This window comes from Oncorhynchus mykiss, chromosome 25 (genome assembly GCF_057628025.1).
Source record: "Oncorhynchus mykiss isolate SJ-2025 chromosome 25, ASM5762802v1, whole genome shotgun sequence".
Lineage (NCBI taxonomy): Eukaryota > Metazoa > Chordata > Actinopteri > Salmoniformes > Salmonidae > Oncorhynchus > Oncorhynchus mykiss.
The window spans coordinates 13,739,388-13,811,476 of NC_143046.1; the positions used below are offsets into that span (position 1 = coordinate 13,739,388).

Below are 72,089 nucleotides of genomic sequence, written 5' to 3' on the forward strand. Positions count from 1 at the left end.
GGACAATAACGTACCAAATACACAGATGTGAGTATTTCCTCTTATGAACCCGGCAAAGAAAGTTATACTTTCTAAAGTGCCACCAATTTTTTAGAGATGAAGTGTTGGAGCGAGAGTTATCTCCATTTGTTAGAGATGAAGTGTTGCAGCGAGAGTTATCTCGTCATGGTCAACTTGTATCTACAATAAAAAAGGTTATTTTTGGATGCAAATCTCCTTTCCTGAAACATGTCGTATATCATAAGTGCACATGATTTAAAAAAAGGATACTGACGAACTGAATTTAGCATTCAGTTTAAGATTGACAGATTTAATTGTGCTCTATGCTTTTACTGAATCAATTACAAACTTTGGCTGTGGGAAGAGTGGGACATTTGGTATGTTATTGTCCCGAGAACGAGCGTGCAGACCCCGGAAGCAGCTCTAGTGTTGGTGCAGCTAATGCACCACCGCAAAGGGATGAACATGCTAAGGGTTCAGGGGAAGGGAAAAGTTGGGCAGTTCAGGGGAAGGGAAAAGTTTGGCAGTTCAGGGGAAGGGAGAAGGTGGGCAGTTCAGGGGAAGGGAAAAGGTGGGCAGATGTGGTTGTAAAAGTAGGAAAGGAGAGTGGTGTGGCTACAGGGGCTTTTACGGTGGATCAGTGCAAAGAGGGAGGGGAAACAGCTGGAAAGAATTGGAAGTCAACTGGAGATTGAAATTAAGGTTCTCATTCTAAGAGGAAGGTAGAGATTGATAAATCAGTTGAGGATGAACAGGAAGTAGAGATTGATTAATCAGTTGAGGATAAACAGGAAGTAGAGATTGATAAATCAGTTGAGGATAAACAGGTTGAAGTGATGGTGCTATTTCCCTCGGGAGGATAGTGAGAGTGAGTCATCTGACGCATCACAACAAAACAGCGAGATCAATGGGGTGGAAGGGAGGTGTGGGATTGAGAAGGTACGTCAATTTCTGAAATTGACAAAAGAGAAGAAATATATGCAGGATTATGTAACAGATGTTTTTCCTGAAAGTGATTTGTTTATTGAATATGCAAAGGTTCTGATGTCAAAAATAACGCAGGGAGGTTTGACAAGCCCTGAAATCGCTAGACTGAAGAAAGTTGACGCGAGAGTAACAGGTGATTTAAATTCGAAAGGAAATTAAAGAGTTCAGTCGTAGCCTTAAATCTGTAAAGTGATGTGTTTTCTGTCTCTTACTCTGTATTTGTATTTTGTTTGTAATATTGAACATGAAGTTGTGGCAACAGGAGTGGGGGGGGGGGGGGTAGTTCTCAAAAGGGTTTTTGACTTTGACATATAAGGTTGAAGAGGTAGTTGAGCATTAGAGCGAGGTATGAAAACATCACTATGTGTTAATTAGATGTATTTTCCCCAGGATGGTAGTTGAGAGTGTATGTTTTTTAGAGACATTATCAAATACCATTGAGAAATGTAACACTAAGGCTTATTTATTTCTTGCTGGGGATTTTAACTGCACAGTCAGTGATTTAGATAGAAACCACAAAGAACCTCATATAGCCTCAAGGACTTTTTAAAAATGCCTTATTGTAACACATGAACTGTTTCTGGGAGAGGTGGAGAGGTTTCTGGGAGAGGTGGAGAGGTTTCTGGGAGAGGTGGAGAGGTTTCTGGGAGAGGTAGAGAGGTTTCTGGGAGAGGTGGAGAGGTTTCTGGGAGAGATGGAGAGGTTTCTGGGAGAGGTGGAGAGGTTTCTGGGAGAGGTGGAGGGGTTTCTGGGAGAGGTAGAGAGGTTTCTGGGAGAGGTGGAGAGGTTTCTGGGAGAGGTGGAGAGGTTTCTGGGAGAGGTGGAGAGGTTTCTGGGAGAGGTGGAGAGGTTTCTGGGAGAGGTGGAGAGGTTTCTGGGAGAGGTGGAGAGGTTTCTGGGAGAGGTGGAGGGGTTTCTGGGAGAGGTGGAGAGGTTTCTGGGAGAGGTGGAGGGGTTTCTGGGAGAGGTGGAGAGGTTTCTGTGAGAGGTGGAGAGGTTTCTGGGAGAGGTGGAGAGGTTTCTGGGAGAGGTGGAGAGGTTTCTGGGAGAGGTGGAGAGGAGAGGTGGAGGGGTTTCTGGGAGAGGTAGAGAGGTTTCTGGGAGAGGTGGAGAGGAGAGGTGGAGAGGTTTCTGGGAGAGGTGGAGAGGAGAGGTGGAGGGGTTTCTGAGAGAGGTAGAGAGGTTTCTGGGAGAGGTGGAGAGGAGAGGTGGAGGGGTTTCTGGGAGAGGTGGAGAGGTGGAGGGGTTTCTGGGAGAGGTGGAGGGGTTTCTGGGAAAGGTGGAGAGGTTTCTGGGAGAGGTAGAGAAGTTTTTGGGAGAGGTGGAGAGGTTTCTGGGAGAGGTGAAGGGGTGTCTGGGAGAGGTGAAGGGGTTTCTGGGAGAGGTGGAGAGGAGAGGTGGAGAGGTTTCTGGGAGAAGTGGAGAGGTTTCTGGGAGAGGTGGAGAGGTTTCTGGGAGAGGTGGAGAGGTTTCTGGGAGAGGTGAAGGGGTTTCTGGGAGAGGTGGAGAGGTTTATGGGAGAGGTGGAGAGGTTTCTGGGAGAGGTGGAGAGGTTTATGGGAGAGTGGGAGAGGTGGAGAGGTTTATGGGAGAGGTGGAGAGGTTTCAGAGAGAGTTGGAGGGGTTTCTGGGAGAGGTGGAGAGGAGAGGTTTCTGGGAGAGGTGGAGAGGTTTCTGGGAGAGGTGGAGAGGAGAGGTTTCTGGGAGAGGTGGAGAGGTGGAGAGGGAGAGGTGGAGAGGGTTCTGGGAGAGGTGGAGAGGTTTCTGGGAGAGGTGGAGGGGTTTCTGGGAGAGGTGGAGAGGTTTCTGGGAGAGGTGGAGAGGAGAGGTGGAGGGGTTTCTGGGAGAGGTAGAGAGGTTTCTGGGAGAGGTAGAGGAGAGGTGGAGAGGTTTCTGGGAGAGGTGGAGAGGAGAGGTGGAGGGGTTTCTGAGAGAGGTGGAGAGGAGAGGTTTCTGGGAGAGGTGGAGAGGTTTCTGGGAGAGGTGGAGAGGAGAGGTTTCTGGGAGAGGTGGAGAGGTTTCTGGGAGAGGTGGAGGGGTTTCTGGGAGAGGTGGAGAGGTGGAGGGGAGAGGTGGAGGGGTTTCTGGGAGAGGTGGAGAGGTTTCTGGGAGAGGTGGAGAGGTTTCTGGGAGAGGTGGAGAGGGTTCTGGGAGAGGTGGAGAGATTTCTGGGAGAGGTGGAGAGGAGAGGTGGAGGGGTTTCTGGGAGAGGTAGAGAGGTTTCTGGGAGAGGTGGAGAGGAGAGGTGGAGAGGTTTCTGGGAGAGGTGGAGAGGAGAGGTGGAGGGGTTTCTGAGAGAGGTGGAGAGGTTTCTGGGAGAGGTGGAGAGGAGAGGTGGAGGGGTTTCTGGGAGAGGTGGAGAGGTGGAGGGGAGAGGTGGAGGGGTTTCTGGGAGAGGTGGAGGGGTTTCTGGGAGAGGTGGAGAGGTTTCTGAGAGAGGTAGAGAGGTTTTTGGGAGAGGTGGAGAGGTGAAGGGAGAGGTGAAGGGGTGTCTGGGAGAGGTGAAGGGGTTTCTGGGAGAGGTGGAGAGGAGAGGTGGAGAGGTTTCTGGGAGAAGTGGAGAGGTTTCTGGGAGAGGTGGAGAGGTTTCTGGGAGAGGTGGAGAGGTTTCTGGGAGAGGTGAAGGGGTTTCTGGGAGAGGTGGAGAGGTTTATGGGAGAGGTGGAGAGGTTTCTGGGAGAGGTGGAGAGGTTTCTGGGAGAGGTGGAGAGGTTTATGGGAGAGGTGGAGAGGTTTATGGGAGAGGTGGAGAGGTTTTTGGGAGAGGTGGAGAGGTTTCAGAGAGAGTTGGAGGGGTTTCTGGGAGAGGTGGAGAGGAGAGGTTTCTGGGAGAGGTGGAGAGGTTTCTGGGAGAGGTGGAGAGGAGAGGTTTCTGGGAGAGGTGGAGAGGTTTCTGGGAGAGGTGGAGAGGGTTCTGGGAGAGGTGGAGAGGTTTCTGGGAGAGGTGGAGAGGGTTCTGGGAGAGGTGGAGAGGTTTCTGGGAGAGGTTGAGGTCTTAAAAGGCCAGTCTTTTATCTCTTCAACGGTGGTGGGATTTAGGGAAATTCCAGATTCAACAATTCTGTACATGATGAATGTCACCAGAGACATCACCAGATCATTAAATGCCCTAGAGTCTGAAATAGGGGAACTCCTGACGTTGGTTGAGACCATAGGAGTCCGAGGCCATATTCAGGCCCTCAAGAGACCTGCTGGCTATCAGAGCACAGGGGGCATTGGTGAGAAGTACGTTTTAGGGAATCTCTGAAATGGATGCCTCATCCAAATTTTTCTTTGGTTTAGAGAAAAAGAATGGACCAAGAATTATTCATTACCTCATATCAGCTGTTGAACAAGATCTTACTAGCCGTAGTGAAATTAGAAAGAGGGCAGTACAGTTCTACGCTGAGCTCTACAAGTGTGAGTACAAAGAGAATAAAACAGTGACACAATAGTTCCTTGATGGGCTCCCACAGGTGGCTGCAGAAGCTCAGGTTGAGCTAGAACAACCATTGTCTTTGCAGAAGCTCAGGTTGAGCTAGAACAACCATTGTCTTTGCAGGAGCTATATACTGCATCAAAAGGCATGGAAATGGAAGGGCACCAGGCATTGATGGGCTTCCCGTTTACTTTTTAAAGTCTTTTTGGGACATGTTGGGAGAGGATTGGCTAGCAGTAGTTAACAATAGTTTGACCGGAGGGTTACTACCGATAAGCTGCAGAAGGGCAGTCCACCTCAACCTACTGCCAAAAAAGGGTGATCCTAGGGAGGTGAAGAACTGGAGGCCGGTGGCCTTCCTGTGCACTGATTATAAGATCCTGTCCAAGGCTTTATCCAACAGGCTGAGGGAGGTGATGGGGCAAATCATACACACGGACCAGTCCTACTGGTTTTCCAGTAGGCAGATAGGGAATAACATTTCCCTGATTGTGGATTTTTTGGGTTGGATGCTGGTTTAATTTCAATTGATCAAGAAAAGGCATTTGTTCAAGTTGAACATCAATACTCATGGCACACTTTTGAAAAATTTGGTTTGGTTTTAGTTTTCTTTGCAGGAATGTTATATGCCATCGCTATAGAGCCACTACTAAATGGCATTAGAATTCGCATTGAAGGGGTTACATTTCTGAGGATATTCCTCCTATTCATCTCTCAGCCTACGCTGATGATTTGGTAATGTTTGTGAAAAATCAAGCAGAGGTGGATAGTTTGAGTCTCATGGTTGAGCGGTTTAGGGGAATATCCTCTGCAAAGGAAAATTGGGAAAAAACTTGTGCTTTACAGATTGGAAATTGGTCTGGAAGGATCATGGCTTTGCCAGGGGGGCTGTAATGGCGTAAGGGAGGAAGGGGTGAAGGGCAAAATCATCATCCTAAAACAGTTAATGGCCAGGGCTGGGTCCACCTCAATGGATGGAGGACGGGTGGCTGAACATTTGGGGTTGAGGTCGGAAAGGATTGTCGGACAACTGCTGGGAAGCTGCTGAAAGGCTCTGTCAGTAGAAGAGTGGTTTATGCTTAATAATCACAAGAAGAAGGTACAAAATGAAAATGCCCAATTTTCAAGACTACGGATTACACCAAATATCCCAAAGTCAGAAAGAAAGGCATTATTAGTGGATTTGAGAGGGTTGGAAGTGGTGGGTTTGGATGAGGTGAGGGGGAAAGACTTACATATGGAGTGTGTCAAGGTTTTGAATAAAGATAAATTGAAGAATAGAAAATACACTCCTTGGAGGGTAAAACTGGGCCTTGGTGACAAGGTAAAGCCAGCATGGAGAGCATTGTACAAGCCACCGTTACTAAAGGGCACTGGTGACATGTAATGGAGGGTGTTGGTGACAAGGTAAAGCCAGCATGGAGAGCATTGTACAAGCCACCGTTACTAAAGGGCACTGGTGACATGTAATGGAGGGTGTTGGTGACAAGGTAAAGCCAGCATGGAGAGCATTGTACAAGCCACCGTTACTAAAGGGCACTGGTGACATGTAACGGAGGGTGTTGATGACAAGGTAAAGCCAGCATGGAGAGCATTGTACAAGCCACCGTTACTAAAGGGCACTGGTGACATGTAACGGAGGGTGTTGATGACAAGGTAAAGCCAGCATGGAGAGCATTGTACAAGCCACCGTTACTAAAGGGTACTGGTGATATGTAATGGAGGGTGTTGGTGACAAGGTAAAGCCAGCATGGAGAGCATTGTACAAGCCACCGTTACCAAAGGGCACTGGTGACATGTAACGGAGGGTGTTGATGACAAGGTAAAGCTAGCATGGAGAGCATTGTACAAGCCACCGTTACTGAAGGGCACTGGTGACATGTAATGGAGGGTGTTGATGACAAGGTAAAGCCAGCATGGAGAGCATTGTACAAGCCACCGTTACTGAAGGGCACTGGTGACATGTAATGGAGGGTGTTGATGACAAGGTAAAGCCAGCATGGAGAGCATTGTACAAGCCACCGTTACTAAAGGGCACTGGTGACATGTAATGGAGGGTGTTGATGACAAGGTAAAGCTAGCATGGAGAGCATTGTACAAGCCACCGTTACTAAAGGGCACTGGTGACATGTAATGGAGGGTGTTGATGACAAGGTAAAGCCAGCATGGAGAGCATTGTACAAGCTACCGTTACTAAAGGGCACTGGTGATATGTAATGGAGGGTGTTACATGGCATCATTGTACTAAAGGGGACTGGTGATATGTAATGGAGGGTGATACATGGCATCATTGCAGTTAATGCTTTTGTATCTGTCATTAAATCAGATGTTGGATATGGATGTCTTTTTTGCAACATAAAGAGAAACCATTTTTCACTGTTTTATGGCATGTGAGAGGATAAAGCCTCTTTGAAATAATTGAGTCTTTATTTACAGCTGTAGAGGAGATTTTCAATAACACTGTTTAATTTTGGGGTTTCAATATAGTAAGCAAAATAAAATAAAATGTCAACTGTTACATTTTCTTTTGGGACAAGCCAAGATGTCGTCACACCCTGATCTGTTTCACCTGTCCCCGTGATTGTCTCCACCCCCTCCAGGTGTCCCTTATATTCCCCAGTGTATTTATCCCTGTGTTTCCTGTCTCTCTGTGCCAGTGTATTTATCCCTGTGTTTCCTGTCTCTCTGTACCAGTGTATTTATCCCTGTGTTTCCTGTCTCTCTGTGCCAGTGTATTTATCCCTGTGTTTCCTGTCTCTCTGTACCAGTGTATTTATCCCTGTGTTTCCTGTCTCTCTGTACCAGTGTATTTATCCCTGTGTTCCCTGTCTCTCTGTGCCAGTGTATTTATCCCTGTGTTTCCTGTCTCTCTGTACCAGTATATTTATCCCTGTGTTTCCTGTCTCTCTGTGCCAGTGTATTTATCCCTGTGTTTCCTGTCTCTCTGTACCAGTGTATTTATCCCTGTGTTTCCTGTCTCTTTGTGCCAGTTAGTCTTGTATGTTTCCAAGTCAACCAGCGGTTTCCCCGTTCTCCTGCTTTTTGCGTTCTCCTTTTTCTAGTCCTCCTGGTTTTGACCCTTGCCTGTTTCTGGACTTTCAGACCATTCTGCCTGCCTTGACCACGAGTCTGTCTGCCACTCTGTACCTCCTGGACTCTGATCTGGTTTTGACCTTTTTGCCTGTCCACGACCCTTCTCTTGCCTTTTCTGTGCAGGAAACATAAAATAGATACTGGATATGGACAGGATGTAAGATGTGTTTTTAAAGGATTAGTCAAATCTAGAATAAAAGTGAATTTTGAGTCCTTCTCGGCTGTAAAAGATTGTTGTTGAGGAGAAGTGGGTTTATGAAGGAGCGGTTTGTTTTGTGAAAGAGAGAACTATTTTTTGTTGATATATATAACTCATAAATATATATATACTTTTTTTATTTAATTTAATAAATTTTTATTTAGGAATGACACATTTGTTGTTAAATTTCTGAAAAGGCACAGTGTGCCATCATTTGTGTTAATAATTAAGTATGAAATAAAGGTTTTATAAAAACTCAACTCTCTCTCTATACACTAGATGACCAAAAGTATGTGGTCACCTGCTTGTCGAACAACTCATTCCAAAATCACAGGTATTAATATGGAGCTGAAGTTGGCCCCCCCTTTGCTGCTATAAACGCCTCCACTCATCTGGGAAGGCTTTCCACTAGATGTTGGAACATTGCTGCTATAACAGCCTCCACTCATCTGGGAAGGCTTTCCACTAGATGTTGGAACATTGCTGCGGGGACTTGCTTCCATTCAGCCACAAGAGTATTAGTGAAGTCAAGCACTGATGTTGGGGAATGAGGCCTGGCTCACAGTCGTCATTCCAACTCATCGATGGGGTTGAGGTTAGGGCTCTGTGTAGGCCAATCAAGTTCTTCTACACCGATCTCAACAAACCATTTCTGTATGGATCACATTTTGTGCACAGGGGCATTGTTATGCTGAAACAGGAAAGGGCCTTTCCCAAACTGTTGCCACAAAGTAATTGTATGCTGTAGCGTTAAGATTTCCCTTCACTGGAACTAAGGAACATAGCCCGAAACATGAAAAAAAGTCCCAGACCATTATTCCTCCTCCACTAAACATTACAGTCGGCACTATGCATTCGGGCAGGTAGTGTTCTCCTGGCATCTGCCAAACCCAGATTTGTCCATCGGGCTGCCAGATGGTGAAGCGTGATTCATCACTCCACTGCTTCAGAGTCCATTGACGGTGAGCTTTACACCACTCCAGCCGACGCTTGGCAGTCCGCATGCTGATCTTACGCGTTTGAGCACATAGCAGTCCTGTTCTGTGAGCTTGTGTGACGGCTGAGCTGTTGTTGCACCTAGATGTTTCTACTTCACTATAACAGCACTAGCAGGGCAGAAATCTGATGCACTGACTCGTTGGAAAGGTGACATCCTATGACGGTGCCAAGTTGAAAGTCACTGAGCTCTTCAGTAAAGCCATTCTATTGCCAATGTTTGTCTATGGAGATTGCATGTCTGTGTGCTTGAAATAGCCGAATCCACTAATTTAACTTTTGTATACATAGTATATCTCGTTCTCTCTCGCTCCTCTCCTCCTCCCATCCTCTGACTCTCCCTAACCCCAATCTCTCTCTCTCTATCTCAGAACTGGGTCATGCTGTGGTCCCAATGTACCTGGGGAGAGTTGCATTTTGGGTAGAGGGGGAGGGGGAGGGGGAAGCAGACTGACGAGCCGTTTCTGAATAAACCGATCATCTGACTGTACCCAGGGGAGACAAACACACACTGAGAATATATGTTTGCATAATCCCTCTCTCTCTTTCTCTCTCTCTCTCTCTCTCTCTCCCTTTCTTTCTCTCTCTCTTTTTTCCCTCTTTCTTTCGTCTCCCTCTTTCTCTCAACACGTTATCCGTCTTACCTGCACATAATCTCGTGAGTCAGTAGAACCCGACACATCTCAGGGTTCTTATCCTGTCCCTCATAGATGATCGCCTGGAGAGGGAGAGAGGGAGAGAGAGAGAGAGATGTTTGTTAGTAAAACAGTTTGCCTCATGGTGATTCTTCTTTACATCCTCACACAACATGGTTTTCATCTGGTAGCATGAGATATATAACATGTGTGAGCAGTTGGTCTGCCAGACTGTAGTATAGTGCACCATCTGGCCCTTCCAGCACCTCTTCCAACATCCACAGTCCAATTTCACCTCTCGCCAACCACACTTACAAACACACACACACACGCTATCACAATTCATGAAAGAGATGGTACCTGTTTGGTCATGGAATCGATGAGGCGCACGTAAAAGTCCTGTTCTGTCCTGATACCTATAGGCAGAGTGAGATATACCATAAAGAGAGAGCGATATACAGTAAAGAGAGATATATACAGTAAAGAGAGAATGATAGATACAGTAAAGGGAGAGATATACAGTAAAGAGAGAATGATATACAGTAAAGAGAGAGAGAGAGAGATACAGTAAAGAGAGAGAGATACAGTAAAGAAAGATATACAGTAAAGATAAATATATACAGTAAAGAGAGAGATATACAGTAAAGAGAGAATGATTTCAGTAAAGAGAGCGATATACAGTAAAGAGAGAGTGAGAAACAGTAAAGATAAAGATATACAGTAAAGAGAGAATGATGTACAGTAAAGAGAGAGATATACAGTAAAGAGAGAGATATACAGTAAATAGAGAATGATATACAGTAAAGAGAGAGAGAGATACAGTAAAGATAAAGATATACAGTAAAGACAAATATATACAGTAGAGAGAGCGATATACAGTAAAGAGAGAGATATGCAGTTAAGATAAAGACATACAGTAAAGAGAGAGATATACAGTAAAGAGAGAATGATATACAGTAAAGAGAGAATGATATACAGTAAAGAGAGAGAGAGATACAGTAAAGACAGAGATACAATAAAGAGAGAGATATACAGTAGAGAGATATACCGTAAAGAGAGAGATATGCAGTTAAGATAAAGATATACAGTAAAGAGAGAGAGATACAGTAAAGAGAGAATGATATACAGTAAAGAGAGAGAGAGAGATACAGTAAAGATAAAGATATACAGTAAAGAGAGAGAGACAGATACGGTAAAGAGAGAATGATATACAGTAAAGAGAAAGATATACAGTAAATAGAATGATATACAGTAGAGAGAGAGATATACCGTAAAGAGAGAGGTATACAGTAAAGAGAGAGATATACAGTAAAGAGAGAGATATACAGTAAAGAGATATGTACAGTAAAGAGAGAGATGTACAGTAAAGAGAGTGATGTTAGAGATACAAATGGAGAGACAAAGATAGTTGGCCTATACACTGAGTATACCAAACATTAGGAAAATCCTTCTTTAACCTGTCTCCTCCCGTTCATCTACACTGATTGAAGTGGATTTAATAATTGGCATCAATGAGGGATAATAGCTTTCCTCTGGATTGGCCATGTCAGTCTATGTCATGGAAAGATCAGGTGTGCTGAATATGTTGTACTCACTGTATGTACTTTACTTGAATTGAATGCTGTTAGTGTTTGCGATGTGCTCAGAAACATAGACCTAATGGTCATTTCAGTTTCAGATTCAATTCAAATACAATATTCTGGATTGGTTCGTGTTAAAACAGACAGAGGGCCATTGTTCACCGAGCCACATACATAAGGTCCAACTATACATGACACAGGCTATTGAATAAACTATTTGTAAAAAGTAGATATTTAAAAATTATAGTATTAATAGGCTAATACTAATGCTTACATTAAATTAATGATTTGTATAATAATAACAATTGGTGTTATTTTCATATATCAATAAAACATTTACTGTCATTTTTTTTATCCCATATATTTTATTTTATAGTTTGTGTGTGTGTGTGTGTGTGTGTGTGTGTGTGTGTGCGTGTGTGTGTGTGTGTGTGTTGACCGTACCATTGCTGTATAGGAGCTGTAACCGGTACTGTATCCCATTGTTGGTTTTTTCCCCTGGCGTTTCCTGCCAACACACACTCAGTCAAGTCAAGAAGAGCAAATCCACAACACACACTCAGTCAAGTCAAGAAGAGCAAATCCACAACACACACTCAGTCAAGTCACGAAGAGCAAATCCACAACACACACTCAGTCAAGTCAAGAAGAGCAAATCCACAACACACACTCAGTCAAGTCAAGAAGAGCAAATCCACAACACACACTCAGTCAAGTCAAGAAGAGCAAATCCACAACACACACTCAGTCAAGTCACGAAGAGCAAATCCACAACACACACAGATTTACAAAAGGCCAAAACATTATCTTTAAATGTACTAAAATATATATTTCAATATCAATATCAGAAACGATATAATAACTTTAAAAAACGATATGTCAATGATTTCCAAAAAACGTCCCAAGATAAACAGAACTGATGGGAATGACTTCACTGCCTTAGTGCCATATAAAAGTGAAATGACCATTGGTAGGCTACAGAATTCTGGCTTATAATACTATACTAATACATTATATTTGTTTTGAACCAAATACAGTCGATTTTAATACTGCAACAATAGCCTACTAGAAGAAAATTGCATGTCTAAAGAGTTGACTGGAGACACTTGCAAACTTGCATAAATAATTCAAAACGGTTAGTGCTGTAATATTGTCAATAGCTATAAATTATGCTACAATTTCGCATTAAAACAATGGAATATGAGCACATGATCGACGCGCCCAGGGATTTGAATAATTAATACAACACAAAGTATCGAACAGCTTGGACTGCGGATTCCTTCCATGTGGTCTAAACTAATATAAGAAACACTCTAATCCATATCTATATAAATTATTGTAAGACAACATTTGTATTGTTAATTGTAGTAGTAAATTAAGCAATATATTAATAAGGCTCATGTATGTAAATAAACTGCTGCAGATGTCAAATCAATGTATAATGTTTTAGGAAATCTCACTTTTTCCTTTTCAACAAATCCAACGAAGCTGGTTCTCTCTATCTCCACCGGCTGGCCTTGTCTGTCGTACAGAGCCAGCACGAAGTGGAAGAAGTTGGACTTGCGGAGGTTGGAGGGCGGTTGCTTCTCGAAATGTGCCCGGGCCAGAGCCACGCCGCTGCGGATACAAGTAGCACCAAGCCCCGTTAGCACAACTTTCACATGGATGCCACTGAATTCGCTCACAAATTACAAATTATTTCAAAAATTAGAAGTAAAAGAGTAAAACACTAAAGTTCTGGTCCCCGAAATCGTCAATATATCTTGATTTTTATTTTACATTTGAACCCATTTTTAAAAATAAATTTAGACTGAAATGTCATATTTGAAGTCATTTGCAAATTTCTGAAAACAGTTCTGGGTCAAAACATATATTTACAAACTGTCAAAGTATAGCCTTAGCCAATATGAATAGTTTGGATTTGGTCGCTAACGTTACATGAATAGCCTATGCTAGATGGGGGGCCGTTTTGTCGACTGTAATAATCAACCTGTCTCAAAAATAGTGGTTGTATTATTGTTTTACTGCGTTATAATTATTGACGTTTCATTATAAATAACTCAGTGCTAATAACTAGGCCCGTGTCTGACATGCTTTTAGTCCTTTGTACATAGTGTTAATTTCGATTGATTTAATAGGCTACTAGCTAATAGGCTACAGAAAACAGAAATAAAAACAGTATGTAGGCTATGCTATAGCCTAGCTGCAATCACAGACATAAAGCCTGCATGCAAAAGCTATAATAAAATATCCCAAGTCAATATTAGGCTATACGCCCAGAAAAGAAAACCAGCAGTCCATTGGGAGCGCAATACTGTCCCTAAACACATGTGGTCCTTCTGGCTAGCCACGTCGGGCTTACCTCTGGGCGGCTGTGCTGACGTCCAGCAGCCCGGCGCCCTGCATCCAGCTCCGAACAGCGTTCATCCCGGCCACCATGGGCTCTTCTTTCATAATACTTCCGCTCCTCTGGATGTTCTCCTGGATCCCAAACATCAAAACTCACGGTTCCTCCTCCCGTCACTCACTATTTCCCTCTCGCCCCCTCTCTCTCTCTATCGTTTCCTTTTCCTTCCTTCCCCGTGGCTTTTGATCACACAGACGGCGATAGAGATGGTTAGGCGTAATGTTTATCACTTATTTTTTAGTTTTCTCTCAGTAACGAGAGAGCGAGAGAAATATGAACGATATGAAGGTCTGCTCGTGGACTGGGAAAAGGAGCTGTCAACATCCAGGGATCAGTGACCTGTGCGTCAACAACTCTTGTGAAGAATATAAGTGTTCCTGGACCATCAGGTGAAAGTGACGAGGGGGAGCCAAGAGGACGAGAAGCGCTGGGTGTCTTCTGGTTCAAGGAGCGCTGCCAAAAGTCATTAAACGTCACTTAAAGAAAGAGACAATATTTTAGAGAAGACAAACAGGCATCAACCAATCAAACAAGTGTTCTTTCTTCCTCTAGCCTACTGTTGTTTTTTTTCTTTCAGAAATCTCTCTAGTTCTCAGATAAAAGGAGCGCGCGAGGAGTAGGAATTAAGGAAGTCCCACAGAAGAGGCAAAACCTCCACCAGGCGATTGATCCGTTCGTTGCTCCTGTCCTTTCGGGAGTGATTTGTGGTATATAGTTATTTTCTTGTCAAAGGAATCACTTCTGAAAGTCTCCGGCAAACCGAATACCGAATACCAGTGAACTCAGCTCGAAGGGAAGCGGGCGTGTCTGGTGAAGTGGAGGGTAACGCCCCCAAACACAGTGCGTGCAGGGTCGTTGATCATCATCTATCGATGGTCCTCAACTCAGCCATGTTGCATCCTCAGTCTAATACGCACACACAGTCCCGCCCCAACCACTTAACCAGAGAGTGTGTGTGTGGGTGCGCGATCAATGTGCATGCCTTGTGATTTGACGTCTATCTCTCGCTCTCAGACACACACACACGCACGCTTTTTTAATGCAATACTGCCATCTATTGTCTCATTCCCAACCAGAGAAGATCACTACCTCTACTTTGTCTATAGACAGATAATCTACTCCTCTCACCATAGCCGGGGAAGTAGGGGTGCTGCAGCACCCACTGATAAATGGAAATACTTTGGCCAAAACCCCCAAAATGTTTCCCTTAAATGTTGTACTTCTGTCTGAACATGTACCTCCCGAGTGGCGCAGCAGTTTAAGGCACTGAATCTCAGTCCCTGGTTCGAATCCTGGCTGTATCACATCTGGCTATTCTTGGGAGTCCCACAGGGCGGTGCACAATTGGCCCAACATAGTCCGGGTTTGGCTGGGGTAGGCTGTCATTGTAAGTAATAATTTGTTCTTAACTGGCTTGCCTAGATAAAATACAGAAGATCAGTAGCTTCTAGATGACATTTTATCACAAGCACTTCCAGTTGGGAAGACCAAAATGTGGGCATCACACACGCCACAAATAGAACAGCTTGTTGTGCTGCAGACATGGAAACAATCGAACCCCAGCTCTTTTACTTCTAATGGGCACCCAAGCAATGTCTGCCAGTCCTGACTTGAACAAGCAATATCTGCCAGTCCTGACTTGAACAAGCAATGTCTGCCAGTCCTGACTTGAACAAGCAATGTCTGCCAGTCCTGACTTGAACAAGCAATGTCTGCCAGTCCTGACTTGAACAAGCAATGTCTGCCAGTCCTGACTTGAACAAGCAATGTCTGCCAGTCCTGACTTGAACAAGCAATGTCTGCCAGTCCTGACTTGAACAAGCAATGTCTGCCAGTCCTGACTTGAACAAGCAATGTCTGCCAGTCCTGACTTGAACAAGCAATGTCTGCCAGTCCTGACTTGAACAAGCAATGTCTGCCAGTCCTGACTTGGATAGGAACTGCCATCTATGGATTATATTTGTATTAATGGTCGTGGCAGTCAGTTTGCCTTCTACAAATTGCTGCATTTTCATCATTGGGTTAGTCAGTGTCACTGGAAAGTTGATTGTGTAGCCTGCTATAGCCTACACTATATATACAGGGCATTCGGAAAGTATTTACACCCCTTTCATTTTTCTACATTTTGTTACGTTACAGCCTTATTCTAAAATATATCAAATTTATTTTTTCCGCCTCATCAATCAACACTCAATACCCCATAATGACAAAGCAAAAACAGATTTTTTTTTTTTTGCAAATTTATTCAAAAGACAAAAAGGAATTATCACATTTACATAAGTATTCAGACCCTTTACTCAGTACTTTGTTGAAGTGCCTTTGGCAGCGATTACAGCCTCGAGTTTTCTTGGGTATTACACTAAAAGCTTGGCACACCTGTATTTGGGGAGCTTCTCCCATTCTTCTCTGCAGATCCTCTCAAGCTCTGTCAGGTTGGATGGAGAGCGTTGCTGCACAGATATTTCCAGGTCTCTCCAGAGATGTTTGATCGGGTTCAAGTCTGGGCTCTGGCCGGGCCACTCAAGGACATTTAGAGACTTGTCCCGAAGCCACTTCCGCGTTGTCTTGGCTGTGTGCTTAGCGTCGTTGTCCTGTTGGAAGGTAAACCTTCGCCCCAGTCTGAGGTCCTGAGCGCTCTGGAGCAAGATTTCATCAAGGATCTCTTTGTACTTTGCTCTGTTCATCTTTCCCTCAATCCTGAGTAGTCACCTAGTCCCTGCCGCTGCAAAGTATACCCACAGCTTGATGCTGCCACCACCATGCTTCACCACCATGCTTCACCACCATGCTTCACTGTGCCAGCTTTTCTCCAGAGGTGACACTTGGTATTCAGGCAAAAGAGTTCAATCTTGGTTTCATTCATCTTCCCCGATTGCTCAGCTTTAGAAAGAATCTTGGTGGTTCCAAACTTCTTCCATTTAAGAATGATGGAGGCTGCAGACATTTTTTGGAACCCTTCCCCAATCCTGTGTCTCAACACAATCCTGTGTCTCAACACAATCCTGTCTCAGATCTCTACAGATTGGTTGTTTCTATGACATGCACTGTCGACTGTGGGACCTTACATAGGCAGGTGTGTGTCTTTACAAATGATATATATATATATACATTTTAACCTTTATTTAACCAGTCAAGTCAGTTAAGAACAAATTCTTATTTATAATGACAGCCTACCCTGGACAGACACGGACGATGTGCACCGCCCTATGGGACTCCCAATCATGTGCAGCCTGGATTCGAACAAGGGACTGTAGTGATGCCTCTTGCACTGAGATGCAGTGCCTTAGAACTCTTCGCCACTCGGGGGCTTCAAATAATGTCCAATCAATTGCATTCACCACAGGTTAGCTCCAATCAAGTTGTAGAAACAACTCAAGGATGATCAATGGAAACAGGATGCACTTGAGCTCGCTTTAGAGTCTCATAGCAAAGGGTCTGAATACTTCTGTAAATTAGGTATTTCTGTTTTTTATTTTTTTTATGCATTTGCAAACATTTCTAAAAACCTGTTATTCGTTTTTTCATTATGGGATATTGTGTGTAGATTGATGAGGAAGAACATGTATTTAATCAATTTTAGTTGTAAAGTATCAACATGTGGAAAAGTAAAGGGGTCTGAATACTTTCCAAATGCACACCAAACATACACTATTGGCAAGAGTTTTCGTTAAGAAAACATACACCAAACACCAGGGTTTCCGTTAGGAAAACATATATACCAAATACCAGGGTTTCCGTTAGGAAAACATATATACCAAATACCAGGGTTTCCGTTAGGAAAACATATATACCAAATACCAGGGTTTCCGTTAGGAAAATTTGGACTGGACAAGGGACTGGGATTTTAATATCATCAGACATTTGAGAAATGTACCTGTCATCCATTTTCATTTGGTGCGAAACCCATTAGGGCGTCCAACCACGCGACCAGAGCGTCAATAAATTAGGGATATTGGCGAAATGAGTCCCATTTATTCCTTGTGTTTCGATGTGTAGGATATGCTAAACTGTATAGCCTATTGTTCTATTGTTTTTTTTCCTTTATTTAAACAACAAATGTCCACCTCACGGCTCAGCAGTCTGAGATATAAGCAGTAAATGCAACAGGGCATTGCATGCATAAACGTGTAGGCTTAGGCGTCCACTGTATGATTTAAATATGAATCAAATTAATATAAACGAAGAGACGCTTAGTTTAAGCCTAGGCCCAGAGTGAGCGCGAGATAGAGATATGCCTGCGACATGCTATGACACCAACATGCATTTCTTTATGGCAGATGACTACTGCGTCTGGTATACAAATGTAGGGGACAGGAGGCTAATTCGTTATTTTTTTCGATCAGAATATTTTTAATAAAGATAAGCATTATATTGTTAGATTATAGGAGTAACTCTGTTAGGCCTAAAACATTATTCCTCACCTCAAATTAAACTGTAAGAGTCAGTGGGAGCACTGGAGTGCACTGCCTTCATATCACAGGCCAGCGGTATAATAGGGTAATAGCCACACCACACCAAACTTTCACAACATTTTCGAAACTTTATTAGGGTAATATCAAAGTAAGTCAATCCATTGTTTATATGGAAAATACAAGCATTGTATAATATTGTGGCAAACACAACAATACAGTTGTATGACACAATGAAAATTAAATAAAACACTTGCGAACGAACTGGTTTAAACCTTCACAGAAGTTTGAAAAGGCTGTATTGCAGCAATTACCAAGAAAAACTAGTGCCTACCATACCAAACAAATGACAGCAATAGACCCATTACAGTTATTTGACAAAAGGCCTACTTATAACCTATCTTAAACTAAATATGGAGCACACAATTAAAGGCCGATCAAACTTAATTTAACCAACAAAAGTGTCTCAACCGAATGAAACGAAACACATTTAGCATATTTAAAGAACTGGTTTAGATTAATAAATAGGCCTACAATACTAATAATGATGTACAATAATTATAGAACAGATTATTATTAATACGATTTTTTTTTACAAATACAATAAACGGCATCCTATCTAAATAGTAAGTTGCACAGAATCCTGCATTTTGCCATTTTTTGCCATTAAAAAAATATTCTGCTAACGTCTTCTATCATATAAATGACGGAGAATTGCAGGAAATGCATTTATAAAAGGCACATTTCCTTCCCCAGATCCTGCTAAAAAAAACTACGTGTGATAAACGTGTCTCCTCAACTGTATGCCACTACGCAAAGGCGGACATAGATACATGCAATGCTTTATTATAAATGGGCTTTTTTTTTTACCAAAGTGAAAAAAAATGTTGACAACAAATTGTCTTTCAGCCCAATCCCATTTAGCCCAATGTTCCAAAACCAAAGGAGCGAGCCACATGAGCCTGTCAGGAGACTGACTACATTACCCAAGAGTCTTCCTGGCAGTTGCTGAAGATCGTGTTTTAGTGTGACGTTGGTTATGTCGGTCTTGCGATGACTATCACTTGTCTCGGTGACACTTGGAGCAATGTGGAATACACCTGCCAGAGTATGTCATTTTACATGACTATCCATTCTATGCGTCACTAAGACTGCGTTTACTCAAGCAGCCGAAATTTGATCGTATGCCCAATTATTGACAAAAGAGCGGATCTGCATTAGGCTGCCTGTGTAAATGCAGCCATATCATTTTTGATGACTCGATGCCGATGTGACAATTGAGGTTTTAAACATTGTCCAGGGATATCCCGTGGCTCCCCTGGAGAAGTGATGAATGGTTGGTATGACCTCACAGAGGGGGTGGAGTTTGGAACCAGAGCAACAGCCAAGTGTGACAAAGGGTCAGTAGTACACACTCACAGAACAGGACCTTCTCACCAGTAGATGTACTAGTAGAGTTGTCCTACACTCACAGGACAGGACCTTCTCTCCCGTAGATGTACTAGTAGAGTTGTCCTACACTCACAGGACAGGACCTTCTCTCCCGTAGATGTACTAGTAGAGTTGTCCTACACTCACAGGACCGGACCTTCTCTCCCGTAGATGTACTAGTAGAGTTGTCCTACACTCACAGGACAGGACCTTCTCTCCCGTAGATGTACTAGTAGAGTTGTCCTACACTCACAGGACAGGACCTTCTCTCCCGTAGATGTACTATTGGAGTTGTCCTACACTCACAGGACAGGACCTTCTCTCCAGTAGATGTACTAGTAGAGTTGTCCTACACTCACAGGACAGGACCTTCTCTCCCGTAGATGTACTAGTAGAGTTGTCCTGCACTCACAGGACAGGACCTTCTCTCCAGTAGATGTACTATTGGAGTTGTCCTACACTCACAGGACAGGACCTTCTCTCCAGTAGATGTACTAGTAGAGTTGTCCTACACTCACAGGACAGGACCTTCTCTCCCGTAGATGTACTAGTAGAGTTGTCCTACACTCACAGGACAGGACCTTCTCTCCAATAGATGTACTAGTAGAGTTGTCCTGCACTCACAGGACAGGACCTTCTCTCCAGTAGATGTACTAGTAGAGTTGTCCTACACTCACAGGACAGGACCTTCTCTCCTGTAGATGTACTAGTAGAGTTGTCCTACACTCACAGGACAGGACCTTCTCTCCCGTAGATGTACTAGTAGAGTTGTCCTACACTCACAGGACAGGACCTTCTCTCCAATAGATGTACTAGTAGAGTTGTCCTACACTCACAGGACAGGACCTTCTCTCCCGTAGATGTACTATTGGAGTTGTCCTACACTCATAGGACAGGACCTTCTCTCCAGTAGATGTACTAGTAGAGTTGTCCTACACTCACAGGACAGGACATTCTCTCCCGTAGATGTACTAGTAGAGTTGTCCTACACTCAAAGGACAGGACCTTCTCTCCAATAGATGTACTAGTGGAGTTGTCCTGCACTCACAGGACAGGACCTTCTCTCCAGTAGATGTACTAGTAGAGTTGTCCTACACTCACAGGACAGGACCTTCTCTCCCGTAGATGTACTAGTAGAGTTGTCCTACACTCACAGGACAGGACCTTCTCTCCCGTAGATGTACTAGTAGAGTTGTCCTACACTCACAGGACAGGACCTTCTCTCCAGTAGATGTACTAGTAGAGTTGTCCTACACTCACAGGACAGGACCTTCTCTCCAATAGATGTACTAGTAGAGTTGTCCTGCACTCACAGGACAGGACCTTCTCTCCAGTAGATGTACTAGTAGAGTTGTCCTACACTCACAGGACAGGACCTTCTCTCCTGTAGATGTACTAGTAGAGTTGTCCTACACTCACAGGACAGGACCTTCTCTCCCGTAGATGTACTAGTAGAGTTGTCCTACACTCACAGGACAGGACCTTCTCTCCAATAGATGTACTAGTAGAGTTGTCCTACACTCACAGGACAGGACCTTCTCTCCCGTAGATGTACTATTGGAGTTGTCCTACACTCATAGGACAGGACCTTCTCTCCAGTAGATGTACTAGTAGAGTTGTCCTACACTCACAGGACAGGACATTCTCTCCTGTAGATGTACTAGTAGAGTTGTCCTACACTCAAAGGACAGGACCTTCTCTCCAATAGATGTACTAGTGGAGTTGTCCTGCACTCACAGGACAGGACCTTATCTCCAGTAGATGTACTAGTAGAGTTGTCCTACACTCACAGGACAGGACCTTCTCTCCCATAGATGTACTAGTAGAGTTGTCCTACACTCACAGGACAGGACCTTCTCTCCCGTAGATGTACTAGTAGAGTTGTCCTACACTTACAGGACAGGACCTTCTCTCCCGTAGATGTACTAGTAGAGTTGTCCTACACTCACAGGACAGGACCTTCTCTCCAGTAGATGTACTAGTAGAGTTGTCCTACACTCACAGGACAGGACCTTCTCTCCAGTAGATTTGTTGCATCATATTATAGCACAGCTAAAGGTCTTATATAGAACCCCAATCAACCCTTATTGTAAAAAAAAGAAGACTTTATTCTTATATGGCACTGCTAAATGTTCTATATAGAACTTTTTTTTTTTCAAAAAGAGGTGGGCAATAAATGAAGTGAAAGAACCTGTTCTGGTTATTTAGAACCTGTTTTCTGTCTTCTGTCTTCTATTTGAGTTGAATATTCTGTCCTTGTTTTCAGACATTACATTGTGGGTTCCAAAGTACGGAATTGCATGGCATCAGGGTGGTCTGGCAGAGTCGCTATCTGTGAAGGTCAGTGACTGATGTGAAAGGGCACATGCACACACACACACACATTCAGGGCTGTCCTTCAGCACACTTGTTTGATGTTGGATTTTTGCCCAGCTCTGCAAGCCGCCAATGCAAGCATGTGGACTGGGTAAAGAACACTGTAGGTGATGTCCCATGGGCTGCTCTATTTAAGTCCTCCAGCATCCAGAAATAGAGATGTCTGTGAACAGTTGGAGGTTGATGATCCAACTTGCTTTATTTATTTATTTTATTTAACCAGGCAAGTCAGTTAAGAACAAATTCTTATTTTCAATGACGGCCTAGGAACAGTTCTGCCTGATCAGGGGCAGAACAACAGATTTGTACCTTGTCAGCTCGGGGATTTGAACGTGCAACCTTCCGGTTACTAGTCCAACGCTCTAACCACCTGCTACCTGCTACGTGTGTGTGTGTGTGTGCGTGTGTGTGTGTGTGTGTGTGGGTTTGTTTGTTGTTCTCAGTTGTGTTTGTCATATTGAGTCATGGCCAGTGAGTGAGGACAAAACAACTATATATATACAGTGCCTCAGTATCTCACTGTTTCAGCTTGGTTTCACTCAGGAGAAGAAGGTATTACCAGGATGCAGATCTGCAGGGATGCATGTTTTTTATTTTTAACAATATGTCTCGTTTACCTTACGTTTGAGGTTGAAACTTTTCAAGGTAAAGTCACTTTTCCATATTTTGCCAGTCATGTTCTTACTGTGCATTGGAATGTTTATGTTTCTTTGACCAAAAGGTCGTAATTTTCAAAACAAACAAATATTGACCAACGAAGGAGGGAGCCACATGAGCCTGTCAGGAGACTACATTACCCAAGAGTCTTTCCCGGCGGGGTCGAAAGTTGTTTTCAAGTTGGTTATGTCGGATTTGCGATGACCATCACCTGTCTCGGTGAAACCTGGGAAAATGTGACATCTACCTGCCGGAGCATGTCATTTACATGACTATTCATTTCATGTGACACGAAGGCTGCGTTTACACAGGCAGCCTAAAATACCTGAGCTGATTTGTCAAAATACCAATAATAGTAAACAAGTATCTGCATTAGGCTGCCTGTGTAAACGGAGCCGTAAAATATACATGACTGGAAGTGACTATTGTCACTTTACACACGGTCTATTTGAATCTCCTAATGTACTTTATATTTAACACACTGTCTATTTGAATCTCCTAATGTACTTTATATTTAACACACTGTCTATTTGAATCTCCTAATGTACTTTATATTTAACACACTGTCTATTTGAATCTCCTAATGTACTTTATATTTAACACACTGTCTATTTGAATCTCCTAATGTACTTTATATTTAGCACACTGTCTATGACAGTGGTCACCAACCGTTTCGATCGCGATCGACTGGTTAATCTTTAAGACATTCTTAGTCGATCACCAAACATTTCTGTAAAAACCCAACGATAAAGCCTTGTGTTGCTATTTTCTGTCGGTAGCTGCACTTGATTCAGCAGCCTTAGCGCCAGGAAGGCAAAGTGTTTCCATTTAAACAATGTCATGCGTCTGAAGGTGGATATCCACCTACCTGGTAGACCCAGCGAGCCAATCATGTGCACCTGTAGGCCAACCGCTAGCCAATCAGATAGCTCAGATCACCGTGTCTGCACTGTTTCTTCGAGCCAGACTGTCAAAATAAGCACTAAACGCACAGCAAAGTTGATACTGTGAGATTTAAAAACCATTAAACCATTACAACAGAGATACACAATGAATACAGCAAAGAGCTGCTCTTCTTATAAGTCAGTTCCTGTTTCCAGTTGTTATTCAGCACTGTCAACACTCTTTAAAAAGCATTGCTGTTCTTATAAGTCAGTTCCTGTTTCCAGTTGTTATTCAGCACTGTCAACACTCTTTAAAAAGCATTGCAGCTGCAATGAACGATAAGCTTGCGTTGTTATTTTTAGCGGCTTGTGTCCTTTTTAATATCGAGGAATATTTCGCTCTCTCTGGTCATAGAAGTAACATGAATGGGTGAATGGGACAGACATAAAGCAGTGCAACTGGAGTTTCGTCATCAGCTGGAAGACTGTGTCCCTTTTTCTCAGTTCGGGAGAGCGAAGGGGCGGTGAGTCGGGTGAGAGGCAGGCTCGTCGCTGCTACCTCCATCACTCAGACTGACCATTAGATACAGGCCATCAGTCCAGTAAAACATATATAAATAAATATATATTTACAGTACCAGTTAAAAGTTTGGACACACCGACTCATTCAAGGGTTTTTCTTTATTTTCACTATTTTCTACATGGTAGAATAATAGACATCACAACTATGAAATAACACATATCATGTAGTAACAAAAACGTGTTAAACAAATCAAAATATATTTTATATTTGAGATTCTTTAAAGTAGCCACCATTGCCTTGATGACAGCTTTGCACACTCTTGGCTTCATGAGGAATGCTTTTCCAAGGTCATCTGATGCAGCACTCCATCACTCTCTTTCTTGGTCAATATGCAGTGATAACGTATTGGGCCAATCGCCTACTGCACAAACCTTATTGATAAATAACTATTTTTAATTGGTTCATGTTCATATGCTTATGTTTTTTACGTCACGTGACTCACAAAGTGATCTTGACTCAGAAAAGGATGTTGACCACTGGTCTATGAGAATCTCCAAATGTACTTTATAATTAACACATTGACTATGAGAATATTGCAATGTACTTTACATTAAACACATTGTCTATGAGAATATCTTAATGTACTTTACATTAAACACACTGTCTATGAGAATCTTTATAATGCATGCCAATCTCTAATCATAACTACAGGATGAGCAGAGTTATGTATTTGTTATCATTTATCATTTTATCAATCTAAACTTATGATTCTGTTGTCGTGTTATCATGTCTGTCCAGGGAAATCCTGTGGCTCCCCTGGCGAAGTGATGAATGGCAGGTATGACCTCACAGAGGGTGTGGAGTTCGGAGCCAGAGTAACAGCCCAGTGTGACAAAGGGTCAGTAGTACACACTCACAGAACAGGACCTTCTCACCAGTAGGTTTCTTGCATCATATTATAGCGCAGTTAAAAAAAAGGTTAAATAAAAAAAACATATAAATATATATTATAGCACAACAAAATATTATATTTAGAACCCCAATGAACCCTTATTGTAAAAAAAGACTTGCTTCTCATATGGCACCGCTAAATGCTCTATATAGAACTCGTAATTTACATTCTTGTTCAATAATAGGCGATATATATGAAAGACGTGGTTAGCTACTGTATAACCTTTTTTCTGTCTTCTATTTGAGTTGAATATTCTGTCCTTGTTTTCAGACATTACATTGTGGGTTCCAAAGTACGGAATTGCATGGCATCAGGGTGGTCTGGCAGAGTCGCTATCTGTGAAGGTCAGACTCACACACACACATACACTCACACTCACACTCACACACACACACACACACAGACACGCACACGCAGACGCACACACGCACACAGACGCACGCACACACACGCACGCACACACACAACCAATAACTGATTGATAAAAAAAATGAATGTGAACACACCATTATTTATTTATTCATATATTTTTGATGTTGCAGTGGTGAAGTGTGGAGCGCCTCCTGTTGTTGCCAATGGAAGTCTGTTGTACAGAGCTGAAGAGTCGTATGCCTACAGAGAGGTGGTGGAGTATCAGTGTGACAGGCAACTGACTCTGGATGGACCCAGGTTCTTACACTGCTCTGAAACAGGACAGTTTGAGCCAAATCCACCTAAATGTATCGGTATGTTTCAGAACATAACATAGAAGGTGTTACTAAATAAATAATCAACTATTCCATTATGCTTTAAAAAAATCACAGATTGACCAATTGATTGATCAATTGAATTACTGATTGATTGCATGATAGATTTTTTAATTGGCTGATTGGTTGATTAATTGGTATATTCCTATTGGTTCATCATCAAAGACCTACATTTAATTGTAGGTAAAACATGAATTGGATATGTTACACATGGTGATGTTGTAGGTCCTATTTCTTGTATCCTAGACATAACTTGTCCAACACCTAACATCGATAAAGCTTTCCGCGTAGAGGGACGTATGCCTCCATACAAATACAAGTCTTTCATCAGATATGAATGTGAAAAAGGATATGAAATGGAAGGTGAATCAGGTCTTACCTGTGAAATAGACAGCCGCTGGTCAGCATCATACCCAACATGCAAAGGTAAGATGCATTGTGCACACATGATTTAATAGGTCTGTCTTGTCTAACTTGGATTGGTTCATAGGTCTGTCTTGTCTAACTTGGATTGGTTCATAGATAAGTGTTTTATTATGAAAGAACTATTGTGATCCATTTAGATTGTTTATTTTAAATCACATGTCCTTGTCTTAGAACACTATGACATAAGCCCTTATCTTAGTTATTAGAACACTATGACATAAGCCCTTATCTTAGTTATTAGATCACGATGACATAATGGACTTGTCTTAGTTATTAGAACACTATGACATAATGAACTTGTCTTAGTTATTAGAACACTATGACATAATGGACTTGTCTTAGTTATTAGAACACTATGACATAATGGACTTGTCTTAGTTATTAGATCACGATGACATAATGGACTTGTCTTAGTTATTAGAACACTATGACATAATGAACTTGTCTTAGTTATTAGAACACTATGACATAATGGACTTGTCTTAGTTATTAGAACACTATGACATAATGGACTTGTCTTAGTTATTAGATCACGATGACATAATGGACTTGTCTTAGTTATTAGATCACGATGACATAATGGACTTGTCTTAGTTATTAGAACACTATGACATAATGAACTTGTCTTAGTTATTAGAACACTATGACATAATGGACTTGTCCTAGTTATTAGAACACTATGACATAATGGACTTGTCTTAGTTATTAGATCACGATGACATAATGGACTTGTCTTAGTTATTAGAACACTATTACATAATGGACTTGTCTTAGTTATTAGATCACGATGACATAATGGACTTGTCTTAGTTATTAGAACACTATGACATAATGGACTTGTCTTAGTTATTAGAACACTATGACATAAGCCCTTGTCTTAGTTATTAGATCACGATGACATAATGGACTTGTCTTAGTTATTAGAACACTATTACATAATGGACTTGTCTTAGTTATTAGATCACGATGACATAATGGACTTGTCTTAGTTATTAGAACACTATGACATAAGCCCTTGTCTTAGTTATTAGATCACGATGACATAATGGACTTGTCTTAGTTATTAGAACACTATTACATAATGGACTTGTCTTAGTTATTAGAACACTATTACATAATGGACTTGTCTTAGTTATTAGAACACTATGACATAATGGACTTGTCTTAGTTATTAGAACACTATGACATAATGGACTTGTCTTAGTTATTAGATCACGATGACATAATGGACTTGTCTTAGTTATTAGAACACTATTACATAATGGACTTGTCTTAGTTATTAGAACACTATGACATAATGAACTTGTCTTAGTTATTAGAACACTATGACATAATGGACTTGTCTTAGTTATTAGAACACTATGACATAATGGACTTGTCTTAGTTATTAGAACACTATGACATAATGGACTTGTCTTAGTTATTAGAACACTTTGACATAATGGACTAGTCCTAGGTATTAGAACATTATCACATAACCTCTGGTCTTAGTTATTAGAACACTATCAAATAATTGTAACCCTATTATAAGATTGTCTCCTTGTGTTTATGTTTCAGCACTTGCTGACCGGATGTTCGACATAATGGTTTCATATCATATAATTGTTTCAAGAATGGTGGATATTTATTCAGAATTAGTATCGTCTTACAATGAAAGCAGAGAGAACAGGACCTTGAACTAGTTACCTGTTCCAAGACATGGAAGGAGGAGATGCGGTCTGCTCTGCTGTTATTGCAAGACACCCGACGAACATCTGAAAAACTAATTTCTATGACAACTTATGTTTGCATTATAGTGTCAAAAGACAGCAACCCTGAAACTGAAAATGATTTTTTTCCCAAGATTGGAGATGAAATCAAAGGTGGACTCAGTAAGTCATTGGGTGGTTTATAAGTAACTATTTGCATAGCTGTATGCACAACTGTTTTCAAGTTATCTCTGTAGGTTATTTTTGTAAGTTATCTCTGTAGGTTATCTCTGTAGGTATTCTCTGTAGATAGTCACTGTAGGTTATCACTGTAGGTATTCTATATAGGTTATCTCTGTAGGTTTTCTTTGTAGGTTTTCTCTGTAGGTATTCTCTGTAGGTATTCTCTGTAGGTATTCTCTGTAGGTTTTCTCTGTAGGTTTTCTCTGTAGGTATTCTCTGTAGGTATTCTCTATAGGTATTCTCTGTAGGTTTTCTCTGTAGGTATTCTCTGTAGGTTTTCTCTGTAGGTATTCTCTGTAGGTATTCTCTATAGGTATTCTCTGTAGGTTTTCTCTGTAGGTATTCTCTGTAGGTTTTCTCTGTAGGTATTCTCTGTAGATTTTCACTGTAGGTTCTCTCTGTAGGATATGTCTTTATGTTAAATATGTAGGTTATATTGTGCTGTGAAGCCTAGGGTGGTTCATTCAGATTATTCAATTGTTTTGTATTGTATTGTTTTTCATTCTATTGAGGTGTAATTTTTATGGTGTCAATCCAACTTTTTACATTCCGCAACTTCCTTTTTTTCAGACAAATTATTTAACTGGGTTTCCAACAAAATCCCGAAGGTAGAACTCATGCTCCCCTGGATGAGGAAATGACAGATTTAGACTAAAAAACTATTAAACTCATCACATTGGGAAGGACGTTCAGGACATCAAAATGAACCTTTACACATGTAGCTTTTACAGTAGTAACAATACATGTCTTCTGAAAAGTAGCTTGACTTCTGGTATCATTCCATACTTCATGAGCCAGACACTTTTCTCCCTCTCTACCACTAGAGGTCAGCAAAGTATTCACTTGAGCTTTACATAGCCACATAATATATATGGACTTGAGCTTTACATACCCACATAATATATATGGACTTGAGCTTTACATACCCACATAATATATATGGACTTGAGCTTTACATACCCACATAATATATATGGACTTGAGCTTTACTTACCCACATAATATATATGGACTTGAGCTTTACATACCCACATAATATATATGGACTTGAGCTTTATATACCCACATAATATATATGGACTTGAGCTTTACTTACCCACATAATATATATGGACTTGAGCTTTACTTACCCACATAATATATATGGAGAGAGCGTGAGAGTGTGCATGTTTCTAACCCCTATGTGTGTGTGTGTGTGTGTGTGTGTGTGTGTGTGTGTGTGTGTGTGTGTGTGTGTGTGTGTGTGTGTGTGTGTGTGTGTGTGTGTGTGTGTGTGTTTCAGAATTTCCATCAATCCTATGTGGGTAAATTATTTTGTTCACATTGTCATTCCAGAACATTTTTCTTGTTTGTTTTGAGCCTGTTGATAGTTGTATAGTGAGTCTGCCAGAAAAAGCTTACAACATTGTGGCATCTTCTGCTTTCATATGAAGGAACTAAACCAACCGCTGCTGACATAGGCTACATCCCTAATGACACCATATTCCCTTTATAGTGCACTACTTTTGACCTGGGTCCATATGGCTATGATTAACAGTAGGGAACAGGGTGCCATGTGGGATGCACCCTTACTGTACAGGCAATGTTGGACAGCAGGTTACTTTGGGATGCACCCCTTGTCTATGGGCTAGGCTGGCTGGAGTTTCCATTCATGTGACATGGAATTCCTGGCTGAAATTCACAACATAGATTCCCAAGTCATGTTGATCTATTCAACCAGTTTATAGGTGCATGTCCAGATTCTACCAGTTTATAGGAGGTACATGTCCAGATTCTAACAGTTTATAGGTACATGGACAGATTCTACCAGTTTATAGGTACATGGTCAGATTCTACCAGTTTATAGGTACATGGTCAGATTCTACCAGTTTATAGGAACATGTAACAGCTTTCCTCCTCCTCTGAGGAGGAGTAGCGAGAAGGATCGGAGGACCAATGCGCAGCGTGGTAAGTATCCATAACGTTTATTTACAGACATAAACTGAACACTACAAAACAAGAAACGTGAAATGAACGAAACCGAAACAATACCGTGTGGCAACAAACACTCACACGGAAAACAAACACCCACAACTCAAAAGTGAAACCTAGGCTACCTAAGTATGATTCTCAATCAGAGACAACTAACGACACCTGCCTCTGATTGAGAACCATACTAGGCCGAACTCAAAAACCAACATAGAAAAACACACATAGACTGCCCAACTCACGCCCTGACCATACTAAATAAAGACAAAACAAAGGAAATAAAGGTCAGAACGTGACAGTATAGTTGAAGTCGGAAGTTTACATTCACCTTAGCCAAATATATTAAACTCAGTTTTTCACAATTCCTGACATTTAATCCTAGTAAAATGTCCCTGTCTTAGGTCAGTTAGGATCACCACTTTATTTTAAGAATGCGAAATGTCAGAATAATAGTACAGATAATGATTTATTTCAGCTTTTATTTCTTTCATCACATTCCCATTGAGTCAGAAGTTTACATACACTAAATTAATATTTGGTAGCATTCCCGTTAAATTGTTTAACTTGGGTCAAACGATTCGGGTAGCCTTCCACAAGCTTCCCACAATAAGTTGAGTGAAATTTGGCCCATTCCTCCTGACAGAGCTGGTGTAACTGAATCAGGTTTGTAAGGCCTCCTTGCTCGCACACACTTTTTCAGTTCTGCCAACAAATTTTCTCTGGGATTGAGGTCAGGGCTTTGTGATGGCCACTCCAATACCTTGACGCTGTTGTCCTTAAGCCATTTTGCCACAACTTTGGAAGTATGCTTGGGGTCATTGTCCATATGTATGATCCATTTGCGATCAAGCTTTAACTTCCTGACTGATGTCTTGAGATGTTGCGTCAATATATCCACATAACTTTCAGGCCTCATGATGCCATCTATTTTGTGAAGTGCACCAGTCCCTCCTGCAGCAAAGCACCCCCACAATATGATGCTGCCACCCCCATGCTTCAAGGTTGGGATGGTGCTCTTCGGCTTGCAAGACTCCCCCTTTTTCCTCCAAACATAACAATGGTCATTATGGCCAAACAGTTCTATTTTTGTTTCATCAGACTGGAGGACATTTCTCCAAAACGTACGATCTTTGTCCCCATGTGCAGTTGCAAACCGTAGTCTGGCTTTTTTAAGTTGGTTTTAAAGCAGTGGCTTCTTCCTTGCTGAGCGGCCTTTCAGGTTATGTTGATATAGGACTCGTTTTACTGTGGATATAGATAGTATTGTACCTGTTTCCTACAGCATCTTCACAAGGTCCTTTGCTGTTGTTCTGGGATTGATTTGCACTTCGCACCAAAGTACGTTCATCTGTAGGAGACAGAAAGCTTCTCCTTCCTGAGTGGTATGACGGCTGTGTGGTCCCATGGTGTTTATACTTGCGTACTATTGTTTGTACAGATGAATGTGGTACCTTCATGCATTTGGAAATTGCTCTCAAGGATGATCCAGACTTGTGGAGGTCTACAATTTTTTTTTTTAGGTCTTGGCTGATTTATTTTGATTTTCCCATGATGTCAAGCAAAGAGGCACTGAGTTTGAAGGCAGGCCTTGAAATACATTCACAGATACACCTCCAATTCACTCAAATTATGTCAATTAGCCTATCAGAAGCTTCTAAAGGCATGTCATAATTTTCTGGAATTTTCCAAGCTGTTAAAAGGGACAGTCAACTTAGTGTATGTAAACTTTTGACCCACTGGAATTGTGATACAGTGAGTTATAAGTGAAATAATCTGTCTGTAAACAATTGTTGGAAAAATTACCTGTGTCATGCACAAAGTAGATGTCCTAACCGACTTTACGAAACTATAGTTTGTTAACAAGAAATTTGTGGAGTGGTTGAAAAACAAGTTTTAATGACTCCAACCTAAGTGTATGTAAACTTCCGACTTCAACTGTACATGGCCACAACTACTGAAATCGTGTTTTGGGGTATCTGTACTTTACACTACTGTTCATATTTTTTACAACTTTTACTTTTAGAAAATAATATTGTTTTTTACTTCATACATTTACTCCATAAAGAATTTTAAGATTTTTAAAATAGTTTTGATATGTAAATTAATGTTTGATATTTGTATGAACTAATAAGTCAGGGATTTATGAGACAGATTATTAAAAACAATTTAAAGAACACAAATGAAAACATTGAAATACAATGAAAAGACAGATAAAGACGATTTGCACTTGGGCGATGTTGAATAAAATAATTGAGAGAACCTTTGAAAGAGAAGCTATGTTCTCCTGTTCCATCATTTATCCTGTGTTACAGGATCTATTGCCTGCTGCACCAGTCCCAAAACTTGGACCTGTAGCATATTTTGGGGGGCTCGTCCTGGATCAGTGCCACCTGTTGGTCGGGAGCTGATCCAGTGATAGATAACATCTGGGAAATCCATGTCTCGGACAGACTGATTCAGAGACTGATTCAGAGACTGATTCAGAGACTGATTCAGAGACTGATTCTTGGTTCTGGACTGTGTTGACCATTCATGAGGAAAAGGAAAACGTTACAATGTCGGACAGTGGGAGGAAGAGCCTGCTCAGCCTGTCAGCAAAGGAACTTTTTCAAACTGCCAATACCGTGGGCCAAGTGCAAGACAAAGACCAGTCAGAGCTCGAAGAGGGTGATCATGAAGGTTGCTTTGAGTACATCTGCACCTTCATGTAGAGAAGGTCATTACTTGAGTCAGAGGATGGGGGTATGGTTGAATTGTTGGTTGTGAAAGATAATGTTGATGCTGTTAAACAGGCTCATAATGTAACACCACTTTTTGACCCAAGTTATAATATTGAGCCGTGCGACACACTAATAATCCCTACACCTACTGACGTAGCTCATACAGTCACAGCTAGTCCAGTTGATACTACTCCACCTACTGACGTAGCTCATACAGTCACAGCTAGTCCAGTTGATACTACTCCACCTACTGACGTAGCTCATACAGTCACAGCTAGTCCAGTTGATACTACTCCACCTACTGACATAGCTCATACAGTCACAGCTAGTCCAGTTGATACTACTCCACCTACTGACATAGCTCGTACAGTCACAGCTAGTCCAGTTGATACTACTCCACCTACTGACATAGCTCATACAGTCACAGCTAGTCCAGTTGATACTCCACCTACTGACGTAGCTCATAGAGTCACAGCTAGTCCAGTTGATACTCCACCTACTGACATAGCTCGTACAGTCACAGCTAGTCCAGTTGATACTCCACCTACTGACATAGCTCATACAGTCACAGCTAGTCCAGTTGATACTACTCCACCTACTGACATAGCTCATACAGTCACAGCTAGTCCAGTTGATGCTCCACCTACTGACATAGCTCATACAGTCACAGCTAGTCCAGTTGATGCTCCACCTACTGACATAGCTCATACAGTCACAGCTAGTCCAGTTGATGCTCCACCTACTGACATAGCTCATACAGTCACAGCTAGTCCAGTTGATGCTCCACCTACTGACATAGCTCATACAGTCACAGCTAGTCCAGTTGATGCTCCACCTACTGACATAGCTCATACAGTCACAGCTAGTCCAGTTGATGCTCCACCTACTGACATAGCTCATACAGTCACAGCTAGTCCAGTTGATGCTCCACCTACTGACATAGCTCATACAGTCACAGCTAGTCCAGTTGATGCTCCACCTACTGACATAGCTCATACAGTCACAGCTAGTCCAGTTGATGCTCCACCTACTGACATAGCTCATACAGTCACAGCTAGTCCAGTTGATGCTCCACCTACTGACGTAGCTCATACAGTCACAGATAGTCCAGTTGATACTCCACCTACTGACATAGCTCATACAGTCACAGCTAGTCCAGTTGATGCTCCACCTACTGACATAGCTCATACAGTCACAGCTAGTCCAGTTGATACTACTCCACCCACTGACATAGCTCGTACAGTCACAGCTAGTCCAGTTGATACTACTCCACCTACTGACATAGCTCATACAGTCACAGCTAGTCCAGTTGATGCTCCACCTACTGACATAGCTCATACAGTCACAGCTAGTCCAGTTGATGCTCCACCTACTGACATAGCTCATACAGTCACAGCTAGTCCAGTTGATACTCCACCTACTGACATAGCTCATACAGTCACAGCTAGTCCAGTTGATGCTCCACCTACTGACATAGCTCATACAGTCACAGCTAGTCCAGTTGATACTCCACCTACTGACATAGCTCATACAGTCACAGCTAGTCCAGTTGATGCTCCACCTACTGACATAGCTCATACAGTCACAGCTAGTCCAGTTGATGCTCCACCTACTGACATAGCTCATACAGTCACAGCTAGTCCAGTTGATACTCCACCTACTGACATAGCTCATACAGTCACAGCTAGTCCAGTTGATACTACTACACCTACTGACATAGCTCGTACAGTCACAGCTAGTCCAGATGATACTCCACCTACTGACATAGCTCATACAGTCACAGCTAGTCCAGTTGATACTACTCCACCTACTGACATAGCTCATACAGTCACAGCTAGTCCAGTTGATACTACTCCACCTACTGACATAGCTCATACAGTCACAGCTAGTCCAGTTGATGCTCCACCTACTGACATAGCTCATACAGTCACAGCTAGTCCAGTTGATGCTCCACCTACTGACATAGCTCATACAGTCACAGCTAGTCCAGTTGATACTCCACCTACTGACATAGCTCATACAGTCACAGCTAGTCCAGTTGATACTCCACCTACTGACATAGCTCATACAGTCACAGCTAGTCCAGTTGATACTCCACCTACTGACATAGCTCATACAGTCACAGCTAGTCCAGTTGATGCTCCACCTACTGACATAGCTCATACAGTCACAGCTAGTCCAGTTGATGCTCCACCTGCTGACATAGCTCATACAGTCACAGCTAGTCCAGTTGATACTCCACCTACTGACATAGCTCATACAGTCACAGCTAGTCCAGTTGATACTCCACCTACTGACATAGCTCATACAGTCACAGCTAGTCCAGTTGATACTCCACCTACTGACATAGCTCATACATTCACAGCTAGTCCAGTTGATACTCCACCTACTGACATAGCTCATACAGTCACAGCTAGTCCAGTTGATACTCCACCTACTGACATAGCTCATACAGTCACAGCTAGTCCAGTTGATACTCCACCTACTGACATAGCTCATACAGTCACAGCTAGTCCAGTTGATACTCCACCTACTGACATAGCTCATACAGTCACAGCTAGTCCAGTTGATACTCCACCTACTGACCTAGCTCATACAGTCACAGCTAGTCCAGTTGATACTCCACCTACTGACATAGCTCATACAGTCACAGCTAGTCCAGTTGATGCTCCACCTACTGACATAGCTCATACAGTCACAGCTAGTCCAGTCAAAATGACACCAAATACTGATTTATATAGAGTGCTCGCAAGTAAAGAGAAGCTTAGCAAGAAACTTCTCCAACGTGCTACCGTACCTACCTCACCGCCCTCTACAACACAATACAGTGACACGCCATGCAGAAGCCTACAGTCTGGGCTGACGACACACCCAAAACACGTCAAGGGGATCTCCTTAAGAGACCTCTCCTAACTCCACTGTAGGGAATTCAACATACAGGGGGGTGAAATTGGTGACCCTACATCAGACATCACCTTCAACAGCGTGTGTAAGCAGATAGAGAGGAGGAGTCAAAGAAGACTTCAGTGATTCGGAAATGGTCAGAGGCTCAGAATAATAAAAGCAGGACATTTTAAAGACACGTTGATGAATAAATAGGAAATAACAGTAGCAGAGCTCAAGGCGTTCCTCCAGGCCCACTTAAGAGAAAAGAACACTACTGAACTATTCCAGGAGCTAATGTGCGCTAGGCAAGATGAGCAAGAGACACCACAACAATTCCTCTACCGTGTGATAGGGCTAAAACAACCAATCCTGTTCTCATCTAAATTACCTGATACAGGCATAAAACACAGTGCAGCCTCTGTTCAAGATGTTTTCCTACACACTGTGCACTAGGGGCTTTGGAGTAACTACACCGACATTCCCCAAGAACTAAAACCCCTACTCTCAGGTAACGATGTCAGTGACGAGAAAATATTGAGACGTGATGAGAATAACGAGAGAGGAAAGGGAGACAACAACGGCTAGGCCACATGCCTCGTCAACACACGTCACATGCAAACAGCGCATAGTTAGGAGTAGACGCAGTACCAGACTCCAGTGGAAAAACCAGATTGACAACATACAACAACTGTCAGCCAAAATAGATGCACTCATTGTTCCAAGTAGTTAAGGGGTATATTCAGAATCTTCTGATGAAGGGGTGGAAAGTGAAATCTAAGTCTGAGACCACAAATGTATTTTCAATGCATAGACAGGTCTCAGTCAAATAGGTTTCGGTCCAATGTTTAGATTGGTTTTTAAATAACACAAATTCCACCTCTGTATTTATCATCCTGAATAAATAACACATTTTCAGGTGGAGCGTCAACATTTAGTTCTACCACCTGAGGGAGACATTCAGAGTTTTGCTGCTGCCTGTCCTGCTGCTGCCTGTCCTGCTGCTGCCTGTCATGCTGCTGCCTGTCCTGCTGCCCGTCCTGCTGCTGCCCGTCCTGCTGCTGCCTGTCCTGCTGCTGCCTGTCATGCTGCTGCCTATCCTGCTGCTGCCTGTCATGCTGCTGCCTGTCCTGCTGCCCGTCCTGCTGCTGCCCGTCCTGCTGCTGCCTGTCCTGCTGCTGCCTGTCATGCTGCTGCCTATCCTGCTGCTGCCTGTCATGCTGCTGCCTGTCCTGCTGCCCGTCCTGCTGCTGCCCGTCCTGCTGCTGCCTGTCCTGCTGCTGCCTGTCCTGCTGCTGCCCGTCCTGCTGCTGCCCGTCCTGCTGCCCGTCCTGCTGCTGCCCGTCCTGCTGCTGCCTGTCCTGCTGCTGCCTGTCATGCTGCTGCCTGTCCTGCTGCCCGTCCTGCTGCTGCCCGTCCTGCTGCTGCCTGTCATGCTGCTGCCTGTACTGCTGCCTGTCCTGCTGCTGCCCGTCCTGCTGCTGCCTGTCCTGCTGCTGCCTGTCATGCTGCTGCCTGTCCTGCTGCCCGTCCTGCTGCTGCCCGTCCTGCTGCTGCCTGTCCTGCTGCTGCCTGTCATGCTGCTGCCTGTCCTGCTGCCCGTCCTGCTGCTGCCCGTCCTGCTGCTGCCTGTCATGCTGCTGCCTGTCCTGCTGCCCGTCCTGCTGCTGCCCGTCCTGCTGCTGCCTGTCCTGCTGCTGCCTGTCATGCTGCTGCCAGTCCAGCTGCTGCCCGTCCTGCTGCTGCCCGTCCTGCTGCTGCCCGTCCTGCTGCTGCCTGTCATGCTGCTGCCTGTCCTGCTGCCCGTCCTGCTGCTGCCCGTCCTGCTGCTGCCTGTCCTGCTGCTGCCTGTCCTGCTGCTGCCTGTCATGCTGCTGCCTGTCATGCTGCTGCCTGTCCTGCTGCTGCCTGTCATGCTGCTGCCTGTCCTGCTGCTGCCCGTCATGCTGCTGCCTGTCCTGCTGCTGCCTGTCCTGCTGCTGCCTGTCATGCTGCTGCCCGTCCTGCTGCTGCCTGTCCTGCTGCTGCCTGTCCTGCTGCTGCCTGTCATGCTGCTGCCTGTCATGCTGCTGCCTGTCCTGCTGCTGCCCGTCCTGCTGCTGCCTGTCATGCTGCTGCCTGTCATGCTGCTGCCTGTCATGCTGCTGCCCGTCCTGCTGCTGCCTGTTCTGCTGCTGCCCGTCCTGCTGCTGCTTGTCATGCTGCTGCCTGTCCTGCTGCTGCCTGTCCTGCTGCTGCCTGTCATGCTGCTGCCTGTCATGCTGCTGCCTGTCATGCTGCTGCCCGTCCTGCTGCTGCCTGTCCTGCTGCCCGTCCTGCTGCTGCCCGTCCTGCTGCTGCCTGTCATGCTGCTGCCTGTCCTGCTGCCCGTCCTGCTGCTGCCCGTCCTGCTGCTGCCCGTCCTGCTGCTGCCTGTCATGCTGCTGCCCGTCCTGCTGCTGCCCGTCCTGCTGCTGCCCGTCCTGCTGCTGCCTGTCCTGCTGCTGCCTGTCATGCTGCTGCCTGTCCTGCTGCCCGTCCTGCTGCTGCCCGTCCTGCTGCTGCCCGTCCTGCTGCTGCCCGTCCTACTGCTGCCTGTCATGCTGCTGCCTGTCATGCTGCTGCCTGTCCTGCTGCTGCCTGTCATGCTGCTGCCTGTCCTGCTGCTGCCCGTCATGCTGCTGCCTGTCCTGCTGCTGCCCGTCATGCTGCTGCCCGTCATGCTGCCCGTCCTGCTGCTGCCTGTCCTGCTGCTGCCTGTCCTGCTGCTGCCTGTCATGCTGCTGCCTGTCATGCTGCTGCCTGTCCTGCTGCCCGTCCTGCTGCTGCCTGTCATGCTGCTGCCTGTCATGCTGCTGCCTGTCATGCTGCTGCCCGTCCTGCTGCTGCCCGTCCTGCTGCTGCCTGTCCTGCTGCTGCCTGTCATGCTGCTGCCTGTCCTGCTGCTGCCTGTCCTGCTGCTGCCTGTCATGCTGCTGCCTGTCATGCTGCTGCCTGTCATGCTGCTGCCCGTCCTGCTGCCTGTCATGCTGCTGCCTGTCCTGCTGCCCGTCCTGCTGCCCGTCCTGCTGCCTGTCATGCTGCTGCCTGTCATGCTGCTGCCTGTCATGCTGCTGCCTGTCATGCTGCTTCCCGTCCTGCTGCCTGTTATGCTGCTGCCTGTCCTGCTGCCCGTCCTGCTGCCCGTCCTGCTGTCTGTCATGCTGCTGCCTGTCCTGCTGCTGCCTGTCCTGCTGCTGCTTGTCATGCTGCTGCCTGTCATGCTGCTGCCTGTCATGCTGCTGCCTGTCATGCTGCTGCCCGTCCTGCTGCCTGTCATGCTGCTGCCCGTCCTGCTGCCCGTCCTGCTGCCCGTCCTGCTGCCCGTCCTGCTGCCTGTCATGCTGCTGCCCGTCCTGCTGCCTGTCATGCTGCTGCCCGTCCTGCTGCCCGTCCTGCTGCCCGTCCTGCTGCCTGTCATGCTGCTGCCTGTCCTGCTGCCCGTCCTGCTGCCTGTCATGCTGCTGCCCGTCCTGCTGCCCGTCCTGCTGCCCGTCCTGCTGCCCGTCCTGCTGCCTGTCATGCTGCTGCCCGTCCTGCTGCCTGTCATGCTGCTGCCCGTCCTGCTGCCCGTCCTGCTGCCCGTCCTGCTGCCTGTCATGCTGCTGCCTGTCCTGCTGCCCGTCCTGCTGCCTGTCATGCTGCTGCCCGTCCTGCTGCCCGTCCTGCTGCCCGTCCTGCTGCCCGTCCTGCTGCCTGTCATGCTGCTGCCCGTCCTGCTGCCTGTCATGCTGCTGCCCGTCCTGCTGCCCGTCCTGCTGCCCGTCCTGCTGCCTGTCATGCTGCTGCCTGTCCTGCTGCCCGTCCTGCTGCCTGTCATGCTGCTGCCCGTCCTGCTGCCCGTCCTGCTGCCCGTCCTGCTGCCCGTCCTGCTGCCTGTCATGCTGCTGCCCGTCCTGCTGCCTGTCATGCTGCTGCCCGTCCTGCTGCCCGTCCTGCTGCTGCCCGTCCTGCTGCCCGTCCTGCTGCCCGTCCTGCTGCCCGTCCTGCTGCCTGTCATGCTGCTGCCCGTCCTGCTGCCCGTCCTGCTGCTGCCCGTCCTGCTGCCCGTCCTGCTGCCCGTCCTGCTGCCCGTCCTGCTGCCTGTCATGCTGCTGCCCCTCCTGCTGCCCGTCCTGCTGCTGCCCGTCCTGCTGCCCGTCCTGCTGCTGCCTGTCATGCTGCTGCCCGTCCTGCTGCCCGTCCTGCTGCTGCCCGTCCTGCTGCCCGTCCTGCTGCCCGTCCTGCTGCCCGTCCTGCTGCCCGTCCTGCTGCTGCCCGTCCTGCTGCCCGTCCTGCTGCCCGTCCTGCTGCCCGTCCTGCTGCCCGTCCTGCTGCCTGTCATGCTGCTGCCCGTCCTGCTGCCTGTCATGCTGCTGCCCGTCCTGCTGCCCGTCCTGCTGCTGCCCGTCCTGCTGCCCGTCCTGCTGCCCGTCCTGCTGCTGCCTGTCATGCTGCTGCCCGTCCTGCTGCCCGTCCTGCTGCTGCCCGTCCTGCTGCCCGTCCTGCTGCCCGTCCTGCTGCCTACATTTATCAGTTTCGAGCAACCCCAAAAAACAAATGACCACTGCTGCACATGCTGCCTGTCCTGCTGCTGCCCGTCCTGCTGCTGCCTGTCCTGCTGCTGCCACTGTTTAGAAAATATTAGATTATACCATTTAGAACGAGCAGCCAGCTCACAAATAAACGAGTGCACCAGGGGGAACGCAACAAGCATGCAGATGCAATAAGTGAAAACACATGAACTAACTTGGGGTAGCTGTGTTGCTTTTTATTTTATTGTGTTACTTTTATATATATATTTAGTAAATATTTTCTTAGCTTTATTTCATCAACTGCGTTGTTGGTTTAGGGCTTGTAAGTAAGCATTTCACCTGTTGTATTCGGCTCATATGACAAATCAGATTTGTTTTGAGAACTTTAATTCTGAAACAACTTCCTATTTCCAAGTTAGTCAGATATTATACTGAACAAAAATATAAACACAACATGCAAACATTTCAAAGAGTTACAGTTCAAATAAGGAAATCAGTGAATTTAAATAAACTCATTAGACTCTAATCTATGGATTTCACATGACTAGGTAGGTGTGCAGCCATGGGTGGGCCTGGGAGGGCATAGGCTCACCGATTTGGGGGCCAGCCCCAGCCAATCAGAATTAGTTTTTCCTGACAAAAGGCTTTATTACAGACAGAAATGCTTCTCAGTTTCATTAGCTGTCCAGGTGGCTGGTTTCAGATGTTCCTGTAGGTGAAGAAGCCAGATTTGGAGTTCCTGGACTGGCTTGGTTCCACTTGGTCTGCGGTTGTGAGGCCGGATGGATGTATTTTCTAAAACAACACTGGAGGCGGTTTATGATTTATATTTTTGTTCAGAAGAGTTTAGAAATACTTGAAATTGGTATGGGAGCTAACTACAGTAGCTAGTAAGCTACTAGCTAGCTATAGCTAGCCAGCTGCCTATCAAAAAGTAGATAACTGGTTCAATTGACCAAACTATTTCTCAATGTTTAAAAAAATGACTGATTTGATCATGCTTTGTGATACACCCGGGTTTATGTTATTTTAGGGCACACAACATGTCACCCTGTCACCTAGCTGCAGTAGAACCTGATGAACAACACGGAGGGAAACAATGAGCCACAGTCATGCTTTGCTGTCCTAGCAGGTCTGCCATGAAAATAATCTATCTAGTGTATCCATCTGTCCATTGACTCTTGTTGAATGTAGATGTCAGGTTTATCAGGTCCCAGGCTCCCACTGGTATGATTGTTTATTTACAACTTATATACAATTAGCATTTTGCTTTAGCGCCATCTGTATAGAGCAAATCTAGTCTCATGTGCAGAAGTAAGCCGTCTGGTGCGAGAGACTCATTGGGAGGGAGAGTAGGGCAGACCCAGAAGTTCTGACTGAACGTACATTTGAGCGCACCCAGGATGGTCCATTTACTTCATGCTGTTGTAATTTATGCTATGAAATCCTTCAATTTCATTTTGGCAGTTCCCCCTCATAGCAAATAGCTAGCAAAACAATCAAAGCAATGTTCACTCAGCCTATGTGGCTTCGGAGGCGGAGTGCTGTTCCTGGCAGTCACTGAGGGGCAGAGTAGTGAGAAACTGAACAGCTCGTTTTGAACAATATATTTTTTAAACAGGAACATGTTCACACTTACCACACTTTTATAAGCATAAAAAAATAAACCATGAATTATATAATATATGTACAGTACCAGTCAAAAGTTTAGACATTATATTTACTATTTTCGACATTGTAGAGTAATAGTGAGGATGTTAAAACTATGAAATAACACATATGGAATCATGTCGTAACCAAAAAAAGTGTTAAACAAATCAAAATAAATGCTATATTTGAGATTCTTCAAAGTAGCCACTCTTTCCCTTCATGACAGCGTTGCACACTCTTTGCATTCTCTCAACCAGCTTCACCTGGAAGGAGCTCCCACATATGCTGAGCACTTGTTGGCTGCTTTTCCTTCACTCTGCAATCCAACTCATCCTAAACCATCTCAATTGGATTGAGGCCGGGTGATTGTGGAGGCCAGGTCATCTGATGCAGCACTCCATCACCCTCCTTCTTGATCAAATAGCCCTTAAACAGCCTGGATGTGTGTTGGGTCATTTTCCTGTTGAAAAACAAATTATAATCCCACTAAGCGCAAACCATATGGGATGGCGTATCGCTGCAGAATGCTGTGGTAGCCATGCTGGTTAAGTGTGCTTTAAATTCTAAATAAATCACAGACAGTGTCACCAGCAAAGCACCCCCACACCATCACACTTCCTCCTCCATGCTTCAGGGTGGGAACCACAATTGCAGAAATAATCTGTTCACCGACTCTGCGTCTCACAAAGACACAGCAGTTGTAAACAAAAATCTCAAATTTGGACTCATCCAACCAAAGGACAGATTTCCACCGGTCTATTATCCATTGCTGTGCTAATTGGCCCAACAACTTAGAGCTGTTCTTGCATCAATATGGACTTGGTCTTTTACCAAATAGGTCTAGATTCTGTATACCACCCCTACCTTGCCACAACTAATTGGCTCCAATGTATTTAGAAGGAAATAAATTCCACAAATTAACTTTTAACAAGGCACACCTGTTAATTGAAATGCATTCCAGGTGACTACCTCATGAAGCTGGTTGAGAGAATGTCAAGAGTGTGCAACGCTGTCATCAAGGCAAAGGGTGGCTACTTTGAAGAATCTCAAATATAAATATATATTTTGATTTGTTTAACACTTTTTTGGTCACTACATGATTCCATTTGTGTTATTTCATAGTTTTGATGTCTTCACTATTATTCTACAATGTAGAAAACAGTGAAAATAAAGAAAAACCCTTGAAGGTGTGTCCAAGCTTTTGACTGGTACTGTATATACTGTATACAGTTGAAGTCAGAAGTTTACATACACCTTAGCCAAATACATTTAAACTCAGTTTTCACAATTCCAGACATTTAATCCAGTAAAAAATCCCTGTTTTAGGTCAGTTAGGATCACCACTTTATTTTAAGAATGTGAAATGTCAGAATAATAGTAGAGAGAATGATTTATTTCAGCTTTTATTTCTTTCATCACATTCCTAGTGGGTCAGAAGTTTACATAAACTCATAAACTTGTTTAACTTGGATCAAACATTTCAGGTAGCCTTCCACAAGCTTCCCATGATAAATTGGGTGAAATTTGGCCCATTCCTCCTGACAGAGCTGGGGTAACTGAATCAGGTTTGTAGGCCTCCTTGCTCGCACACACTTTTTATAAACAAAGGACATCAAAGACAACTGAAATCATGACAGCAATGCCAACTGTATATGTTTGTGCATGTCTGGCACTATTACATGTATGTGTGTGTTCTTATGTGTGTTTATTTGATTGAGAGTGTGTGTATATGCATGTGTACAAACACCTGCACGGCATCAGCCTCAGACAAACCAGCATTAGTTGTAAAAACACTGTCCCCCAGACGAGTTCCCTGCCTCCTCCAGTTTTGATCCTTATATTGGGCAGACAGACCAGTTCCCTACCTCCTCCAGTTTTGATCCTTTATATTGGGCAGACAGACCAGTTCCCTGCCTCCTCCAGTTTTGATCCTTTATATTGGGCAGACAGACCAGTTCCCTACCTCCTCCTGCTACCACCTGCCTCCTCCAGTTTTGATCCTTTATATTGGGCAGACAGACCAGTTCCCTACCTCCTCCCGCTACCACCTGCCTCCTCCAGTTTTGATCCTTTATATTGGGCAGACAGACCAGTTCCATACCTCCTCCCGCTACCACCTGCCTCCTCCAGTTTTGATCCTTTATATTGGGCAGACCGACCAGTTCCCTGCCTCCTCCCGCTACCACCTGCCTCCTCCAGTTTTGGGGTAATGCTATAATCAATTGGTTGTACTCTTGGATCTTCCTTTGTTCTTCCTTTGTAATTTGGCCTTCGCACTGATCTTTCTGTGCATTTGTTAATTTAGTTTTTTTTATACTGTAGTATTTCGAAATAATCCCTTACCGTAATCTTCATTCAGTGGGAGAGGATGAGACGGAAAAGAGAACATCTGCCTAAAATAATTACCTTCCTCTTTTAAAATGTCATTCAGAGTATCATAGATGACTCTGAGTTTCTGCAAATTGTTTTTGTTAGTATTCCCGTATTGGAGATTCAGGAAGAATTTTGTGCATTTTTCTCCATATTCCATCCAGTTTGCTTTATTTTTGTAATAGATTACATTAGATCATTCTTGAATAAGTTCCTCAAGTTCTTTTTGTTTTTCCTCTAACTTATTTTGTATCTCTGTAGTATCGTTTTTATTGCTATCTACCTGTACTAATAGTTCATTGATTTCCCTTGTTAATCTTGTCTCTAGCCAGAAATGTTGTTTTATTATTGATGAATATTGAACTGAATGACCTCTGAAGGTACATTTTAAGGTCTCCCAAACAATAAGGGGATTTGCTGAATCTATATTATACTGGAATAATTCAGGTATAAATTATTTTGTTTTAGTTCAAAATAAATTGTCCTTCAGTAAACTGTGATTACATTTCCAATATCCCCGTCCACATGGAAATCTATAAGTTATGTGAATGTCAATTAGATGATGATCCAATCGTATTGTCTCCTATTCAAACTTTTATAATCTTTGATGCAAGCGAGAAAGAGACAAGAAAGTAGTCAAGACGACCAGCTTGATTAAGTCTCCTCCATGTATATCTCACTAGGTCGGGGTTTTTTAGTCTCCAAATATCCACTATTTCTAATGTGTCCATAATATTTGTGATTTCCTTAAGGGCACGGTGATGATAGTTTGTAGAGTGATTACCTTAAGGGCACAGTGATGATAGTTTGTAGAGTGATTTCCTTAAGGGCACAGTGATGATCGTTTGTAGAGTGATTTCCTTAAGGGCACAGTGATGATAGTTTGTAGAGTGATTACCTTAAGGGCACAGTGATGATAGTTTGTAGAGTGATTACCTTAAGGGCACGGTGATGATAGTTTGTAGAGTGATTACCTTAAGGGCACGGTGATGATAGTTTGTAGAGTGATTACCTTAAGGGCACGGTGATGATAGTTTGTAGAGTGATTACCTAACGGTCCATTGATGTACTTAACACTGTGTTATAGTCTCCTGCCATAATGATTTAATCATTTGTTGCCTGTAAGTTCAATAAATTGGTCTAAATGTTTTCAAAGAAGTATGGACCATATAGATGAATGAGTCAGTGCACCTCATGCAGTCTTGCAAAATAACTTCCATCCCTGCAACCTCACAACCCTAAGTTGGATAAATAGAGAGAAAAGCAACAGTCACCGTGATCAAGAACCCTCAAGTGTCACGCCATTGGTCTGAGCCTTCCAACCAGTTTCCTGGACATCCTGTTGTGGTTTGTCAGAGACAAAGGAAGTGTATTAGAGTAGGTATTTATATTGCATTTAACAATGAGATTAGTCCTACATTACTTCCTTTTCATTGATGCTTGATTTCAAGTTGTTATTTTTTTATCCTGAAAGTCATTAAAGATTGTGAGCACAGAGTAGTGGAAAGAACTCTAACACATCTACTGTAAGTGCAGGTCTGTACTTTTATTTTGATTTATAGTATTAAAGTCACAAAAATATCATTTCAGTTTATCTTAGTGCATGTCTCTATGAGATAAAAAGCAACATTAATAAATAAATAATCATAAATATTACTAAATACATTTCATAACAAGTATAAAGATTGTAAAAGTGAAATTTGTGTCAGTAAATGATCTTGGCAACAAAGTCACCTTTGTCATAATGGATGTTTTAGAGTGTAAATGAAGTCACCTTTGTCATAATGGATGTTTTAGAGTGTCAATTAAGTCACCTTTGTCATAGTGGATGTTTTAGAGTGTCAATTAAGTCACCTTTGTCATAATGGATGTTTTAGAGTATCAATTAAGTCACCTTTGTCCTAGTGGATGTTTTAGAGTATCAATTAAGTCACCTTTGTCATAGTGGATGTTTTAGAGTGTCAATGAAGTTACCTTTGTCATAGTGGATGTTTTAGAGTGTCAATTAAGTCACCTTTGTCATAATGGATGTTTTAGAGTATCAATTAAGTCACTTTTGTCATAGTGGGTGTTTTAGAGTGTCAATTAAGTCACCTTTGTCATAGTGGATGTTTTAGAGTATCAATTAAGTCACCTTTGTCATAGTGGATGTTTTAGAGTGTCAATTAAGTCACCTTTGTCATAATGGATGTTTTAGAGTGTCAATTAAGTCACCTTTGTCATAATGGATGTTTTAGAGTGTCAATTAAGTCACCTTTGTCATAATGGATGTTTTAGAGTGTAAATGAAGTCACCTTTGTCATAGTGGATGTTTTAGAGTGTCAATTAAGTCACCTTTGTCATAATGGATGTTTTAGAGTGTCAATTAAGTCACCTTTGTCATAGTGGATGTTTTAGAGTGTCAATTAAGTCACCTTTGTCATAGTGGATGTTTTAGAGTGTAAATGAAGTCACCTTTGTCATAGTGGATGTTTTAGAGTGTAAATGAAGTCACCTTTGTCATAATGGATGTTTTAGAGTGTAAATTAAGTCACCTTTGTCATAATGGATGTTTTAGAGTATCAATTAAGTCACCTTTGTCATAGTGGATGTTTTAGAGTGTCAATTAAGTCACCTTTGTCATAATGGATATTTTAGAGTGTAAATGAAGTCACCTTTGTCATAATGGATGTTTTAGAGTGTAAATGAAGTCACCTTTGTCATAATGGATGTTTTAGAGTGTAAATTAAGTCACCTTTGTCATAATGGATGTTTTAGAGTGTAAATTAAGTCACCTTTGTCATAATGGAGTATCAAATAAGTCATCTTTGTCATAGTGGATGTTTTAGAGTGTCAATTAAGTCACCTTTGTCATAGTGGATGTTTTAGAGTGTAAATGCCTACAAACTAGAGTGAATGAATAGGTTAATATTTGATGGCATACCATTTGATGGTATGGTAAAGATATACTATTGAGACACGTTCTTCTTCTTCTTCTGCTTTTCCCGCCTCCCCCTCTTGTTTCCCTTGTTGTTGAGTCTGAAAAATCACATCACATTGTAAAACGTGTTGTTCTGCAACGTCTTCTCAGAAATTAAATTCTTGAATTGATAAAGGCGTATTTTCCAATTTCAATCCACTTACTGAATGGAAAACCAAATTGAACCTAACCCTGGTAGTGTAGATGTAGCTCAATGTCTCTGTAATGAAACAGCAGGGTTTTTAACCCTCTACTTGGGTAGCTGTTTCACTATTTTGTTGTAGCCCTGAACTAGCACACCTGATTCAGTACTATTCAAGGGCTTGATGATTGGTTGACAGATTTAATCAGGTGTGTTAACTCTTCAATAGTTCAACTACATGGAACAGCTGGGGGTCCTCGAGGAGAGGTTCTGCTGAATACAGTAGACTAGAGAGTGTGGTACTGACCTGTACTCTGTCCAGTCGCTCCAGGGGGAGTCACAGAGGGCATCCTGGGCCCTGACACACACCGTCACCTTGGCCTTGACTGACCACTGGCTGCTCTCTGTGGTATGAACCTGGGGGAACACAGAGGTTTAATTCATTAAGCACCAAATGGAGGAAAATGGCCTGACGCATGGACTACATGAACTTGTCCAATAAGAAATGCTCCTTTTCGTTGCAAAACGTTTTTCTAAGGTGTGCTCTAATGAATTGAACCAGGGACCTGAGTGACCACGTCTATTAGTTGAAGAGTATGAGCCTATTAATACACGGGCTGGATCTCTTGGTGCAATGGCCCTCAAAAAGCTCCGGAGACAAGGGTTAGTAGGATGTACAGTATGTAGACAGTAGTCCTCACCTCTGTGTAGGGAGAATCACACGTGCACCCATTCTTGCACTTTCTGCCTTCGATCTCTTTGACCTGGAAGGAGAGGGGGAAGTAGGAGATGGGTCTGTTCCAGGAGACAGGATAGCTCCACTCTATAGTACTGCTGTTCACCTTCTTAATGGATACATTGTCTGGCTTCACTGGAGAGAGGGAGAGAGAGCATGTGCGCGATTGAGAGAGAGAGAGAGAGAGGGAGGGTGAGGGAAGGAAGGAGAGGGAGAGAGGTGGGATAGATAATATTACCATAACTTCTACTAACACTGCACTATCAAACTAACTTTCAGTAGCACGTAAACCAACAAACTCTCAGCATATAATCTTCTGATAGGCCTACGTATATGTGCAATATATTTGTATACTGATCAAAAATATGAACGCAACATGCAACAATTTCCAAGATTTTGCTGAGTAACAATTCATATAAGGAAATCAGTCAATGGCAATAAATGTATTAGGCCCTAATCACAATCCAGGCCCATCCACGTGGTTTGCAGTTGTGAGGTAGGTTTGACGTACTGCCAAATTCTCTACTACGACGGTGGAGGCAGCTAGATAAATGAACATTACATTTTCTGGCAAGAGCGCTTGTGGACATTCCGGCAGGCAGCATGCCAATTGCACACTTCCTCAAAACCTGAGACATCTGTGGCGTTGTGTTGTGTGAAAAAACAGCATATTTTAGAGTGGCCTTTTATAGTCCCCAGCACAAGGTGCACCTGTGTAATGCTCATGCTGTTTAATAAGCTTCCTGATATGCCACACCTGTCAGGTGGATGGATTATTTTGGCGAAGGACAAATGCTCACCAGTAGGGATGTAAACAAATTTGTGAACAGAATTTGAGAGAAATATGCTTTTTGTGCATCTGGAAAATTTCAGGGATTTTTACACTTCACATGTTGCGTTTATATTTTTATTCAGTGTATATAGAGGCGGTGACGAAGACTTTAGTAGTGCGTCTCTGCACTAGTGCTCTACAAACTCCTGCCATTTTAGAGAGCTTTGTTTCTGCATTCTAAATGTTTGCTACGGGATAGACAGGTTTACCAGCTCCAAAGCTTTTTATTTTCAGAGACCACTTACATTGTGAAGTTTGTAAATATAATTGTTTTATTAGTTGGTAAATATAGTGAAGTGCACACCTAGACCATTATTGTCACCTTTAAGTAGCCTAAAATACAACTTGTGCACCTGATCCTGCCAGCCTCTTGCAGCATGTCTGCCCTTATGACTGTAACAAGGACCCTTTTAACACTCACCTATGTCTGATAAGTAGAAGTGTTGTGTGTGTGTGTCTCTCTCTCTGTGTGTGTCCTCACCTATGTCTGATAAGTAGAAGTGTTGTGTGTGTGTGTGTGTGTGTGTGTGTGTGTGTGTGTGTGTGTGTGTGTGTGTGTGTGTGTGTGTGTGTGTGTGTGTGTGTGTGTGTGTGTGTGTGTGTGTGTGTGTGTGTGTGTGTGTGTGTGTGTGTGTGTGTGTGTGTGCGTGTCCTCACCTATCTCTGATATGTAGAAGCATTTGGAGTATTCCTCCAGCAGGTAGTTAGTCCTCATGTAGATGGTCAGGGTGATCCGGTCAGTCTCCTCAGCATAGGGACAATACTGTCTGTCCACACAGGACACCCCCAGTCCACTACTGTTCACAGAACACATGATGTCACTCTGGCCAGACGAAGAGGAACATGTCCACTGCTGTCCACTGGCGTCCACAGAACAGCTGATGTTCTCCGCATCAGACAGGCCACTATAGAAAAGCCAAGAAATGGATGAATAAAAGTAGAGTAACATTGCAGTAGTCTATTCAGTAATATTTGACATTGCAGTAGTCCATTCAGTAATATTTCATTTGAAGTCAAGTCAATACTGTAAGTTATTATGCACATGTTATAGGCTATACAGCACTATAGCACTATACAATAGTCACATGTTATAGACTATACAGCACTATAGCACTATACAATAGTCACATGTTATAGGCTATACAGCACTATAGCACTATACAATAGTCACATGTTATAGTCTATACAGCACTATAGCACTATACAATAGTCACATGTTATAGTCTATACAGCACTATAGCACTATACAATAGTCACATGTTATAGTCTATACAGCACTATAGCACTATACAATAGTCACATGTTATAGTCTATACAGCACTATAGCACTATACAACAGTCAGACCCATAGAATGTTTACACTCTTAGAAAAAAGGGTTCCAAACGGGTTCTGTGAGGAGGAAGAGGGTTCTACCAAGAACCACTTCAATCAGAAGAACCCTTTTTGGAAGACAGGAGTTCTTTGTAAGACAAAGTGTTCTACCTAGACCATTTAACATCCTAAAAAACATTTTTGTAAGAAAGGATTTCTTGATGATTCTTCAGAAGGCAAGAATGATTCTACATAGAACCATATATAATATTTCCCAGCATGCTCTCTTGCAGGGAGAGAATTATTAATATTTTTTTGTATTTGACACCCTTTTCTCCTCAATTTCGATCTTGTCTCATCGCCGCAAGTCCCCAACGGGCTCGGGAGATGACAGTCGAGTCATGCGTCCTCCGAAACATGAAGCATCAAACCAAGCTTCCTAACAGCCACCCGCTTAACCCGGAAGCTGCACCAATGTGTCGGAGGAAACACAGTTCAACTGTGGCCAAACTCTCGGCCAAACTCTCCCCAAACCCAGACGACGCTGGGCTGATTGTGCACCGCTTTATGTGACTCCCGATCACGGCGGGCCGTGTTACAGCCCGGGATCAAACGTGGGTCTGTGGTGACGCCTCTAGCTCTGCGATGCAGTGCCTTAGACCGCTGCGGTACTCAGGAGGCTGCAGGGAGATTTGCTTAATTGTTTGTTTTACTGATATATCTGTGTTTTTGCATGTTCTATACATTGATTGATTGATTAATTTTATGCTACATAAAGATAAATAACATACAGTTTTATAAACGTATCCAATCTGTTAGTAATTGGATTTATTGCACCTGTTACTGAGATGGTTGTTCCAGTATAGATGATTGAGCTAAACTCAGAATTCAATCTTCTCTACCCTGGCAGTTATTCTGAATGCAGGTCGCAAGTGATAACATATTCCACTTGTTGGATATTCTAGCTCTGGCTGGATTTCAATAAGAGTTTAAAGTCAATAAGACTTTGCAAGCCAGCATAATGTGATTTGCAGTCCTGATGTGGCCTGTGAACCAGGAGCTTCCAAACACCACTTTGTTAGGCTATAACTAGGCGATCAAAGACAGGCCTTATGATATATGTAATTTAATAATGGTGGAACCATTCATAAAGGGTTCTAGGAAGAACCCTTCATAGATAAAAGGGTTATCGGTAGAACACATTACAGAAGGTTCTTGGCAGAACCCTTCAGAGGGTTCTAGGTAGAACCATGGTATATTATACAGGGGATTCTCTACATAGAGGGTTTTAGATAGAAACCTCTGCAAAGGGTTCTATCCAGAACCAAAAATGGTTCAAATGGAAGAACCCTGCATGGTTCTACTTCTACTTTCCAATAGTGTAGTAGTAATACATAGAAAAGGTTGGTGGTGATAGTACCGTGCCACTTTGACAAACATAACAGTCCCAAAACGTGTAGGGGTGAATTTCCAGGAGCAGTGGAACTCTCCTTGGTAGTTCCGTGTTGAACATTTCATAAAGCCTTAGAACAGAAACAAACAAACAGAAGAGAGACAGAAGATGTCATGTTAGAATTGGATAATGAATGGGAAAAACAATATTTTACTTGATTTCGGATTACAGACAGACAGACATCCTGTATACCTGTTCTGGTGGATCCTTCTAGAATGCGTTTCTCTTCGTCCAAGTGTTTGACCAGCACCGTAGTGTTCTTCAGGAGGGTTTTATCCAGGCTGTGACATGTAAATATCCCCCCTCCAGTTCTCTCTTCCAGGTTGACAAGGAAGCTGTTCCCCTTCTTCTTCTCCTCTTCATCCATCATCCATATGATCTCCTCATCCTCCTCTCCATCTCTCCGCCACACCCAGTCATTGTCTCTCCTCCAACCCTCCTCCTCTCGGTTGAAGGAACCCAGGCAGGTTAGAGGATGCTGAACCAGTGAGCCGTCTACGTTCACCACAACAACTGGTGACAACACACACTTCAATCAACACCAACATATAGAGTCAGGTCAAACATTATTGCCACGCTTGATAAAGATGAGCAAAAAATACTGTTTAAAATATATCATAAAAATACTGTTTAAAATATATCATAAAAATACTGTTTAAAATATATCATAAAAATACTGTATAAAATATATCATAAAAATACTGAACTATATTGTATGCTCAAATTATTTTGAGAATCATATTAATTTATACTAATACAATTGCTCAGAGATCTTGTGTAACAAGCATCATTTTTTTTTATTTTTAAGATTGTTAAAAATGATTGGGAACCCTGTTGTCAATACCTTTCAATACCTCCCCTTTCAAGGATAATGGCACTGAGCCTCTTTCTAAATTGACCACAAAATCAAGACTTTGCAATGGCCTTCTCAGTCTTCTGACTTGAACCCCGTCAGAAACCTGTGGTTTGAATTGAAGAGGCCAGCCCATAAGAGCAGACAAAGGATATCAAGGATCTGGACATGTTCTGTATGGAGGAATGGAAAGGTCTAGAATCCTTTCTAATGTGTTTTCCAATCTCAAAACATTTTAGAAAAAAGCTCAGTGCCCGTTAGTTATGCTGCTAAAAACACTGGTGCCAATAATTTTGATCGATAGCTTTTTGAGAGAAAAAAATCATATTTGTTGAACAAAATCTCTTTCTCTGACTAATTGTATTGGTATAAAATAATATAATTATTCCATCTGTTTTGAGCGTACAAGATACAGTAGTTCAGCATTTGTATTATGTATTTTATACATTCTTTTTTGCTCAACTTTTTCAAGGGTGCCAATAATTTGGGATCTGACTGTAGCTCATCAACACAAACATATAAAGCACCTCAACTGTATATAGCCTTATAATGAACTGACATACACATAGCTTTACACTCTGGACTGGGAAAACAAAAATAGAACTACAGTAAGTTATCTTTATAGACAGTGCCTTTAGAAGTATTAATTACCCCTTGACTTTTTCCACATTTTGTTGTGTTACAGTCTGAATTTAAAACGGATTAAATTGAGATTTTGTGTAACTGGCCTACACACAATACCCTATAATATAAAAGTAGAATTTTGTTTTTAGAACATTTTACAACTGAATTAAAATTGAAAAGCTGAAATGTCTTGGGTCAGTAAGTATTCAATCCCTTTGTTATGGCAAGCCTAAATAAAGAAACGGAAGTGAGCTAAGTACAGGCAAAATACTAGCGGAAAACCTGATTCATTCTGCTTTTCAAAAGACACTGGGTGACAAATTGACCTTTCAGCAGGAGTTGCTTACCAAGATTATATTGAATGTTCCTGAGTGGCCTAGTTACAGTTTTGAATTAAATCGGCTTGAAAATCTATGGAAAGACTTGAAAATGGCTGTCTAACAGTGATCAACAACCAACTTGACAGAGCTTGAAGAATTCTTTAAAGGATAATGTGCAAGTATTGTACAATCCAGGTGTGCAAAACTCTTAGAGACTTACCCAGAAAAACTCTTAGAGACTTACCTAGAAAAACTCACAGCTCTTAGAGACTTACCTAGAAAAACTCGTAGAGACTTACCCAGAAAAACTCTTAGAGACTTACCTAGAAAAACTCTTAGAGACTTACCTAGAAAAACTCCTAGAGATTTACCTAGAAAAACTCTTAGAGACTTACCTAGAAAAACTCTTAGAGACTTACCCAGAAAAACTCTTAGAGACTTACCTAGAAAAACTCCTAGAGATTTACCTAGAAAAACTCTTAGAGACTTACCTAGAAAAACTCTTAGAGACTTACCTAGAAAAACTCTTAGAGACTTACCCAGAAAAACTCTTAGAGACTTACCTAGAAAAACTCTTAGAGACTTACCTAGAAAAACTCTTAGAGACTTACCTAGAAAAACTCTTAGAGACTTACCTAGAAAAACTCTTAGAGACTTACCTAGAAAAACTCTTAGAGACTTACCTAGAAAAACTCTTAGAGACTTACCTAGAAAAACTCTTAGAGACTTACCTAGAAAAACTCTTAGAGACTTACCTAGAAAAACTCACAGCTGTAATCCTTTCCAAAGGTGATTATAACAAGTATTGACTCAAGGTGTGAATACTCATGTATAATATGTGGTATTGTGTGTGGAATCAGTCAAGGGGTATGAATACTTTCTGAAAGCACTATACCAGAGTGGAAGCACATATACGCTGCTTAATAATGAGATGACAACATACTGACAAGTGTACAGGCAGACATTATTGTGACAAACTACTGATCTAACAGATGACAGTAATATACATGTACTGATCAGAGATGATGATTTCCTACCGTTGGGTAGAAGATTCCAGCTGCTCTGAGTGAACTTGGGGCGTTGGCTTTGTGCCTGGTGTAGGATTAGAATGCCTAGTAAAGTAGGCAGGATTCTTAGTAAAGTAAACCTCATCTATGTGGGAGACAGAGTATGAGGCAGGGAGAGAGAGAGAGAGAATCATGTTTAGTCAAATCAATTTAAATATAAAAATCTAAGATTCTACCCATGCAATTGTTCATAATGAATAGAATATGATGTACAAAATGAATAATTGATCTGCATAATAAATTCATAGGCCAACAAGTTAATTTAAACGTAAATTGTTCATACCTTTAGACAGCAATCAAACATCTTCTGATCAACACGTCCTCTGAATAACGCTGAAGTCTAAACAGTGGCTTTTTAATATGTGTCAATGCCGATGACATTTAGCATCCAATAGAATTCCCCCGTTGAGAAAAGTACAGACAGACAGAACGAGGAACTCAACCACTTTCTAGTCGAACCTAAATAAGGCATGGTCATAGAGGACTGTTCAGGCATGGCCTAGCTTTATTTTTCTTACTTCCATATGCTGCGTACACATCCCAAGACTTTCATGTATTCTTTGAAAGGTTGTTATTAGTTGCCAACAGTATTTCTTAGTATAATCTGGATCTTGTAGCCTCAACCATCCCCTTTCAAAATCAATCTCTTCACTTTGATTGCAGTCATTATCCTTCTTATCCATAACGTTATAAATGTAAACATGGTATGTAATTGCACAGTAAACGGCAGTGAAATGAAAATGGTTTCATATAAGCCTTTACTAGTTTTATGTTACTATTCTGTAATACTTCGGCAATGGGGTACAGATGATGTGACCGAGTAGGGACTGAGGAAGTGATGTAACGCAGGTGAGCGAGAAACACTTCCTTCTTTTGCTTTCACTTCCTTTGAGACGTGTTTGTCTGTGATGATGGACCTTTGCAGGTATGTGAAAGGTAGTGAGGTAATGAGGTAATGTAGCTAACATTGGAATTCCCTGACAGTGTGCAGTACAGTTTTAGACCTACGAATTAGTCAAGTGAATTGCTGTCTTTTCAGTGTAGTGACATAAATGCACCGGTTTTATGGAAAAGATTGGTAAGTTGTCATATACTGTCAACATAGTATGTAATGATCACTCAATTAAAACGCTAATAAATTAGTTAGAATGTAGAATCTGTAATAGAACACTCAATTCCATGGTGAACCATTGTGATGTCAGTGTCAGGTAGAGCTGAGAAGGACAGCCGTTCTGCAGTGGTCAGTCAGTGTCAGGTAGAGCTTAGTAGGACAGCAGTTCTGCAGTGGTCAGTCAGTGTCAGGTACAGCTGAGAAGGACAGCAGTTCTGCAGTGGTCAGTCAGTGTCAGGTAGAGCTGAGAAGGACAGCAGTTCTGTAGTGGTCAGTCAGTGTCAGGTAGAGCTGAGAAGGACAGCAGTTCTGCAGTGGTCAGTCAGTGTCAGGTACAGCTGAGAAGGACAGCAGTTCTGCAGTGGTCAGTCAGTGTCAGGTACAGCTGAGTAGGACAGCAGTTCTACAGTGGTCAGTCAGTGTCAGGTAGAGCTGAGTAGGACAGCAGTTATGCAGGGTCAGTCAGTGTCAGGTAGAGCTGAGAAGGACAGCAGTTCTGCAGGGGTCAGTCAGTGTCAGGTAGAGCTGAGAAGGACAGCAGTTCTGCAGTGGTCAGTCAGTGTCAGGTAGAGCTGAGAAGGACAGCAGTTCTGCAGTGGTCAGTCAGTGTCAGGTAGAGCTGAGTAGGACAGCAGTTCTGCAGGGGTCAGTCAGTGTCAGGTAGAGCTGAGTAGGAAAGCAGTTCTGCAGGGGTCAGTCAGTGTCAGGTAGAGCTGAGTAGGACAGCAGTTCTGCAGTGGTCAGTCAGTGTCAGGTACAGCTGAGTAGGACAGCAGTTCTGCAGGGGTCAGTCAGTATCAGGTAGAGCTGAGTAGGACAGCAGTTCTGCAGGGGTCAGTCAGTGTCAGGTAGAGCTGAGTAGGACAGCAGTTCTGCAGTGGTCAGTCAGTGTCAGGTAGAGCTGAGTAGGACAGCAGTTCTGCAGGGGTCAGTCAGTGTCAGGTAGAGCTGAGTAGGACAGCAGTTCTGCAGGGGTCAGTCAGTGTCAGGTAGAGCTGAGTAGGACAGCAGTTCTGCAGTGGTCAGTCAGTGTCAGGTAGAGCTGAGTAGGACAGCAGTTCTGCAGGGGTCAGTCAGTGTCAGGTAGAGCTGAGTAGGACAGCAGTTCTGCAGTGGTCAGTCAGTGTCAGGTAGAGCTGAGTAGGACAGCAGTTCTGCAGTGGTCAGTCAGTGTCAGGTACAGCTGAGTAGGACAGCAGTTCTGCAGTGGTCAGTCAGTGTCAGGTAGAGCTGAGAAGGACAGCAGTTCTGCAGTGGTCAGTCAGTGTCAGGTACAGCTGAGAAGGACAGCAGTTCTGCAGTGGTCAGTCAGTGTCAGGTAGAGCTGAGAAGGACAGCAGTTCTGCAGTGGTCAGTCAGTGTCAGTTAGAGCTGAGTAGGACAGCAGTTCTACAGGGGTCAGTCAGTGTCAGGTAGAGCTGAGTAGTGGTCAGTCAGTGTCAGGTAGAGCTGAGTAGGGGTCAGTCAGTGTCAGGTAGAGCTGAGTAGGGGTCAGTCAGTGTCAGGTAGAGCTGAGTAGGGGTCAGTCAGTGTCAGGTAGAGCTGAGTAGTGGTCAATCAGTGTCCGGTTAGAGCTGAGTAGGGGTCAGTCAGTGTCAGGTAGAGCTGAGTAGGGGTCAGTCAGTGTCAGGTAGAGCTGAGTAGGGGTCATTCAGTGTCAGGTAGAGCTGAGTAGGGGTCAGTCAGTGTCAGGTAGAGCTGAGTAGGGGTCAGTCAGTGTCAGTTAGAGCTGAGTAGGACAGCAGTTCTACAGGGGTCAGTCAGTGTCAGGTAGAGCTGAGTAGGGGTCAGTCAGTGTCAGGTAGAGCTGAGTAGGGGTCAGTCAGTGTCAGGTAGAGCTGAGTAGGGGTCAGTCAGTGTCAGGTAGAGCTGAGTAGGGGTCAGTCAGTGTCAAGTAGAGCTGAGTAGGGGTCAGTCGGTGTCAGGTAGAGCTGAGTAGGGGTCAGTCAGTGAGCCAAAATGAATCTAAAGAAAGGAGCTGTTTTACAGTTTTTTTCAATTGCTAAAAAGCATTGGTCAACTGAAGCCACTTTTTCAAAACCCTTCACACAGTCTGCATTACCAACATGCATATTGGCCAAACAGTTCATCTCACCTCCAAAACTCACTCAAACCACCAAAAACACTTCACACAGTCTGCATTACCAACATGCATATTGGCCAAACAGTTCATCTCACCTCCAAAACTCACTCAAACCACCAAAAACACTTTACACAGTCTGCATTACCAACATGCATATTGGCCAAACATTTCATCTCACCTCCAAAACTCACTCAAACCACCAAAAACACTTCACACAGTCTGCATTACCAACATGCATATTGGCCAAACAGTTCATCTCACCTCCAAAACTCACTCAAACCACCAAAAACACTTTACACAGTCTGCATTACCAACATGCATATTGGCCAAACAGTTCATCTCACCTTCAAAACTCACTCAAACCACCAAAAACACTTCACACAGTCTGCATTACCAACATGCATATTGGCCAAACAGTTCATCTCACCTCCAAAACTCACTCAAACCACCAAAAACACTTCATACATGTTTCAAAACAAGCTTGTTTGACCATAACACGGGCCACAAATCTCACTCAGAAAGCATACATTGTCTCTCATAACACACTGACCTAAAAAACACTATCAGGGAGCATTACATCAATGATGAACTAAATAAATCAGTATTTCATTATATAAAAATAATAACAACTTTTCACTTTATTGACTGTACTAAAGTAGATGTAACAAGAATTAACCAGAACTGCAGCAATTTGCTTCAATAGGATTTTTTTTCTAAATCTTTGCATATAGTAATTTACTTGTGAAAAATAAAAAGTTGCAACAAAAAGATCATTCCTGAAATTCCAGGGCTGCAATAAAAATGACAAAAAAACCATTGACAACATGTGTAGTATAACACTCATACTGTACAGTACTGTGAGGGTTATAGTTCTCATCAACATGTATAGTATAACACTCATACTGTACAGTACTGTGAGGGTTATAGTTCTCATCAACATGTATAGTATAACACTCATACTGTACAGTACTGTGAGGGTTATAGTTCTCATCAACATGTATAATATAACACTCATACTGTACAGTACTGTGAGGGTTATAGTTCTCATCAACATGTATAATATAACACTCATACTGTACAGTACTGTGAGGGTTCTAGTTCTCATCAACATGTATAGTATAACAATCATACTGTACAGTACTGTGAGGGTTATAGTTCTCATCAACATGTATAGTATAACACTCATACTGTACAGTACTGTGAGGGTTCTAGTTCTCATCAACATGTATAATATAACACTCATACTGTACAGTACTGTGAGGGTTATAGTTCGCATCAACATGTATAATATGATCACTCATACTGTACAGTACTGTGAGGGTTATAGTTCTCATCAACATGTATAGTATAACACTCATACTGTACAGTACTGTGAGGGTTCTAGTTCTCATCAACATGTATAATATAACACTCATACTGTACAGTACTGTGAGGGTTCTAGTTCTCATCAACATGTATAATATAATCACTCAAACTGCACAGTACTGTGAGGGTTATAGTTCTCATCAACATGTATAATATAACACTCATACTGTACAGTACTGTGAGGGTTATAGTTCTCATCAACATGTATAATATAACACTCATACTGTACAGTACTGTGAGGGTTATAGTTCTCATCAACATGTATAGTATAACACTCATACTGTACAGTACTGTGAGGGTTATAGTTCTCATCAACATGTATAGTATAACACTCATACTGTACAGTACTGTGAGGGTTCTAGTTCTCATCAACTCATCAACATGTATAATATGATCACTCATACTGTACAGTACTGTGAGGGTTCTAGTTCTCATCAACATGTATAATATGATCACTCATACTGTACAGTACTGTGAGGGTTCTAGTTCTCATCAACTCATCAACATGTATAATATGATCACTCATACTGTACAGTACTGTGAGGGTTATAGTTCTCATCAACATGTATAGTATAACACTCATACTGTACAGTACTGTGAGGGTTATAGTTCTAATCAACATGTATAATATGATCACTCATACTGTACAGTACTGTGAGGGTTATAATTCTCATCAATATGTATAATATAATCACTCATACTGTACAGTACTGTGAGGGTTCTAGTTCTCATCAACATGTATAATATGATCACTCATACTGTACAGTACTGTGAGGGTTATAGTTCTCATCAATATGTATAATATAATCACTCATACTGTACAGTACTGTGAGGGTTCTAGTTCTCATCAACATGTATAATATGATCACTCATACTGTACAGTACTGTGAGGGTTATAATTCTCATCAATATGTATAGTATAACACTCATACTGTGCAGTACTGTGAGGGTTCTAGTTCTCTTCAACATGTATAGTATAACACTCATACTGTACAGGACTGTGAGGGTTATAGTTCTCATCAACTCATCAACATGTGTAGTATAACACTCATACTGTGCAGTACTGTGAGGATTCTAGTTCTCCCTTTCTCCTGCATTTATCCACACGTTCCCATCAACATCACATCTCATGTCTTCTCTGGTGATACATCTTGTTAAGTATCTTCTGGGATGTCTAATCCAACCCTGCCACTCTTTTTCCCCCACCAACCTGTCTTCCTTGATCCAAGTTTCCAAACTAAATCATTCCCGAAGCTGTCCTTTATTTGTCTGTTTGGTAACGAGACTAAAAACAGGACACCTGGGTAGGCTTTCAGCTGAAATTGCATTCAGCTGTGTTTAGAATGATTCAATATTCTGCTGAGATTTTCTTTTAGTTTCAGTCTGGTTACTGCAGAAATGCACAACATTTGCCATCATTCTGTTTTGAATGTGTTTAACAGTTTTGTAAACAGTGTGTTAGCATTTGAAAACGTGCTGCAAAAATATAATTTAGCAGGTGATGGAGTATGAATGAGAAAAGAGTTTATGGATTTTGGAGAATGTGGTCATTGAATGCATTTTGTGTGAAAGCAATGAAAAATGATTCACAGTTTGGTTCACATACACTGTTTCGCTGACTGTGTGAAGAGTTTTGACAATGTGACTTCAGTTTTGACCAACGCATGTTAGCAATTGGAAACAACTGTAAATTATCTGGACTTTGACAGTGTCTACCATCGTCTCTCCCTGCACAACGCCTAAATACCGTCAGATTACTTCAGACTACTGGATGTCCACAACAGGAACACTTGGAATGGTAGATTGTGGATTTATGTCTAAGTATTCCCATTCGTGTACTTAGAAGTGTGTGGGTAATGTGGAGGCAGTAACATGACAAAACAGCATTGGTGAAAAGGTAGATAGGTTTGTCAGTGTATTCATAGACATCCAGGCCGTTTGTGTCCTCCTGTACGTGTCTGGGTGTAGCTCATGTTTGTTTTTAAAACATTTTCCCACAAACTTCATTAAAGATCAGTGTCGGAAGCAGAAAACAGTAGTCTATTTTCCCATGTCTCTTCTTCTTGCAGACATCCAGTTCTACCACTTCATGCACCATGTGACACCATGTGACAGGAGATCATGATGACCTTTGACCTGCTAGACTGGAACGCCAGCGGAGAGATCAGCTCAGTTCTACATGTTGGTCTGCATCCTGCTCTGCAGCGAGTTAGTGTTCCTCTCTCTCCCTCTGTGTGTGTGTGTGTGTGTGTGTGTGTGTGTGTGTGTGTGTGTGTGTGTGTGTGTGTGTGTGTGTGTGTGTGTGTGTGTGTGTGTGTGTGTGTGTGTGTGTGTGAGAGAGAGCTTGTATATCAGAACCATGTGGTCAGGAGAATAGAGCATGTATATCAGAACCATGTGGTCAGGAGAATAGAGCTTGTATGTCAGAACCATGTGGTCAGGAGAATAGAGCATGTATATCAGAACCATGTGGTCAGGAGAATAGAGCTTGTATATCAGAACCGTTCGGTCAGGAGAATAGAGCATGTATATCAGAACCATGTGGTCAGGAGAATAGAGCATGTATATCAGAACCGTTCGGTCAGGAGAATAGAGCGTGTATATCAGAACCATGTGGTCAGGAGAATAGATCATGTATATCAGAACCATGTGGTCAGGAGAATAGAGCATGTATATCAGAACCATGTGATCAGGAGAATAGATCATGTATATCAGAACCATGTGGTCAGGAGAATAGAGCTTGTATATCAGAACCATGTGGTCAGGAGAATAGAGCATGTATATCAGAACCATGTGGTCAGGAGAATAGAGCTTGTATATCAGAACCATGTGGTCAGGAGAATAGAGCATGTATATCAGAACCGTTCGGTCAGGAGAATAGAGCATGTATATCAGAACCATGTGGTCAGGAGAATAGAGCATGTATATCAGAACCGTTCGGTCAGGAGAATAGAGCATGTATATCAGAACCGTTCGGTCAGGAGAATAGAGCATGTATATCAGAACCGTTCGGTCAGGAGAATAGAGCATGTATATCAGAACCATGTGGTCAGGAGAATAGAGCTTGTATATCAGAACCATGTGGTCAGGAGAATAGAGCTTGTATATCAGAACCATGTGGTCAGGAGAATAGAGCATGTATATCAGAACCATGTGGTCAGGAGAATAGAGCATGTATATCAGAACCATGTGGTCAGGAGAATAGAGCATGTATATCAGAACCATGTGGTCAGGAGAATAGAGCATGTATATCAGAACCATGTGGTCAGGAGAATAGAGCATGTATATCAGAACCATGTGGTCAGGAGAATAGAGCATGTATATCAGAACCATGTGGTCAGGAGAATAGAGCATGTATATCAGAACCATGTGGTCAGGAGAATAGAGCATGTATATCAGAACCGTTCGGTCAGGAGAATAGAGCTTGTATATCAGAACCGTTCGGTTAAACTGAAGGCCATTATCTGTTAGTCTTGTGTATCATGAGCAAACCACTTCTCATATCTGGCTTTTTAACAAAGAGATGAAAACCCCTTGAACACAACCCACTTCCTAATTCATTTTTCATGTCTCATGAAAACATTGCAGTCATGTTTTTAGAGACAACAAAAGGCTTTTCACTGCCATGATTCAAAGTTGACCAGAAAACAGAGGTTTCATAGAAATGTAATAAATTATTGCTGGAACAGTAATGAGACATGCACAGGGTAACGTACGTTAGAGAACCTTCTGACACAGTGTGTCTTATCTTCATGTGTGTGAATGCATCACGTGTGTGTGTGTGTGTGTGTGTGTGTGTGTGTGTGTGTGTGTTTTCAACCTCTTCCAGTACCACGTGGAGAAGAACATCCTCTTCCGTCACTCCAGGCCGGTGTTTGAGTTGTTGGACATGGATGGAGGTCGCACCATCAGCCCCGCCGAGTTCCAGGCCTTTGGCTTCCTGTTCAACCTCAAGGGACACGCCCTCGATAAGATCTTCTACGAGCTCAATGTCTCCAGAGACGAGGTACACTGACTCTCTCTCCCGGGGTTTGAAATGGCACCCTATTTAATATAGTGTTTAGTGCACTACCTTTGACAAGGGCTCAGGGATCTTTTTGCCAACAAGATCTTCTAGTTTGATGTCTCTTGTTAGAGACGTCTCCAGAGACAGCAATGTCTCTCTTGTCCAGCTTAAGGTTGGCATCTATGTGTTTCTACATAGTGTACTCTACACCTCTGTCTACCTTAGCACCTGAGCTACAAAGAGTTGAAGCTGTTCACTATCGCCTCCATTGGAGATTTTAGCATGTCAATCTTAGTGGGGCAAAAAATAAAAAGTGGGATGCATGCCAGCAAAGCCAATACACATAAAAACATAGCTGATATGGCAGACTTGCTTCAATAAATGGGGTTTCTTCTGGCAATTGATGGCATAAGAGGATGACTATAGCATAAGGGGACGACAAACTATGGCATAAGAGGATGACAAGTGGATAAGAGGCAATCCATCATTTCGATGAAGTCGTTAATGAACAAGCGATGACGGACTTAGTCAATATAACTTTTTGTTCAGTACTTTTGAAATGTACAGCGACAGAATTCAGAACATGGGCCGTTATTACAGTGTTCTCCCTGTACACCAAGTCAGAACCATAGGATAAACAAAGGGGGCATATAAAACAGACAATGAAAGCTCTTACAATATTCAATGATTACATTATCTCTAAAACAAGTTCTAGGCTATTTGTGCACCACCAAGTTAGAACAGTAGATGAAATTAAGAGGTGAAAATAGACCAAATTATTAGGGTGAGGCACATAGAACGACGTTTGGATCTTTGCGTAAAAAAAAAGAAGACACGTCATAACACTATTTGACTCATTAAATAAGCTTTTAATTTGACACGTCAAATAACACAATTATATTATAGAATGTTGTGTGTTCTGAATTTGCACGTGCAAGCCAAGTGCCACCACTCTATCAGTAGCACTGTCAAAGCTGTACAAACAAAGTAGTCAAACAAGCACACACCAGGCCATGAACGATTTATTTACAATACCGCGTTGGTGAAAAGAGACCAAATTATTGGGGTGAGACACATAGGCTACTAGCTAGCAGCTTACTAAACAACATACACTTAGCATTACTATATTAGCTACATATTACATCATTTATACAGCAGCATACAAGACATACTTGGACTCACCTTGTGAAGGTGGCGCAGCGGTACTGAGTTGGAACATTTGGTAATCAAACCTTGTCATCAAAGTCTGGTAATCGCTGGATTTAAAAAAAACACAGCCACTCCATTGCATAGCAGGCTAACATCATTGGTTTCTTTGCAGTGCTTGCAGTTAGCTACTGATTCCTTCCAAACCACTCATTGTTGAATTTACAACTTGTTGTGTAATCTCTATGTAAAATGGACCAATGAGCACCGATATGTTTTATCTCTAATTTCTCTTCATTATTTTTCTTCATATGACAGGGACTGAAAAAGATTTGCCAGTAGATTGTCGACTTGATGACAACTAATGATGACTGCTAGCTAAGACTTTGAAAGTAAGATGTTGACATGATCAGTCCAATCAAAGCTACTGTAGATATAAGGTGATTTGGTGTGATTCAATCTGTGGCCAATGACCTTGAACCTTCTTGGATGGGCACTTCTAATATAACTCTATGGCAGAACCCAAGGGTCAAACATTTTCGAGCTCTGACCTTAGAATTGGGGATGACGTACTGTCCCATGAGTGACGGAAAACTGAGCCAATCCTGACAGAAAACTGAGCCAATCTGTATTTTCTGCTGGCTAGCCCCACCACAGAAAACACTGAGCTAGGCCCTACCCCACCTGCCCTGAATGACAGGCTGCCACCAATCGCCTGTATGGACATGCAGGAGGAGCCCAAGAAGATGCAGAAGTCTATCTCTCTTTAATACTTTCTGAAGTTTGTATGTCATGATTGCTTGTAACTTATTTATGAACACTTTTCTTAATTCAAAATGTATTTCCTTTCATTGCTTGGGCTTTATACTTGTTTTAGAATATATGTTTTAAATAAAGTTGGATGTGTTTTGATCCCAGGTTGCAGATGAGGACAGTCAGCACCCCCAGACAGGAGAGAGGTGTAACCAATGCAAGGGTCACACACACACCACCCGACTGACACAGCGGACACAGCTACCACACTGACTGAGAGATAGGGAGAGATGGAGAGAGGGAGAAAGAGGAGAATATAATTGGGAGTGAAGTTGTTTAGGAAGTACTGTGCTTCTTGTCGATACCTGGCAGAGGTGTGTGTGTGTGTGTGTGTGTGTGTGTGTGTGTGTGTGTGTGTGTGTGTGTGTGTGTGTGTGTGTGTGTGTGTGTGTGTGTGTGGGCGTGCATGCAAGTAAGTGTGTGAATGTGTGTGTGTCTGGCGAAACGCAACAGCTATACCAAAATGAGCCATTGAAACTGGTTAGCCACCACTGCCAAAGAAATGACCAGGTTACAGTACCATGCTATGCAGCTGAATCTACTCCTAATCCTCAAAACATTTCCCTTTCGGTTCCAGGACTCTCGTTGAGTGATCCTTTGAGGTTTATTGCTACCACTAGTCTCCTCCAGGTTCCTATAACTCCTCTGTGCCTCTGCCTATGTGTAGCCAGGTATTTCTGGATGACTCTGGGCAGACAAAAACAAAGTAGCTTCTAAGAAGCTGTAGTCTCACTAACCTTTCACTCCGATACCACTCTTGTCAGACTCTCTGGCCCTTCACATACACACCCACTCAGAATGAAGTGAGCTGCCTGACACAGAGGTATGACATCATCCACACTTTCATCAGAGAGAGCGAAAATAACTATTATGATGTAATGCAAGTATCTATCTTTGCCCATTGGAGGATCGACAGTTTGATGCACCATAGTGAACGTCTGTCAGGAGCTTTCAAGGGGCAGTCCTGTTAGATCTCTTATAGAGTGCATTCGGAGAGTTTTCAGTCCCCTTAAGTTTTTCCACATTTTGTTACGTTACAGCCTTATTCTAAAATGTATATATAATAATAACACAATAACCAATAATGACAAAGTGAAAACAAGTTTTAAGAAATGTTTGCAAATGTATTAAAAATAAAAATTTGCAAACATTTATAGAAACCTGCTTTTGCTTTGTCATTATGGGGTATTGTGTGTAGATTGATGAGGGGAAAAAAACTAATGAATCAATTTTAGAAAAAGGCTGTAATGCAACAAAACATGGAAAAAGTCCAGGGGTCTGAATACTTCCCGAATGCAGTGTCAACTGGCTCCAGAAACGTTACATAGGCATAGGTTCATGGGGTTGGTTCTGACATGTGTCTGGCATCGTCTCCTATCTAAACGTATAGGACATATTCTGGGCGTTCTGCCAGATGGTCCTAAGGAGGGGGTCATGTTGCACCCCCTCATGACTTCACTAAGCACAGGCAGGAACCAAGGATTATTTATGACACGAAAACAAGATTAACATTTTCAAAGCTGTCTCTTCCCGAGATAAAATGTTTCATCACAGGTTTTCCCCAGAATCTCACTGTTGTCTGTCTCAGTCTTTCACACCTCCCTCCCTCCCTCTTTAGTTTAAATGCCATGACCAGTTCATGACCCTTGGGCCCTATAGATCACCCAGAATTCATCCTGGTGACCTCCCTACCTACCTGTGTGTACCGTACCACTTAGCCAACAAAGCCTTCCTGCACGTAACCTGCTCATTAGTTGAACACTGCCTCATTCTCAAATTGTAGTCATGAGGCACTAGGAAGACAATAGAGGCCCATTGCACAGCTTTGTCACTGTGTCATTTGCATCCCTGTGTGTGTGTCTGTCCTCTGTCTGTCCTTTGCGTGCGGCAGCGTTGCGAGGCTGAGGCTCCTTCCTCTCTGTATTCAGGCGTTTCAGGTTTGACCACCTGCACAGCTGTGACACACAGTTCAGGTTCAGCTGGAAAGATACACTATATATACAAAAGTATGTGGACGCCCCTTCAAATTAATAAATGTGTCTATTTCAGCCACACCCATTGCAGACAGGTGTATAAAATAGAGCACATTCTCTGCAGTGATGTATCATACTTCACCATCTGATAGTCCGATGGACAAATCTGGGTTTGACAGATGCCAGGAGAACGCTACCTGCCCCATTGCATAGTCTCAGCTGTACATTTTGGTGGAGGAGGAATAATGGTCTGGGGCTGTTTTTCATGTTTCAGGCTAGGCCCCTTAGTTCCAGTGAAGGGAAATCTTAATGCTACAGCATACAATTACATTCTTGATGATTCCGTGCTTCCAACTTTGTGGCAACAGACTTTCACTCCAAGATCGCATAGCAGTTCAGACGTCTTTTGTCCTCGTCTTGTCGTGTCCTGTATATATATATATTTACAACTTTTTTCACATACATTTTATTTTTATTTTCCATCAACTCATCTTCTAAACACTCTCCTGCAACCAGCCTCACCAATTTATATTTATAAAAAAGTATTATTTACCTCAGATCTGTAATCCTCCAAGAAGCTAGCCAGAAACTCCAAGAAGCTAGCCAGAAACTAGCCAGAAGCTAGCCAGGAGCTAATCCAGAAGCTAATCAGAAGCTAGTTAGCTTCTTTACTGGCAAATCGTTAGTATTCAGCTAACCACGGTGTGTGGTCATCAGCTATTCTTTAGCTCGAAAATCTATCGAAAATCTATCGCCAGTTTTGTACGGCGCAGCGCGGCTCGGAACGGAACATACCGGACCAATTTTTCTCTCCATGTCCCTGGATTTCAACTGCTCTCTGGACATTCATACCCGGATCTCACAGCTAGCTAGCTGCTATCCGTGTGACAGTCGGCTTTCGTCGATTCCGGAGCAAACATCGATTGTTCCGGTGCTAGCCAGCTCCGTCAATCACTCCTGAGTTCCATCATTCACTCCTGGGCTGCAGTCACCTATCCGGACCCGTTTCACTGCCTACGCGGAGCCCCACCGGGCCTTCACAACTGGACTGCCGACGTTATCCACCTGAATGAGATCCGGCTGGCTCCTCTGTCGCGACGTTACCTGAACGCCCATCTGCGGCCCGCTAACCGTTAGCTGTCTTACCGGCTGCTATCTGAACAGACAATCGGACAATTTATTTATTTTTATTATTATTATGTTTTCTTCTCGGGCCTCTATAACTATATCTATTGTTCTTATTTTTGTTGTTGTTGTGTGATTTGGATTAATCCCCTGTACCACACGGAACCCCACTAATCTACTGACCGAACGCAAGAGGTGGCTAACAACATACCTCCATCCTATGCTAGCTTGCTACCGGTTGGCCTGGCTAGCTGTCTAAATCGCCGTGACCCTCAACCAACCTCTCCACTCACTGGACCCTTTTGATCACTCGACTAAGCATGCCTCTCCTTAATGTCAATATGTCTTGTCCATTGCTGTTCTGGTTAGTGTTTATTGGCTTATTTCACTGTAGAGCCTCTAGTCCTGCTCACTATACCTTATCCAACCTATTAGTTCCACCACCCACACATGCAATGACATCTCCTGGTTTCAATGATGTTTCTAGAGACAATATCTCTCTCTTCATCACTCAATACCTAGGTTTACCTCCACTGTATTCACATCCTACCTTACCTTTGTCTGTACATTATACCTTGATGCTATTTTATCGCCCCCAGAAACCTCCTTTTACTCTCTGTTCCAGACGTTCTAGACGACCAATTCTTATTGCTTTTAGCCGCACCCTTATTCTACTCCTCCTATGTTCCTCTGGCGATGTAGAGGTGAATCCAGGCCCTGCAGTGCCTAGCTCCACTCCTATTCCCCAGGCGCTCTCTTTTGATGACTTCTGTAACCGTAATAGCCTTGGTTTCATGCATGTTAACATTAGAAGCCTCCTCCCTAAGTTTGTTCTATTCACTGCTTTAGCACACTCTGCCAACCCGGATGTTCTAGCTGTGTCTGAATCCTGGCTTAGGAAGACCACCAAAAATTCAGACATTTTAATTCCAAACTACAACATTTTCAGACAAGATAGAACTGCCAAAGGGGGCGGTGTTGCAATCTACTGCAAAGATAGCCTGCAGAGTTCTGTCCTACTATCCAGGTCTGTACCCAAACAATTTGAACTTCTACTTTCAAAAATCCACCTCTCTAAAAACAAGTCTCTCACCGTTGCCGCCTGCTATAGACCACCCTCTGCCCCCAGCTGTGCTCTGGACACCATATGTGAACTGATTGCCCCCCATCTATCTTCAGAGCTCGTGCTGCTAGGCGACCTAAACTGGAACATGCTTAACACCCCAGCCATCCTACAATCTAAACTTGATGCCCTCAATCTCACACAAATTATCAATGAACCTACCAGGTACCTCCCCAAAGCCTTAAACACGGGCACCCTCATAGATATCATCCTAACCAACTTCCCCTCTAAATACACCTCTGCTGTCTTCAACCAAGATCTCAGCGATCACTGCCTCATTGCCTGCATCCGTAATGGGTCAGCGGTCAAACGACCTCCTCTCATCACTGTAAAACGCTCCCTGAAACACTTCAGCGAGCAGGCCTTTCTAATCGACCTGGCCGGGGTATCCTGGAAGGATATTGACCTCATCCCGTCAGTAGAGGATGCCTGGATATTTTTTAAAAATGCCTTCCTAACCATCTTAAATAAACATGCCCCATTCAAGAAATTTAGAACCAGGAACAGATATAGCCCTTGGTTCTCCCCAGACCTGACTGCCCTTAACCAACACAAAAACATCCTATGCCGTTCTGCATTAGCATCGAACAGCCCCCGTGATATGCAGCTGTTCAGGGAAGCTAGAAACCATTATACACAGGCAGTTAGAAAAGCCAAGGCTAGCTTTTTCAAGCAGAAATTTGCTTCTTGCAACACTAACTCAAAAAAGTTCTGGGACACTGTAAAGTCCATGGAGAATAAGAACACCTCCTCCCAGCTGCCCACTGCACTGAAGATAGGAAACACTGTCACCACTGATAAATCCACCATAATTGAAAATTTCAATAAGCATTTTTCTACTGCTGGCCATGCTTTCCACCTGGCTACTCCTACACCTGTCAACAGCACTGCACCCCCAAAAGCAACTCGCCCAAGCCTTCCCCATTTCTCCTTCTCCCAAATCCATTCAGCTGATGTTCTGAAACAGCTGCAAAATCTGGACCCCTACAAATTAGCCGGGCTAGACAATCTGGACCCTTTCTTTCTAAAATTATCTGCCGAAATTGTTGCCACCCCTATTACTAGCCTGTTCAACCTCTCTTTCGTGTCGTCTGAGATTCCCAAAGATTGGAAAGCAGCTGCGGTCATCCCCCTCTTCAAAGGGGGGGACACTCTTGACCCAAACTGCTACAGACCTATATCTATCCTACCATGCCTTTCTAAGGTCTTCGAAAGCCAAGTCAACAAACAGATTACCGACCATTTTGAATCTCACCATACCTTCTCTGCTATGCAATCTGGTTTCAGAGCTGGTCATGGGTGCACCTCAGCCACGCTCAAGGTCCTAAACGATATCTTAACCGCCATCGATAAGAAACATTACTGTGCAGCCGTATTCATTGATCTGGCCAAGGCTTTCGACTCTGTCAATCACCACATCCTCATCGGCAGACTCAACAGCCTTGGTTTCTCAAATGATTGCCTCGCCTGGTTCACCAACTACTTCTCTGATAGAGTTCAGTGTGTCAAATCGGAGGGTCTGTTGTCCGGACCTCTGGCAGTCTCTATGGGGGTGCCACAGGGTTCAATTCTTGGACCGACTCTCTTCTCTGTATACATCAATGAGGTCGCTCTTGCTGCTGGTGAGTCTCTGATCCATCTCTACGCAGACGACACCATTCTGTATACTTCTGGCCCTTCTTTGGACACTGTGTTAACAACCCTCCAGGCAAGCTTCAATGCCATACAACTCTCCTTCCGTGGCCTCCAATTGCTCTTAAATACAAGTAAAACTAAATGCATGCTCTTCAACCGATCGCTACCTGCACCTACCCGCCTGTCCATCATCACTACTCTGGACGGCTCTGACTTAGAATACGTGGACAACTACAAATACTTAGGTGTCTGGTTAGACTGTAAACTCTCCTTCCAGACCCATATCAAACATCTCCAATCCAAAGTTAAATCTAGAATTGGCTTCCTATTTCGCAACAAAGCATCCTTCACTCATGCTGCCAAACATACCCTTGTAAAACTGACCATCCTACCAATCCTCGACTTTGGCGATGTCATTTACAAAATAGCCTCCAATACCCTACTCAACAAATTGGATGCAGTCTATCACAGTGCAATCCGTTTTGTCACCAAAGCCCCATATACTACCCACCATTGCGACCTGTACGCTCTCGATGGCTGGCCCTCGCTTCATACTCGTCGCCAAACCCACTGGCTCCATGTCATCTACAAGACCCTGCTAGGTAAAGTCCCCCCTTATCTCAGCTCGCTGGTCACCATAGCATCTCCCACCTGTAGCACACGCTCCAGCAGGTATATCTCTCTAGTCACCCCCAAAACCAATTCTTTCTTTGGCCGCCTCTCTTTCCAGTTCTCTGCTGCCAATGACTGGAACGAACTACAAAAATCTCTGAAACTGGAAACACTTATCTCCCTCATTAGCTTTAAGCACCAACTGTCAGAGCAGCTCACAGATTACTGCACCTGTACATAGCCCACCTATAATTTAGCCCTATCAACTACCTTTTTCCCAACTGTATTTTATTTATTTATTTATTTTGCTCCTTTGCACCCCATTATTTTTATTTCTACTTTGCACTTTCTTCCATTGCAAAACTACCATTCCAGTGTTTTACTTGCTATATTGTATTTACCTTGCCACCAAGGCCTTTTTTGCCTTTACCTCCCTTCTCACCTCATTTGCTCACATTGTATATAGACTTGTTTATACTTTATTATTGACTGTATGTTTGTTTTACTCCATGTGTAACTCTGTGTTGTTGTATCTGTCGAACTGCTTTGCTTTATCTTGGCCAGGTCGCAATTGTAAATGAGAACTTGTTCTCAACTTGCCTACCTGGTTAAATAAAGGTAAAATAAAAAATAAAAAAAACAGTTTGGGGAAGGCCCTTTCCTGTTTCAGAATGACAATGCCCCCTCGCACAAAGCGAAGTCCATTCAGAAATGGTTTGTCGAGATCGGTGTAGAAGAACTTGACTGGCCTGCGCAGAGCCCTAACCTCAACCCCATAGAGCACCTTTGGGATAATTTGGAACACCAACTGCGAGCTAGGCCTAATTGCCCAACATCAGTGCCCGACCTTACTAACGCTCATGTGGCTAGATGGAAGCAGGTCCCCGCAGCAATGTTCCAACATCTAGTAGAAAGCCTTCCCAGAAGAGTAGAGGCTGTTCAGAACCCAACACAATCTGAAGATTAAAACGTGTCATAGGGTCGTTTTTGCAGGCCAGAGAAAACATGCAGACTGTATCTATCTAC

General features: G+C 43.0%; 3 protein-coding genes across 8 annotated transcripts in view; 1 reads left to right on the forward strand and 2 right to left on the reverse strand.

Annotated features, from left to right (window-relative positions):
• LOC110504622 (transcription factor COE1-A) overlaps positions 1-14,242 on the reverse strand; it is a 135,606-nt gene extending 121,364 nt beyond the window's left edge. For 3 of the 5 annotated variants that reach the window (XM_036969992.2, XM_036969990.2, XM_036969988.2), the window contains exons 1-5: positions 13,271-14,242; positions 12,369-12,525; positions 11,353-11,416; positions 9,689-9,744; positions 9,338-9,411 (exon numbers count right to left, since the gene is read on the reverse strand). In XM_036969992.2, the coding sequence (XP_036825887.1) occupies positions 9,338-9,411; positions 9,689-9,744; positions 11,353-11,416; positions 12,369-12,525; positions 13,271-13,404 (485 nt within the window). In that variant the 5' untranslated portion in view covers positions 13,405-14,242. The remainder of the gene's footprint in view (positions 1-9,337; positions 9,412-9,688; positions 9,745-11,352; positions 11,417-12,368; positions 12,526-13,270) is intronic. The other 2 variants (XR_016491775.1, XM_090220146.1) reach the window with 1 other exon arrangement.
• Positions 14,243-21,915: 7,673 nt separating this feature from the next.
• On the forward strand, positions 21,916-28,410 carry LOC110504618 (C4b-binding protein alpha chain). 2 transcript variants are annotated; one of them, XM_021583378.3, is made up of 7 exons: positions 21,916-22,176; positions 24,394-24,493; positions 24,818-24,891; positions 25,090-25,272; positions 25,540-25,719; positions 27,516-27,590; positions 28,221-28,410. In XM_021583378.3, exons 1-7 carry the CDS (start codon positions 22,095-22,097, stop codon positions 28,289-28,291), a joined length of 765 nt encoding a protein of 254 aa, XP_021439053.3. In that variant the 5' UTR covers positions 21,916-22,094; the 3' UTR covers positions 28,292-28,410. The 2 variants fall into 2 exon arrangements, 1 of the variants encoding a protein (XP_021439053.3); XR_016491776.1 differs by having other exon boundaries at positions 22,042-22,176; positions 27,277-27,590.
• Positions 28,411-45,295: 16,885 nt separating this feature from the next.
• LOC110504616 (interleukin-12 subunit beta) lies at positions 45,296-54,466 on the reverse strand. The gene is made up of 8 exons (XM_021583375.3): positions 54,355-54,466; positions 54,042-54,156; positions 51,400-51,720; positions 51,175-51,277; positions 49,100-49,347; positions 47,576-47,745; positions 47,182-47,291; positions 45,296-46,791 (listed from the first exon to the last, which is right to left on the reverse strand). Exons 1-8 carry the CDS (start codon positions 54,373-54,375, stop codon positions 46,722-46,724), a joined length of 1,158 nt encoding a protein of 385 aa, XP_021439050.3. The 5' UTR covers positions 54,376-54,466; the 3' UTR covers positions 45,296-46,721.
• Between the last annotated feature and the right edge of the window lie 17,623 nt (positions 54,467-72,089).

Bases quoted from the DNA above. Each gene is read 5' to 3' on its own strand.
- LOC110504618 (XM_021583378.3), top strand. From the start codon at position 22,095: ATGCAGATCTGCAGGGATGCATGTTTTTTATTTTTAACAATATGTCTC. The intron at 22,177-24,393 runs GTAAAGTCACTT...ATGTCTGTCCAG, and splicing joins TGAGGTTGAAACTTTTCAAG to GGAAATCCTGTGGCTCCCCT. The intron at 24,494-24,817 runs GTCAGTAGTACA...CCTTGTTTTCAG, and splicing joins ACAGCCCAGTGTGACAAAGG to ACATTACATTGTGGGTTCCA.
- LOC110504616 (XM_021583375.3), bottom strand. From the start codon at position 54,375: ATGTTTGATTGCTGTCTAAAG. The intron at 51,721-54,041 runs GTAGGAAATCAT...TGTTGTCACCAG, and splicing joins CTGGAATCTTCTACCCAACG to TTGTTGTGGTGAACGTAGAC. The intron at 47,292-47,575 runs GTGAGGACTACT...GTGTTCCCCCAG, and splicing joins GTGATTCTCCCTACACAGAG to GTTCATACCACAGAGAGCAG.